The sequence below is a fragment of the Saccoglossus kowalevskii genome, chromosome 1 (genome assembly GCF_978046115.1).
Source record: "Saccoglossus kowalevskii chromosome 1, keSacKowa6.1, whole genome shotgun sequence".
Lineage (NCBI taxonomy): Eukaryota > Metazoa > Hemichordata > Enteropneusta > Harrimaniidae > Saccoglossus > Saccoglossus kowalevskii.
In genome coordinates this window covers 4,133,711-4,205,799 of record NC_140641.1, presented here as the reverse complement: position 1 = coordinate 4,205,799, position 72,089 = coordinate 4,133,711, and the positions used below count along the sequence as shown (strand labels likewise).

General features: G+C 34.2%; 2 protein-coding genes and 1 pseudogene across 3 annotated transcripts; 2 read left to right on the top strand and 1 right to left on the bottom strand.

Annotated features, from left to right (window-relative positions):
- Positions 1-10,142: 10,142 nt before the first annotated feature.
- Positions 10,143-11,081, top strand: LOC146750320 (uncharacterized). Its single transcript, XM_085502934.1, has one exon. The coding sequence runs from the start codon at positions 10,143-10,145 to the stop codon at positions 11,079-11,081; it is 939 nt and encodes a 312-aa protein (XP_085359060.1).
- Positions 11,082-22,998: 11,917 nt separating this feature from the next.
- Positions 22,999-31,307, bottom strand: LOC144346766 (leukocyte elastase inhibitor pseudogene; annotated as a pseudogene). Its single transcript, XR_013419578.2, has 2 exons — positions 31,155-31,307; positions 22,999-25,614 (listed from the first exon to the last, which is right to left on the bottom strand). The product of XR_013419578.2 is annotated as a leukocyte elastase inhibitor pseudogene (transcript).
- A 2,943-nt stretch (positions 31,308-34,250) lies between these two features.
- LOC102805809 (uncharacterized) lies at positions 34,251-48,228 on the top strand. Its single transcript, XM_085498430.1, has 6 exons — positions 34,251-34,454; positions 38,647-38,885; positions 42,721-42,786; positions 42,923-43,090; positions 43,206-43,322; positions 43,505-48,228. The coding sequence occupies exons 2-6, from the start codon at positions 38,688-38,690 to the stop codon at positions 43,523-43,525; spliced, it is 570 nt and encodes a 189-aa protein (XP_085354556.1). The 5' UTR covers positions 34,251-34,454; positions 38,647-38,687; the 3' UTR covers positions 43,526-48,228.
- The last annotated feature ends 23,861 nt before the right edge of the window (positions 48,229-72,089 follow it).

The following is a 72,089-nucleotide window of genomic DNA, read 5'->3' as shown; positions in this document are numbered from 1 at the left end:
TCAGTAGGCACATACTGGTATACCAATATGTGATGTTTGTATATGAACGTTAGTCACTCAGTAGTCACATACTGGTATACAAAATGTAATGTTTGTATGTGAAAGTTAGTGATTCAGTAGTCACATACTGGTACACCAAAATGTAATGTTTGAATGTGAAAGTTAGTGACTCAGTAGTCATATACTGGTATACCAAAATGTAATGTTTGAATGTGATGTGAAAGTTAGTGACTCAGTAATCATATACTGGTATACCAAAATGTAATGTTTGAATGTGAAAGTTAGTGACTCAGTAGTCATATACTGGTATACCAATATGTAATGTTTGTATATGAAAGTTAGTCACTCAGTAGTCACATACTCGTATACCAAAATGAAATGTTTGAATGTGAAAGTTAGTGACTCAGTAGTCACATACTGGTATACCAAAATGTAATGTTTGAATGTGAAAGTTAGTGACTCAGTAGTCATATACTGGTATACCAATATGTAATGTTTGTATATGAAAGTTAGTCACTCAGTAGTCACATACTGGTATACCAAAATGTAATGTTTGTATGTGAAAGTTAGTGATTCAGTAGTCACATACTGGTACACCAAAATGTAATGTTTGAATGTGAAAGTTAGTGACTCAGTAGTCATATACTGGTATACCAAAATGTAATGTTTGAATGTGATGTGAAAGTTAGTGACTCAGTAATCATATACTGGTATACCAAAATGTAATGTTTGAATGTGAAAGTTAGTGACTCAGTAGTCATATACTGGTATACCAAAATGTAATGTTTGAATGTGAAAGTTAGTGACTCAGTAGTCATATACTGGTATACGAAAATGTAATGTTTGAATGTGAAAGTTAGTGACTCAGTAGTCACATGCAGGTATACCAAAATGTAATGTTTGAATGTGAAAGTTAGTGACTCAGTAGTCATATACTGGTATACCAAAATGTAATGTTTGAATGTGAAAGTTAGTGACTCAGTAGTCATATACTGGTATACCAAAATGTAATGTTTGAATGTGATGTGAAAGTTAGTGACTCAGTAATCATATACTGGTATACCAAAATGTAATGTTTGAATGTGAAAGTTGGTGACTCAGTAGTCATATACTGGTATAACAAAATGTAATGTTTGAATGTGAAAGTTAGTGACTCAGTAGTCATATACTTGTATACGAAAATGTACTGTTTGAATGTGAAAGTTAGTGAATCAGTAGTCATATACTGGTATACCAAAATGTAATGTTTGAATGTGAAAGTTAGTGACTCGGTAGTCATATACTGGTATACCAAAATGTAATGTTTGAATGTGAAAGTTAGTGACTCGGTAGTCATATACTGGTATACCAAAATGTAATGTTTGAATGTGAAAGTCAGTGACTCAGTAGTCACATACTGGTATACCAAAATGTAATCTTTGAATGTGAAAGTTAGTGACTCAGCAGTCACATACTGGTATACCAAAATGTAATGTTTGAATGTGAAAGTTAGTCACTCAGTAGCAATATACTGGTATACCAAAATGTAATGTTTGAATGTGAAAGTTAGTCACTCAGTAGTCACATACTGGTATACCAAAATGTAATGTTTGTATGTGAAAGTTAGTCACTCAGTAGTCACATACTGGTATACCAAAATGTAAGGTTTGAATGTGAAAGTTAGTCACTCGGTAGTAAAATACTGGTATACCAAAATGTAATGTTTGTATGTGAAAGTTAGTCAATCAGTAGTCATATACTGGTATACCAAAATGTAATGTTTGTATGTGAAAGTTAGTCATTCAGTAGTCATATACTGGTATACCAAAATATAATGTTTGAATGTGAAAGTTAGTCACTCAGTAGTCATATACTGGTATACCAAAATGTAATGTTTGAATGTGAAAGTTAGTCACTCAGTAGTCACATACTGGTATACCAAAATGTAATGTTTGAATGTGAAAGTTAGTGACTCAGTAGTCATATACTGGTATACCAAAATGTAATGTTTGAATGTGAAAGTTAGTGACTCAGTAGTCATATACTGGTATACCAAAATGTAATGTTTGAATGTGAAAGTTAGTGACTCAGTAGTCATATACTGGTATACCAAAATGTAATGTTTGAATGTGAAAGTTAGTGACTCAGTAGTCACATACTGGTATACCAAAATGTAATGTTTGAATGTGAAAGTTAGTCACTCAGTAGTCATATACTGGTATACCAAAATGTAATGTTTGAATGTGAAAGTTAGTCATTCAGTAGTCATATACTGGTATACCAAAATGTAATGTTTGAATGTGAAAGTTAATCACTCAGTAGTCATATACTGGTATACCAAAATGTAATGTTTGAATGTGAAAGTTAGTGACTCAGTAGTCATATACTGGTATACCAAAATGTAATGTTTGTATGTGAAAGTTAGTCACTCAGTATTCATATACTGGTATACCAAAATGTAATGTTTGTATGTGAAAGTTAGTGTCTCAGTATTCATATACTGGTGTACCAAAATGTAATGTTTGAATGTGAAAGTTAGTGACTCAGTAGTCATATACTGATATACCAAAATGTAATGTTTGAATGTGAAAGTTAGTGACTCAGTAGTCATATACTGGTATACCAAAATGTAATGTTTGAATGTGAAAGTTAGTGACTCAGTAGTCATATACTGGTATACCAAAATGTAATGTTTGAATGTGAAAGTTAGTGACTCAGTAGTCACATACTGGTATACCAAAATGTAATGTTTGAATGTGAAAGTTAGTCACTCAGTAGTCATATACTGGTATACCAAAATGTAATGTTTGAATGTGAAAGTTAATCACTCAGTAGTCATATACTGGTATACCAAAATGTAATGTTTGAATGTGAAAGTTAGTGACTCAGTAGTCATATACTGGTATACCAATATGTAATGTTTGTATATGAAAGTTAGTCACTCAGTAGTCACATACTGGTATACCAATATGTAATGTTTGTATATGAAAGTTAGTCACTCAGTAGTCACATACTGGTATACCAAAATGTAATGTTTGTATGTGAAAGTTAGTGATTCAGTAGTCACATACTGGTACACCAAAATGTAATGTTTGAATGTGAATGTTAGTGACTCAGTAGTCATATACTGGTATACCAAAAAATGTAATGTTTGAATGTGAAAGTTAGTGACTCGGTAGTCATATACTGGTATACCAAAATGTAATGTTAGAATGTGAAAGTTAGTGACTCAGTAGTCACATACTGGTACCCAAAATGTAATGTTTGAATGTGAAAATTAGTAACTCAGTAGTCACATACTGGTATACCAAAATGTAATGTTTGTATGTGAAAGTTAGTCATTCAGTAGTCATATACTGGTATACCAAAATATAATGTTTGAATGTGAAAGTTAGTCACTCAGTAGTCATATACTGGTATACCAAAATGTAATGTTTGAATGTGAAAGTTAGTCACTCAGTAGTCACATACTGGTATACCAAAATGTAATGTTTGAATGTGAAAGTTAGTGACTCAGTAGTCATATACTGGTATACCAAAATGTAATGTTTGAATGTGAAAGTTAGTGACTCAGTAGTCATATACTGGTATACCAAAATGTAATGTTTGAATGTGAAAGTTAGTGACTCAGTAGTCATATACTGGTATACCAAAATGTAATGTTTGAATGTGAAAGTTAGTGACTCAGTAGTCACATACTGGTATACCAAAATGTAATGTTTGAATGTGAAAGTTAGTCACTCAGTAGTCATATACTGGTATACCAAAATGTAATGTTTGAATGTGAAAGTTAGTCATTCAGTAGTCATATACTGGTATACCAAAATGTAATGTTTGAATGTGAAAGTTAATCACTCAGTAGTCATATACTGGTATACCAAAATGTAATGTTTGAATGTGAAAGTTAGTGACTCAGTAGTCATATACTGGTATACCAAAATGTAATGTTTGTATGTGAAAGTTAGTCACTCAGTATTCATATACTGGTATACCAAAATGTAATGTTTGTATGTGAAAGTTAGTGTCTCAGTATTCATATACTGGTGTACCAAAATGTAATGTTTGAATGTGAAAGTTAGTGACTCAGTAGTCATATACTGATATACCAAAATGTAATGTTACAATGTGAAAGTTAGTGACTCAGTAGTCACATACTGGTATACCAAAATGTAATGTTTGAATGTGAAAGTTAATCACTCAGTAGTCATATACTGGTATACCAAAATGTAATGTTTGAATATGAAAGTTAGTGACTCAGTAGTCATATACTGGTATACCAATATGTAATGTTTGTATATGAAAGTTAGTCACTCAGTAGTCACATACTGGTATACCAAAATGTAATGTTTGTATGTGAAAGTTAGTGATTCAGTAGTCACATACTGGTACACCAAAATGTAATGTTTGAATGTGAAAGTTAGTCACTCAGTAGTCACATACTCGTATACCAAAATGAAATGTTTGAATGTGAAAGTTATTGACTCAGTAGTCACATACTGGTATACCAATATGTAATGTTTGTATATGAAAGTTAGTCACTCAGTAGTCATATACTGGTATACCAAAATGTAATGTTTGTATGTGAAAGTTAGTGATTCAGTAGTCACATACTGGTACACCAAAATGTAATGTTTGAATGTGAATGTTAGTGACTCAGTAGTCATATACTGGTATACCAAAAAATGTAATGTTTGAATGTGAAAGTTAGTGACTCGGTAGTCATATACTGGTATACCAAAATGTAATGTTAGAATGTGAAAGTTAGTGACTCAGTAGTCACATACTGGTACCCAAAATGTAATGTTTGAATGTGAAAATTAGTAACTCAGTAGTCACATACTGGTATACCAAAATATAATGTTTGAATGTGAAAATTAGTAACTCAGTAGTCACATACTGGTATACCAAAATATAATGTTTGAATGTGAAAGTTAGTGACTCAGTAGTCATATACTGGTATACCAAAAAATGTAATGTTTGAATGTGAAAGTTAGTGAATCAGTAGTCATATACTGGTATATCAAAATGTAATGTTTGAATGTGAAAGTTAGTGACTCGGTAGTCATATACTGGTATACCAAAATGTAATGTTTGAATGTGAAAGTTAGTGACTCAGTAGTCACATACTGGTATACCAAAATGTAATGTTTGAATGTGAAAGTTAGTCACTCAGTAGTCATATACTGGTATACCAAAATGTAATGTTTGAATGTGAATGTTAGTGACTCAGTAGTCATATACTGGTATACCAAAAAATGTAATGTTTGAATGTGAAAGTTAGTGACTCGGTAGTCATATACTGGTATACCAAAATGTAATGTTAGAATGTGAAAGTTAGTGACTCAGTAGTCACATACTGGTACCCAAAATGTAATGTTTGAATGTGAAAGTTAGTGACTCAGTAGTCACATGCTGGTATACCAAAATGTAATGTTTGAATATGAAAGTTAGTGACTCAGTAGTCATATACTGGTATACCAATATGTAATGTTTGTATATGAAAGTTAGTCACTCAGTAGTCACATACTGGTATACCAAAATGTAATGTTTGTATGTGAAAGTTAGTGATTCAGTAGTCACATACTGGTACACCAAAATGTAATGTTTGAATGTGAAAGTTAGTCACTCAGTAGTCACATACTCGTATACCAAAATGAAATGTTTGAATGTGAAAGTTATTGACTCAGTAGTCACATACTGGTATACCAAAATGTAATGTTTGAATGTGAAAGTCAGTGACTCAGTAGTCATATACTGGTATACCAATATGTGATGTTTGTATATGAACGTTAGTCACTCAGTAGTCACATACTGGTATACAAAATGTAATGTTTGTATGTGAAAGTTAGTGATTCAGTAGTCACATACTGGTACACCAAAATGTAATGTTTGAATGTGAAAGTTAGTGACTCAGTAGTCATATACTGGTATACCAAAATGTAATGTTTGAATGTGATGTGAAAGTTAGTCACTCAGTAGTCACATACTCGTATACCAAAATGAAATGTTTGAATGTGAAAGTTATTGACTCAGTAGTCACATACTGGTATACCAAAATGTAATGTTTGAATGTGAAAGTTAGTGACTCAGTAGTCATATACTGGTATACCAATATGTAATGTTTGTATATGAAAGTTAGTCACTCAGTAGTCACATACTGGTATACCAAAATATAATGTTTGAATGTGAAAGTTAGTGACTCAGTAGTCATATACTGGTATACCAAAAAATGTAATGTTTGAATGTGAAAGTTAGTGAATCAGTAGTCATATACTGGTATATCAAAATGTAATGTTTGAATGTGAAAGTTAGTGACTCGGTAGTCATATACTGGTATACCAAAATGTAATGTTTGAATGTGAAAGTTAGTGACTCAGTAGTCACATACTGGTATACCAAAATGTAATGTTTGAATGTGAAAGTTAGTCACTCAGTAGTCATATACTGGTATACCAAAATGTAATGTTTGAATGTGAATGTTAGTGACTCAGTAGTCATATACTGGTATACCAAAAAATGTAATGTTTGAATGTGAAAGTTAGTGACTCGGTAGTCATATACTGGTATACCAAAATGTAATGTTAGAATGTGAAAGTTAGTGACTCAGTAGTCACATACTGGTACCCAAAATGTAATGTTTGAATGTGAAAGTTAGTGACTCAGTAGTCACATGCTGGTATACCAAAATGTAATGTTTGAATGTGAAAGTTAGTGACTCAGTAGGCACATACTGGTATACCAAAATGTAATGTTTGAATGTGAAAGTTAGTCAATCAGTAGTCATATACTGGTATACCAAAATGTAATGTTTGAATGTGAAAGTTAGTGACTCAGTAGTCATTTACTGGTATACCAAAAAATGTAATGTTTGAATGTGAAAGTTAGTGACTCAGTAGTCGTATACTGGTATACCAAAATGTAATGTTACAATGTGAAAGTTAGTGACTCAGTAGTCACATACTGGTATACCAAAATGTAATGTTTGAATGTGAAAGTTAATCACTCAGTAGTCATATACTGGTATACCAAAATGTAATGTTTGAATATGAAAGTTAGTGACTCAGTAGTCATATACTGGTATACCAATATGTAATGTTTGTATATGAAAGTTAGTCACTCAGTAGTCACATACTGGTATACCAAAATGTAATGTTTGTATGTGAAAGTTAGTGATTCAGTAGTCACATACTGGTACACCAAAATGTAATGTTTGAATGTGAAAGTTAGTCACTCAGTAGTCACATACTCGTATACCAAAATGAAATGTTTGAATGTGAAAGTTATTGACTCAGTAGTCACATACTGGTATACCAAAATGTAATGTTTGAATGTGAAAGTCAGTGACTCAGTAGTCATATACTGGTATACCAATATGTGATGTTTGTATATGAACGTTAGTCACTCAGTAGTCACATACTGGTATACAAAATGTAATGTTTGTATGTGAAAGTTAGTGATTCAGTAGTCACATACTGGTACACCAAAATGTAATGTTTGAATGTGAAAGTTAGTGACTCAGTAGTCATATACTGGTATACCAAAATGTAATGTTTGAATGTGATGTGAAAGTTAGTGACTCAGTAATCATATACTGGTATACCAAAATGTAATGTTTGAATGTGAAAGTTAGTGACTCAGTAGTCATATACTGGTATACCAAAATGTAATGTTTGAATGTGAAAGTTAGTGACTCAGTAGTCATATACTGGTATACGAAAATGTAATGTTTGAATGTGAAAGTTAGTGACTCAGTAGTCACATGCTGGTATACCAAAATGTAATGTTTGAATGTGAAAGTTAGTGACTCAGTAGTCATATACTGGTATACCAAAATGTAATGTTTGAATGTGAAAGTTAGTGACTCAGTAGTCATATACTGGTATACCAAAATGTAATGTTTGAATGTGATGTGAAAGTTAGTGACTCAGTAATCATATACTGGTATACCAAAATGTAATGTTTGAATGTGAAAGTTGGTGACTCAGTAGTCATATACTGGTATAACAAAATGTAATGTTTGAATGTGAAAGTTAGTGATTCAGTAGTCACATACTGGTACACCAAAATGTAATGTTTGAATGTGAAAGTTAGTCACTCAGTAGTCACATACTCGTATACCAAAATGTAATGTTTGAATGTGAAATTTAGTGACTCGGTAGTCATATACTGGTATACCAAAATGTAATGTTTGAATGTGAAAGTTAGTGACTCGGTAGTCATATACTGGTATACCAAAATGTAATGTTTGAATGTGAAAGTCAGTGACTCAGTAGTCACATACTGGTATACCAAAATGTAATCTTTGAATGTGAAAGTTAGTGACTCAGCAGTCACATACTGGTATACCAAAATGTAATGTTTGAATGTGAAAGTTAGTCACTCAGTAGTAATATACTGGTATACCAAAATGTAATGTTTGAATGTGAAAGTTAGTCACTCAGTAGTCACATACTGGTATACCGAAATGTAATGTTTGTATGTGAAAGTTAGTCACTCAGTATTCATATACTGGTATACCAAAATGTAAGGTTTGAATGTGAAAGTGAGTCACTCAGTAGTAAAATACTGGTATACCAAAATGTAATGTTTGTATGTGAAAGTTAGTCAATCAGTAGTCATATACTGGTATACCAATATGTGATGTTTGTATATGAACGTTAGTCACTCAGTAGTCACATACTGGTATACAAAATGTAATGTTTGTATGTGAAAGTTAGTGATTCAGTAGTCACATACTGGTACACCAAAATGTAATGTTTGAATGTGAAAGTTAGTGACTCAGTAGTCATATACTGGTATACCAAAATGTAATGTTTGAATGTGATGTGAAAGTTAGTGACTCAGTAATCATATACTGGTATACCAAAATGTAATGTTTGAATGTGAAAGTTAGTGACTCAGTAGTCATATACTGGTATACCAAAATGTAATGTTTGAATGTGAAAGTTAGTGACTCAGTAGTCATATACTGGTATACGAAAATGTAATGTTTGAATGTGAAAGTTAGTGACTCAGTAGTCACATGCTGGTATACCAAAATGTAATGTTTGAATGTGAAAGTTAGTGACTCAGTAGTCATATACTGGTATACCAAAATGTAATGTTTGAATGTGAAAGTTAGTGACTCAGTAGTCATATACTGGTATACCAAAATGTAATGTTTGAATGTGATGTGAAAGTTAGTGACTCAGTAATCATATACTGGTATACCAAAATGTAATGTTTGAATGTGAAAGTTGGTGACTCAGTAGTCATATACTGGTATAACAAAATGTAATGTTTGAATGTGAAAGTTAGTGATTCAGTAGTCACATACTGGTACACCAAAATGTAATGTTTGAATGTGAAAGTTAGTCACTCAGTAGTCACATACTCGTATACCAAAATGTAATGTTTGAATGTGAAATTTAGTGACTCGGTAGTCATATACTGGTATACCAAAATGTAATGTTTGAATGTGAAAGTTAGTGACTCGGTAGTCATATACTGGTATACCAAAATGTAATGTTTGAATGTGAAAGTCAGTGACTCAGTAGTCACATACTGGTATACCAAAATGTAATCTTTGAATGTGAAAGTTAGTGACTCAGCAGTCACATACTGGTATACCAAAATGTAATGTTTGAATGTGAAAGTTAGTCACTCAGTAGTAATATACTGGTATACCAAAATGTAATGTTTGAATGTGAAAGTTAGTCACTCAGTAGTCACATACTGGTATACCGAAATGTAATGTTTGTATGTGAAAGTTAGTCACTCAGTATTCATATACTGGTATACCAAAATGTAAGGTTTGAATGTGAAAGTGAGTCACTCAGTAGTAAAATACTGGTATACCAAAATGTAATGTTTGTATGTGAAAGTTAGTCAATCAGTAGTCATATACTGGTATACCAAAATGTAATGTTTGTATGTGAAAGTTAGTCACTCAGTAGTCATATTCGGAAGGAAGACTGGCACCTGCTCGGTTTTTTTGGGAAGGATGCTATTTCTTCGACCGTGTGCTGCCATTTGGGCTTCGCTCAGCACCATACCTCTTCAACCGCATTGCTGATGCCATTCACTGGATCGTTAGTCATCGCGCAAGGAATACGGATTTTCTACACTACCTAGACGATTTCCTGACAGTTGGACCGGCAAACACTAACGCCTGCCAGCACAATATGGATGTTATGCTGCAAAGTTGTCACCACTTGGGGGTACCCATTGCTACAGAAAAGGTTGAGGGTCCCTGCTCTGTCATCACCTTTCTAGGGGTGGAGCTTGACACTGTCAACATGGTTATTAGACTACCTAAGGACAAGCTTGCGGATCTACTTGTCAAGCTGCCAAGCTGGTTGACCCGCCATACATGCTCGAAACGTGAATTGCTCTCCCTCATTGGATGCCTCAGTTTCGCATGTAAGTGCATACCAGCCGGCCGCATCTTCCTGAGGCGCATGATTGATATCAGCATGACAGCCACCAGTCTTTCTCAAGTCATAACACTCACTGACGAATTCTGGCACGACGTTCAATGGTGGTGTGACTTCTTGCCATCTTGGAACGGCACAGCATCCCTCCTCAACCCAAACTGGATACCGTCCCCAGAATTCGAACTGTTTACAGACGCCTCAGCAACACTTGGCTACGGGGCATTCTACAAGGGTCATTGGTTCGCAAACACCTGGCCTACATTCATTACAAATGACCCTTTATACTCTATTGCCTGGAAGGAACTTCTACCAATTCTACTCTCTTCCTTAATTTGGGGCCACTTGTGGTATGGTCTTCGAATACGGTTTCACTGCGATAACATATCAGTTGTCCAAATATGGAAAAAAGGCTCCTCATCATGTCCACGGATGATGCAACTTGTCCGACTGCTGTTCTTCACTGCAGCATCTAATAACTTTCACGTCATGATCTCACATATCTCAGGGTTTAATAACGATATCGCTGACTCTCTCTCTCGCCAACAGATATTGCGGTTTCAACGACTGGCACCTCAGGCAGACAGGGTCCCAACCAAAACTCCGGACCTGTGCACCCTCTTAACGGCTCCGATGTGCGACGTAGTCCCGTCAACCTCACACAACAAGCCTGCCACTACATCAACCTGAGCATTGCACCAGGTACACGACGGACATATCATGCGGGACAAACTCGCTATCTTCTCTTCTGTCGCATGTATGGAATGAATCCTTATCCACTAACGCAACGCTCAACGATTCTGTTTATGACACATCTCGCAACATCGTCACTTACCTATGGCACGCTAAAAGTTTACCTCGCAGCTATCATCTGTGCACACATCGAAGCTGGCTTCACCTCATCAATACGCGACGACCTCCTGCTTCACTTCACTATGCAAGGCATTAAAAGACATCACGGCGTGCCAAATCGTGTAAAACTCCCAATCACCATTGCACTAATGCGAATGCTTAAGAACACCGTCGCAAACCATCCCACTATTTGTGACCATGACAAAGCTATGTTGTGGTCTGCCTTTACACTGGCGTTCTTCGGCTTCTTGAGAGTCAGCGAATTTGTCGCACCCACGTCAATGACCTTCAATCCACAACGCACTTTACTGACGGCAGACATCACGTGCAACACAGACCTCGTCATTGCGCTCAAGGCGTCTAAGACAGACCCATTCCGCCGGGGATGTAACATCATCATCGCACCCTCACAGTCATCGGTCTGCACCGTGCAGGCATACCAGGCGTACAAAGCACTACATAGTTCCGTCGCTCACCTACCCGCATTCCAGTTCGCCAACAGTAATTTCCTCACGCGGCAAGCTGTTAGCAACCACATTCGAGACCTTCTCACTCGCGCATCTGTACCAGATGTTAACCGTTACACTACTCACAGTTTCCGCAGTGGTGCAGCCACGACAGCTGCCGACGCAAATCTTCCGGACTGGTTGATCAAGGCACTGGGCAGGTGGCGCAGCGACGCCTACCAGACGTACATTCGCACACCCCCCAGCATCATCCGCTCAGTTCCGGGTCACTTGTCACTTGCTCTTCCTTAACTGTAATTTCGACATTTGTCTTGAGATTTCATTTCGTTTTCGTTACATGTATTTGCAGTGTATTTAGTTTAATGTTTCATCGGTCTAACCATGCTTTGTTTTATCCTATCGCGATAGACTTTGTAACACATCATCCTGCCTTTAAATTTGGGGGTTTCCACCACAGACCAAGCAGACTTTACACGGGTACCCACGCTGTCCATCCCCCTGGGGTTGTGAGTCTATCTGCAGGCTCCCGCCAGGGGGACGCCAGCCATGACGCCCGCCTGTACAGTCTCTGCTGGTGGAAGGTTGCAACCAGGTACCACGCGCTCGGCGTCATGATGCAATTCACAGGCGAGTCGCATCATGGAGCTGTTCGCTGCGACGCCTGCGTCTGCAATTCGCTCCCCCTTCCACTTTTGCCAAAACCTTGTGTCTTGTGTCATTTATTGAAGCATTAATAGTATGATTATGAATATAATTTATAATCTGTGTTAATGCTCAATTATGACATGCATTGACCAAGCTGACATCCCCCTTTCATATTTTGACACCTCCCATGCCACATTGTACTTCATGCAATATTTGCTCACATTTCGTCCTTCAGTCGGATTTACATTAATTAACACCAGACTGTTCATTCGCTTATCCGTGCTCGCATCCTTTTCAAGCATCAGTTCATTTTGCCGCATCGTACGATACACATCGTCTCAGCAGACCTCCCACCCACCCATTCATGCAAAGGTCTCTATATACCAATTTCTATACCATTACCGATCTCACTCAAGTGTAACTCATGTTTATCTGCTCATGAACAACCTTAGCAATAAACAGGAAAGGGGGTTTCCACCACAGACCAAGCAGACTTTACACGGGTACCCACGCTGTCCATCCCCCTGGGGTTGTGAGTCTATCTGCAGGCTCCCGCCAGGGGGACGCCAGCCATGACGCCCGCCTGTACAGTCTCTGCTGGTGGAAGGTTGCAACCAGGTACCACGCGCTCGGCGTCATGATGCAATTCACAGGCGAGTCGCATCATGGAGCTGTTCGCTGCGACGCCTGCGTCTGCAATTCGCTCCCCCTTCCACTTTTGCCAAAACCTTGTGTCTTGTGTCATTTATTGAAGCATTAACCAAAATGTAATGTTTGAATGTGAAAGTTAGTGACTCAGTAGTCACATACTGGTATACCAAAATGTAATGTTTGAATGTGAAAGTTAGTCACTCAGTAGTCATATACTGGTATACCAAAATGTAATGTTTGAATATGAAAATTATTCACTCAGTATTCACATACTGGTATACCAAAATGTAATGTTTGAATGTGATGTGAAAGTTAGTGACTCAGTAATCATATACTGGTATACCAAAATGTAATGTTTGAATGTGAAAGTTAGTGACTCAGTAGTCATATACTGGTATACCAAAATGTAATGTTTGAATGTGAAAGTTAGTGTCTCAGTATTCATATACTGGTGTACCAAAATGTAATGTTTGAATGTGAAAGTTAGTGACTCAGTAGTCATATACTGATATACCAAAATGTAATGTTTGAATGTGAAAGTTAGTGACTCAGTAGTCATATACTGGTATACCAAAATGTAATGTTTGAATGTGAAAGTTAGTGACTCAGTAGTCATATACTGGTATACGAAAATGTAATGTTTGAATGTGAAAGTTAGTGACTCAGTAGTCACATGCTGGTATACCAAAATGTAATGTTTGAATGTGAAAGTTAGTGACTCAGTAGTCATATACTGGTATACCAAAATGTAATGTTTGAATGTGAAAGTTAGTGACTCAGTAGTCATATACTGGTATACCAAAATGTAATGTTTGAATGTGATGTGAAAGTTAGTGACTCAGTAATCATATACTGGTATACCAAAATGTAATGTTTGAATGTGAAAGTTGGTGACTCAGTAGTCATATACTGGTATAACAAAATGTAATGTTTGAATGTGAAAGTTAGTGACTCAGTAGTCATATACTGGTATACGAAAATGTACTGTTTGAATGTGAAAGTTAGTGAATCAGTAGTCATATACTGGTATACCAAAATGTAATGTTTGAATGTGAAAGTTAGTGACTCGGTAGTCATATACTGGTATACCAAAATGTAATGTTTGAATGTGAAAGTTAGTGACTCGGTAGTCATATACTGGTATACCAAAATGTAATGTTTGAATGTGAAAGTCAGTGACTCAGTAGTCACATACTGGTATACCAAAATGTAATCTTTGAATGTGAAAGTTAGTGACTCAGCAGTCACATACTGGTATACCAAAATGTAATGTTTGAATGTGAAAGTTAGTCACTCAGTAGTAATATACTGGTATACCAAAATGTAATGTTTGAATGTGAAAGTTAGTCACTCAGTAGTCACATACTGGTATACCGAAATGTAATGTTTGTATGTGAAAGTTAGTCACTCAGAATTCATATACTGGTATACCAAAATGTAAGGTTTGAATGTGAAAGTTAGTCACTCAGTAGTAAAATACTGGTATACCAAAATGTAATGTTTGTATGTGAAAGTTAGTCAATCAGTAGTCATATACTGGTATACCAAAATGTAATGTTTGTATGTGAAAGTTAGTCACTCAGTAGTCATATACTGGTATACCAAAATATAATGTTTGAATGTGAAAGTTAGTCACTCAGTAGTCATATACTGGTATACCAAAATGTAATGTTTGAATGTGAAAGTTAGTCACTCAGTAGTCACATACTGGTATACCAAAATGTAATGTTTGAATGTGAAAGTTAGTGACTCAGTAGTCATATACTGGTATACCAAAATGTAATGTTTGAATGTGAAAGTTAGTGACTCAGTAGTCATATACTGGTATACCAAAATGTAATGTTTGAATGTGAAAGTTAGTGACTCAGTAGTCATATACTGGTATACCAAAATGTAATGTTTGAATGTGAAAGTTAGTGACTCAGTAGTCACATACTGGTATACCAAAATGTAATGTTTGAATGTGAAAGTTAGTCACTCAGTAGTCATATACTGGTATACCAAAATGTAATGTTTGAATATGAAAATTATTCACTCAGTATTCACATACTGGTATACCAAAATGTAGTGTTTGTATGTGAAAGTTAGTGACTCAGTAGTCATATACTGGTATACCAAAATGTAATGTTTGAATGTGAAAGTTAGTCACTCAGTAGTCACATACTCGTATACCAAAATGAAATGTTTGAATGTGAAAGTTAGTGACTCAGTAGTCACATACTGGTATACCAAAATGTAATGTTTGAATGTGAAAGTTAGTGACTCAGTAGTCATATACTGGTATACCAATATGTAATGTTTGTATATGAAATTTAGTCACTCAGTAGTCACATACTGGTATACCAAAATGTAATGTTTGTATGTGAAAGTTAGTGATTCAGTAGTCACATACTGGTACACCAAAATGTAATGTTTGAATGTGAAAGTTAGTGACTCAGTAGTCATATACTGGTATACCAAAATGTAATGTTTGAATGTGGTGTGAAAGTTAGTGACTCAGTAATCATATACTGGTATACCAAAATGTAATGTTTGAATGTGAAAGTTAGTGACTCAGTAGTCATATACTGGTATACCAAAATGTAATGTTTGAATGTGAAAGTTAGTGACTCAGTAGTCATATACTGGTATACGAAAATGTAATGTTTGAATGTGAAAGTTAGTGACTCAGTAGTCACATGCTGGTATACCAAAATGTAATGTTTGAATGTGAAAGTTAGTGACTCAGTAGTCATATACTGGTATACCAAAATGTAATGTTTGAATGTGAAAGTTAGTGACTCAGTAGTCATATACTGGTATACCAAAATGTAATGTTTGAATGTGATGTGAAAGTTAGTGACTCAGTAATCATATACTGGTATACCAAAATGTAATGTTTGAATGTGAAAGTTGGTGACTCAGTAGTCATATACTGGTATAACAAAATGTAATGTTTGAATGTGAAAGTTAGTGACTCAGTAGTCATATACTGGTATACGAAAATGTACTGTTTGAATGTGAAAGTTAGTGAATCAGTAGTCATATACTGGTATACCAAAATGTAATGTTTGAATGTGAAAGTTAGTGACTCGGTAGTCATATACTGGTATACCAAAATGTAATGTTTGAATGTGAAAGTTAGTGACTCGGTAGTCATATACTGGTATACCAAAATGTAATGTTTGAATGTGAAAGTCAGTGACTCAGTAGTCACATACTGGTATACCAAAATGTAATCTTTGAATGTGAAAGTTAGTGACTCAGCAGTCACATACTGGTATACGAAAATGTAATGTTTGAATGTGAAAGTTAGTCACTCAGTAGTAATATACTGGTATACCAAAATGTAATGTTTGAATGTGAAAGTTAGTCACTCAGTAGTCACATACTGGTATACCAAAATGTAATGTTTGTATGTGAAAGTTAGTCACTCAGTATTCATATACTGGTATACCAAAATGTAAGGTTTGAATGTGAAAGTTAGTCACTCGGTAGTAAAATACTGGTATACCAAAATGTAATGTTTGTATGTGAAAGTTAGTCAATCAGTAGTCATATACTGGTATACCAAAATGTAATGTTTGTATGTGAAAGTTAGTCACTCAGTAGTCATATACTGGTATACCAAAATATAATGTTTGAATGTGAAAGTTAGTCACTCAGTAGTCATATACTGGTATACCAAAATGTAATGTTTGAATGTGAAAGTTAGTCACTCAGTAGTCACATACTGGTATACCAAAATGTAATGTTTGAATGTGAAAGTTAGTGACTCAGTAGTCATATACTGGTATACCAAAATGTAATGTTTGAATGTGAAAGTTAGTGACTCAGTAGTCATATACTGGTATACCAAAATGTAATGTTTGAATGTGAAAGTTAGTGACTCAGTAGTCATATACTGGTATACCAAAATGTAATGTTTGAATGTGAAAGTTAGTGACTCAGTAGTCACATACTGGTATACCAAAATGTAATGTTTGAATGTGAAAGTTAGTCACTCAGTAGTCATATACTGGTATACCAAAATGTAATGTTTGAATGTGAAAGTTAGTCATTCAGTAGTCATATACTGGTATACCAAAATGTAATGTTTGAATGTGAAAGTTAGTGACTCAGTAGTCATATACTGGTATACCAAAATGTAATGTTTGTATGTGAAAGTTAGTCACTCAGTATTCATATACTGGTATACCAAAATGTAATGTTTGTATGTGAAAGTTAGTGTCTCAGTATTCATATACTGGTGTACCAAAATGTAATGTTTGAATGTGAAAGTTAGTGACTCAGTAGTCATATACTGGTATACCAAAATGTAATGTTTGAATGTGAAAGTTAGTGACTCAGTAGTCATATACTGGTATACCAAAATGTAATGTTTGAATGTGAAAGTTAGTGACTCAGTAGTCACATACTGGTATACCAAAATGTAATGTTTGAATGTGAAAGTTAGTCACTCAGTAGTCATATACTGGTATACCAAAATGTAATGTTTGAATGTGAAAGTTAGTCACTCAGTAGTCATATACTGGTATACCAAAATGTAATGTTTGAATGTGAAAGTTAATCACTCAGTAGTCATATACTGGTATACCAAAATGTAATGTTTGAATGTGAAAGTTAGTGACTCAGTAGTCATATACTGGTATACCAATATGTAATGTTTGTATATGAAAGTTAGTCACTCAGTAGTCACATACTGCTATACCAAAATGTAATGTTTGTATGTGAAAGTTAGTGATTCAGTAGTCACATACTGGTACACCAAAATGTAATGTTTGTATATGAAAGTTAGTGACTCAGTAGTCATATACTGGTATACCAATATGTAATGTTTGTATATGAAAGTTAGTCACTCAGTAGTCACATACTGGTATACCAAAATGTAATGTTTGTATGTGAATGTTAGTGATTCAGTAATCACATACTGGTACACCAAAATGTAATGTTTGTATATGAAATTTAGTCACTCAGTATTCATATACTGGTGTACCAAAATGTAATGTTTGAATGTGAAAGTTAGTCACTCAGTAGTCACATACTCGTATACCAAAATGAAATGTTTGAATGTGAAAGTTAGTGACTCAGTAGTCACATACTGGTATACCAAAATGTAATGTTTGAATGTGAAAGTTAGTGACTCTGTAGTCACATACTGGTATACCAAAATGTAATGTTTGAATGTGAAAGTTAGTGACTCAGTAGTCATATACTGGTATACCAAAATGTAATGTTTGAATGTGAAAGTTAGTCACTCAGTATTCATAAACTGGTATACCAAAATGTAATGTTTGAATGTGAAAGTTAGTCACTCAGTAGTCACATACTGGTATACCAAAATGTAATGTTTGAATGTGAAAGTTAGTGACTCAGCAGTCACATACTGGTATACCAAAATGTAATGTTTGAATGTGAAAGTTAGTGACTCAGTATTCATATACTGGTATACCAAAATGTAATGTTTGAATGTGAAAGTTAGTCACTCAGTAGTCACATACTGGTATACCAAAATGTAATGTGTGAATGTGAAAGTTAGTCACTCAGTAGTCACATACTGGTATACCAAAATGTAATGTTTGAATGTGAAACTTAGTCACTCAGTAGTCATATACTGGTATACCAAAATGTAATGTTTGAATGTGAAAGTTAGTGACTCAGCAGTCACATACTGGTATACCAAAATGTAATGTTTGAATGTGAAAGTTAGTCACTCAGTAGTCATATACTGGTATGCCAAAATGTAATGTTTGAATGTGAAAGTTAGTGACTCAGTAGTCACATACTGGTATACCAAAATGTAATGTTTGAATGTGAAAGTTAGTCACTCAGTAGTCATATACTGGTATACCAAAATGTAATGTTTGAATGTGAAAGTTAGTGACTCAGTAGTCACATACTGGTATACCAAAATGTAATGTTTGAATGTGAAAGTTAGTCACTCAGTAGTCATATACTGGTATGCCAAAATGTAATGTTTGTATGTGAAAGTTAGTGACTCAGTAGGCACATACTGGTATACCAAAATGTAATGTTTGAATGTGAAAGTTAGTCACTCAGTAGTCATATACTGGTATACCAAAATGTAATGTTTGTATGTGAAAGTTAGTGACTCAGTAGTCACATACTGGTATACCAAAATGTAATGTTTGAATGTGAAAGTTAGTCACTCAGTATTCATATACTGGTATACCAAAATGTAATGTTTGAATGTGAAAGTTAGTCACTCAGTATTCATATACTGGTATACCAAAATGTAATGTTTGTATGTGAAAGTTAGTCACTCAGTAGTCATATACTGGTATACCAAAAGGTAATGTTTGTATGTGAAAGTTAGTCACTCAGTAGTCACATACTGGTATACCAAAATGTAATGTTTGTATGTGAAAGTTAGTCACTCAGTGGTCATATACTGGTATACCAAAATGTAATGTTTGTATGTGAAAGTTAGTGACTCAGTATTCATATACTGGTGTACCAAAATGTAATGTTTGAATGTGAAAGTTGGTCACTCAGTATTCATATACTGGTATACCAAAATGTAATGTTTGAATGTGAAAGTTAGTCACTCAGTAGTCACATACTGGTATACTAAAATGTAATGTTTGAATGTGAAAGTTAATCACTCAGTAGTCACATACTGGTATACCAAAATGTAATGTTTGTATGTGAAAGTTAATCACTCAGTAGTCACATACTGGTATACCAAAATGTAATGTTTGTATGTGAAAGTTAGTCACTCAGTAGTCATATACTGGTATACCAAAATGTAATGTTTGAATGTGAAAGTTAGTGACTCAGTAGTCATATACTGGTATACCAAAAAATGTAATGTTTGAATGTGAAAGTTAGTGACTCAGTATTCATATACTGGTATACCAAAATGTAATGTTTGAATGTGAAAGTTAGTCACTCAGTAGTCATATACTGGTATACCAAAATGTAATGTTTGAATGTGAAAGTTAGTCACTCAGTATTCATATACTGGTATACCAAAATGTAATGTTTGAATGTGAAAGTTAGTCACTCAGTAGTCACATACTGGTATACCAAAATGTAATGTTTGAATGTGAAAGTTAGTCACTCAGTAGTCATATACTGGTATACCAAAATGTAATGTTTGAATGTGAAAGTTAGTCACTCAGTAGTCATATACTGGTATACCAAAATGTAATGTTTGAATGTGAAAGTTAATCACTCAGTACCCGGTAGTCATATACTGGTATACCAAAATGTAATGTTTGAATGTGAAAGTTAGTGACTCAGTAGTCATATACTGGTATACCAAAATGTAATGTTTGAATGTGAAAGTTAGTCACTCAGTAGTCATATACTGGTATACCAAAATGTAATGTTTGAATGTGAAAGTTAGTCACTCAGTAGTCATATACTGGTATACCAAAATGTAATGTTTGAATGTGAAAGTTAGTGACTCAGTAGTCACATACTGGTATACCAAAATGTAATGTTTGAATGTGAAAGTTAGTCACTCAGTAGTCATATACTGGTATACCAAAATGTAATGTTTGAATGTGAAAGTTAGTCACTCAGTAGTCATATACTGGTATACCAAAATGTAATGTTTGAATGTGAAAGTTAGTGACTCAGTAGTCACATACTGGTATACCAAAATGTAATGTTTGAATGTGAAAGTTAGTCACTCAGTAGTCATATACTGGTATACCAAAATGTAATGTTTGAATGTGAAAGTTAGTCACTCAGTAGTCATATACTGGTATACCAAAATGTAATGTTTGAATGTGAAAGTTAGTGACTCAGTAGTCATATACTGGTATACCAATATGTAATGTTTGTATATGAAAGTTAGTCACTCAGTAGTCACATGCTGGTATACCAAAATGTAATGTTTGAATGTGAAAGTTAGTGACTCAGTAGTCATATACTGGTATACCAAAATGTAATGTTTGAATGTGAAAGTTAGTGACTCAGTAGTCATATACTGGTATACCAAAATGTAATGTTTGAATGTGATGTGAAAGTTAGTGACTCAGTAATCATATACTGGTATACCAAAATGTAATGTTTGAATGTGAAAGTTGGTGACTCAGTAGTCATATACTGGTATAACAAAATGTAATGTTTGAATGTGAAAGTTAGTGACTCAGTAGTCATATACTGGTATACGAAAATGTACTGTTTGAATGTGAAAGTTAGTGAATCAGTAGTCATATACTGGTATACCAAAATGTAATGTTTGAATGTGAAAGTTAGTGACTCGGTAGTGATATACTGGTATACCAAAATGTAATGTTTGAATGTGAAAGTTAGTGACTCGGTAGTCATATACTGGTATACCAAAATGTAATGTTTGAATGTGAAAGTCAGTGACTCAGTAGTCACATACTGGTATACCAAAATGTAATCTTTGAATGTGAAAGTTAGTGACTCAGCAGTCACATACTGGTATACCAAAATGTAATGTTTGAATGTGAAAGTTAGTCACTCAGTAGTAATATACTGGTATACCAAAATGTAATGTTTGAATGTGAAAGTTAGTCACTCAGTAGTCACATACTGGTATACCGAAATGTAATGTTTGTATGTGAAAGTTAGTCACTCAGTATTCATATACTGGTATACCAAAATGTAAGGTTTGAATGTGAAAGTTAGTCACTCAGTAGTAAAATACTGGTATACCAAAATGTAATGTTTGTATGTGAAAGTTAGTCAATCAGTAGTCATATACTGGTATACCAAAATGTAATGTTTGTACGTGAAAGTTAGTGACTCAGTAGTCACATACTGGTATACCAAAATGTAATGTTTGTATATGAAAGTTAGTCACTCAGTATTCATATACTGGTGTACCAAAATGTAATGTTTGAATGTGAAAGTTAGTCACTCAGTAGTCACATACTCGTATACCAAAATGTAATGTTTGAATGTGAAAGTTAGTGACTCAGTAGTCACATACTGGTATACCAAAATGTAATGTTTGAATGTGAAAGTTAATGACTCAGTAGTCACATACTGGTATACCAAAATGTAATGTTTGAATGTGAAAGTTAGTCACTCAGTAGTCATATACTGGTATACCAAAATGTAATGTTTGAATGTGAAAGTTAGTGACTCAGTAGTCATATACTGGTATACCAAAAAATGTAATGTTTGAATGTGAAAGTTAGTGACTCGGTAGTCATATACTGGTATACCAAAATGTAATGTTAGAATGTGAAAGTTAGTGACTCAGTAGTCACATACTGGTACCCAAAATGTAATGTTTGAATGTGAAAGTTAGTGACTCAGTAGTCACATACTGGTATACCAAAATGTAATGTTTGAATGTGAAAGTTAGTGACTCAGTAGTCATATACTGGTATACCAAAATGTAATGTTTGAATTTTAAAGTTAGTCACTCAGTATTCATATACTGGTATACCAAAATGTAATGTTTGAATGTGATGTGAAAGTGAGTGACTCAGTAATCATATACTGGTATACCAAAATGTAATGTTTGAATGTGAAAGTTAGTGACTCAGTAGTCACATACTGGTATACCAAAATGTAATGTTTGAATGTGAAAGTTAGTCACTCAGTAGTCATATACTGGTATACCAAAATGTAATGTTTGAATGTGAAAGTTAGTCACTCAGTAGTCACATACTGGTATACCAAAATGTAATGTTTGAATGTGAAAGTTAGTCACTCAGTAGTCATATACTGGTATACCAAAATGTAATGTTTGTATGTGAAAGTTAGTCACTCAGTATTCATATACTGGTATACCAAAATGTAAGGTTTGAATGTGAAAGTTAGTCACTCGGTAGTAAAATACTGGTATACCAAAATGTAATGTTTGTATGTGAAAGTTAGTCAATCAGTAGTCATATACTGGTATACCAAAATGTAATGTTTGAATGTGTAAGTTAGTCACTCAGTAGTCACATACTGGTATACCAAAATGTAATGTTTGTATGTGTAAGTTAGTCACTCAGTAATAATATACTGATATAGCAAAATGTACTTAATTTTTGCTTACTTTAAAAACAATATTATAGTTATTTTTATTTTAGTTTATTTAGAAAAGAACTCTCTAAAGATATCAGTATATACAACCCAACTGTCGTTCAAGGGGCAGTCACACCATGACGTTCTGGCTAGCGTTCTCTGGCGTTTGAGGAAACGTTGGTAGTCGCCCAAAGTCGCTGGGACAGCGCCAGAAGAGCGCCGTGAGAACGCTAGTGAACGTCGGTAATCGTTGCTGATCGTCGGGAATCGGCGGAGAACGCTGATCCCCCAAAAAGTTTTGAACATGCACAAAAGTTCTCATTTGAGACCAGCGTTCTTCAACGTTTATTTTTAAACGCTGTTAAACGTTAAATAACGTTCTTCGATCGTTTTGCTAACATTCGACGCGTTCGACAATCGTTAGTCAGTCGTTGCTCTAGCGTTACTTAGTTGTTACCAATCGCTCGCTTTGCAGTGAACAACTCACTAGCGACCTGTCAACGACCGCTGAACGTACCCCTAGCGCACATAAAGCGTGCGACTAACGTCAAATTAACGACCTAACGTTGGATACACGCTCAACACGCTCACTTAACGTTTAAAAGTTGTTCGTCGCGCGCTAGTGACACGTTAGCACACGTCAATGATTTCCAGGGGTATCTTACTTGGTCGCTCATTACACGCTCCTCGTGCGTTAGGAACACGCTAGTCATACGTTAGGACACTCGTTAATCGAACGCTGGATGTGTCTACCTCGTTCCAGAACGCTCAGAAATTGGACGATTGGAACGTTCAGAGAACGCTTACCAAAACGTTATGGTGTGACGGGGCTATCACCAATACACATTAATAATAGAACTGAATTGTGATGAAATACAGAGAAAATACAAACTGGTACCAGATATATGTGCAAAATGGAAGAGTTGGCAGGCATGTACACAAATAATATAAAATTGTGTACCTTCCAGTTAAGGGAAACAATTCAAAATTCAAAATCAAAACATTTTCAACTTTCAAATTTAAGTATCCAGTCTTGTCTTGCACCATATAATATGCTATACAAGAAGTAGTAAATGTATTATATAATACATTACTTATATCACTATTTTAGTATAACAGAATTACATAATAAACATTAAAACAAACAATTCTTAGATTGTCAATTCAACCCTCCAACATATTCAGTTTGTCACTAAGCTAATGACAAATAGTTATGGTTTGATTCCAAATTAACATGATAATTAAAATACTGAAAAAAGAAACATTTTGATTTCTTATTTGTATTAATATGGATTGTTGACTCTTCCAATAAACAATATCAGTCCTGTATCTTTATCTTTAATCACAAATACAAATGGATGATTTGCATTAAATATAGCTGGCTGTGATAGGATCGCAGAGCGCATGTTAATTAAGATGGCAGAAGCAGCAGCTGCCTTGGTGCCTTCCTCTGTCACCTCAATGAATGTTTTATGCAATGCATCAGATACATATAACTCTTTATCAGTAGACATTCCACTTAAATCTGCCTTTTTCTCATCAAATAAATCCATTACTCCTAGTTTTTGTAATGCTGCTTTTACACTAAAACTAGACTGTAATTTAAATCTTGGGAGAGTGACTTTAACAGTAGTGTTGTTGAGGTTAGAATACCAGTTGTTGAGAATCTTGGAGGTAATCATTGGTTCTAAAGATAACAAACCATCCAGTTCATCGGGTAGAATGATGAGCATACTGAGATTACTTCTGCCATATGGCAACTCTAAAATTTGACATTTCAACGATTTATCGTGGTAATAATTCAGTTTCCTTTCACAGTTCATCATAGGAACTTTGATTGATGTCTTTCTTCCATCCAGGAGAAAAAAACCATCAGCAGTTGCTTTGACATCAAATGGATGGACCCATTTACCTTGGAAGTAAACTGCATTGACGATAACAAGTTTTGTCAATTCATTAACTGCTCCTTTTGCGATAAGATCTTTTATCTTATTATTAGTTTGCAACTCTACCCAATTGTTTATTTCTTTTCTGGCTTCTTCTGTGTTGCCAAGAAATGCTGCTCCATAGTAAGCTTCACTTGATGAAAGAAATTCAGACAAAAAATGGTAGCTATAATCACCAAAAAGTCTGTTGACAGTTTGCAACACATAGGCATCATCTTTGTTGAAATGATCTGAATTTAAAATATGGAATGCTGAATGAACGTGTTCAGAGCCGATTTGATGATACTTCAAAGTTCCCTCAATCTGAGTCGCACTCTCACCCTTTGTACCAAGATACGTCATGGCAAGCGCACTAGATAAACTAAATGGAGAAAATATAACATTCTTTCCCTCATATTGATTCGATAATAGTTTATACAAAGCAAAAGAGAATTCTTCCACAGACTCGGCAACAAGACTTAATGATGGAAGCTGTCGTGGATTTTCTCTGGAAATACCTGATGTGTTCTCTGGATTGGTATTACTGTGAATGACTTTACTGCTTCTTGGTAAGAAGAAATATATAAGAGCTGCAGCTATTACTACAGCAAGAAATAATCTTCCTTTATGAATTCTTCTTCTAATTCGGAATTTCTTACCGGCTTTAGTGTAAATATCACTACCAGAAAATAAGGGTAATTGAAACTCACTTCTTTTCTGCCCACGCTGCATTTTCTGAAGGAAATTAGAAGAATCAATTATTATTTAATTTCACAGTATATTTATAATTAACAATGACTATCACACAAGATAACAGTGAAATAACCATCAAGTGCCTATCACTTTTGCATGGAAATTAGAGTGTCACACAACCTCTTGATCAGGTACAATCTGGTTACACTATGTTGTAAAATTGTCTAAAACAAGTATTGTACTTGAAATAATAAAACAATTGGACATATTAATTGCTACCAGTTACAATTAAAACTGATACTATCTAATTCATTCTATCTCAGTACGGTTGAAAAACATACCCTGCCCAGGGGGCACTATAAGGCAACCGATCGAGAAAAAATTTTCAACGTCTAGGCAATAACTTTCATTTTACCTTTTGTACAGATATATGAAATTATTTCAGCATTTTTTAAAATTTAATAATGATCAATGAAACTTGGAAGCATAACATACAAATAGACAAACCCTACAACTGGTTACATTAATTAAAAATAATTCAATCAATAATCTGTATTACATCGCCATTTCCCTGACTGGAGCATGGTTCAAGCGTGACTTGTTTGCATTCAAAGCTTTCAAACAATGCATACACACACAATGATTTCTCAAAATGTATAGTCATTAGGTAAATTTTCACTGATAAAACTATTGAATACATTTTGAGCAATAGTACTAGAATGAACGCATCTCTCTCATGCATGAATTTTATAACTTGCCAAACCTGTCATTACTTGCTTGACCCAGACCAAAAATACTTTTTAACAACCCCTTATTATTTATTCAGCTCTTAGCAATATAATCAATAAATTTAGGACTACCATGTTAGAAAGTGGAATGCATATTGGCACAGTTTTACTGAAAAGACAATTATTTACAGTGCTCACAGATATTAATTTATGCAAATCAGCGACTCTCTACCCCACCTGAAATATTTTGTACAATTTTTTCTCTCGAAACATACCCAAACAACCCCTAGTGGTTTTAAATGGCAAACCCTTAATTTGTGTTAAAATAGAATAGAATATTTTGTTTGGCTCAAATATATGGCCATAAAACAAACATTGTCACAGACGACAATAATAAATAAAACAAGAAAAATTTAACAATCAGTATAAATTTCTAAGATTTTATGAATAATTATATTGGCGAAGAAAACACATACAAAACATATTGGATTATGTTTAGGGTTTTAATAGTTTGTAGTTGGGGGCTCACTGCTAGAGTATGCTCTCCCATGCCATCCCACCTAACCACTACACACACACACACACACACACACACACACATTCACGTCGTACCATCATTGTGACAACACACATTGGATTAACTTTTAATATGGTAGTGATATGAACTTGATTAAAACGCGTTCCTATATAGTGTTGCATTTTAATTGGAGTTTAATTAACTCAATTACAATTAAGTTTAATTAAATAAAAGTTGAATATTCTGTGACTAAACATAGAAATGTTTGCGAAGCTTAGGTTTAGTAAAGGGGGTAGGTATGGTACAATTATTACTACTTTATACTAAAATATGTTTGGATATTTAGAGTACTAAGAAATTGACACTCCCGGTCCGGTTAGACTTAAAATACACCACGAATATTCACTTTTGAGATATAATTTTTGGTATGTGTTGGTTCTTGGATATTTCATCTTCGTCGTCCTGTACTTCGTTTAGTAATTCGAACTTCCCAGTTTACGTAAAAAGGGAGAGTTTCGCGATTTGGACATCGAAAATGCCTTTGCTTCATTATTTGCTGAGGGATGGCCGCTTAGGTATGTGCTCTGTAACTTGCAGCAAATGAACCTAAAAACGTTAGGTAATCAAACAAAAATGACGTTGTACTAAAGTCCAAAAAGTATGTTCAAGGTCTGCATTTTTTTGTAGCAAAAAACGATTTACTCCCTTGCTTATTGTAACACCCTCAAATCAACTGATTTCCATTCCCCTCAAGAGTCAAAATGGTATGTGCCTCCATTTTACACCAGGACTTGAAAAAGTCTTTTTTGCTCGATGTGTTCATTTGCCTTTAATAACGTTTCAGTGGCTGTCACAGTCCTATTCTGAGTCTTGCCGATAACATTTTGGTTCAAATTCACGTAGATATCGCCGAGAAAACTCAAATTTTCAACTAAAGCTAATTTGCATAACACTGTTTTTGCCCTAGGTCACCATATTGGACACCGCATACAGGGAGGTACCCTCTTACAATACAGGGTACAAAACAATTGTTAAAATATTAGATGAGGGTTCAGGAAATGCCTGAAAATACATTAGTATGTGAAGCATACAAGCTTGATATAAAGATGCATGATTCTGGTACTAAAAACTGGGTATCTGGTGTGAAAAAGATTTTGGAAAACCTAAATTTAAGTAATATCTGGAAAGATGGGCAAATTAAATACAGCAATGCTACTATTGAAGACATTACAGAAAAACTTAAAATGCAATTCCAGAAAAAAAGTAAAGAATGCATGTTTGATGATGATAAGGGCGTGCATCACAAAAACAAATTGAGAACATACAGAGAAATAAAAACTGATTTTTCTTTTGAGAAATACCTCCAAATAATTAAAAATCCACTATATTGTGCTGCAATGACTAAACTTAGAATAAGTGCCCACCGTTTACAGATCGAATCAGGCAGATACAAAAACATTTCCATCTCTGATAGAAAATGCCCTGTCTGTGATCTTGGAGAAATTGAAGATGAGAAACATTTCCTTTTCACGTGCCAGCTATATGATAAAGAAAGAACCAGCCTTTTTACTAAACATAAAATGTATGGAGAGACATTAATAAACATATTAAATAATAAAAACGATCACATAATTAAAGACGTTTCAAAACACATTTATACTTGCTTTATGCTTAGGGAGCAAAAAATCAATAACCAGTACCAGCTGCCTCAAAAAAACCACAAAACACAGATTTACATTTATTTACATTATATTACAATTATTCATTTATCTCTTATTGTGAGATATGTATTTATTTCATTCATTTACAGTATTTTTAGTATTTCCTTTTATTTAGTATTTTCATTTTTTTTTTATTATTACATGTATTTGACTTTATTGTATTTTATGTCAAGATCTCAAATGGGATACGATATCAATAAAGATTTACTTACTTACTTACTTACAATTAGTTATTTAGTTACAATTAGTGGTAGTTCTTAATAAGCTTAAGTGTACACATTCAAAGTCATTATATGCAATGACAGGAAGTTTTAATTGAGCAAGTGATCAGATGCTAGGCAGACTCCAGTGAACTAACATCCTGTAACAGCACTGTAACGTTTTTTGGGGAAAGTCTAGGATTATTGAAGGAACCCGTTTTTGACTGAGCTGCTTTCGTGTTTTGACGCCTGATTGACACCTGCAACACATATTCATTCTATTTTTTTTCCAAATTTCATATTTTGAATTTTGTTCCATTAAATCATTTGAACACTGCTATTACAAAACTGGTAGGAGGTAATACATTTGGGGCGAAAGTATTCAAAAATCAATTTTTGGCTGTTGCAATGGCAGTGGTGCGCCAGGATTTTTTTTCAATTAGTGACGGTGCAACCTACCTGTGAAGTATGAACAAAATCAGCCGAGCCCAAAAAAAATCTCAGAGGAGTTAAAAGCCGTTGCTGGTGAAAAGTTACCCCAACTTTGGGGTCAAATTTCTCGGTAATGAAAAAAGATATCAAAAATTCAAATAGTAACTTTGTGCCCACATTCAAGCTGAGTAGAATGAGCTATGTCTGAAGTGTTTTATCCCAAATTTGTAGGAGGAGATACATTTGGCACGAAGCTATCCAAAAAACAACAGTTTTTTGGCTGTTGTTATGGCAACGGTGGGCCAATTTTTTTCAGATTTTTCCTAATAACTAGGGTGAAGGTGTGACCTACCTGCCAAGTTTGAGCAAAATTGGCCAAGCCAAAAAAATCACAGAAGAAATAATACGTGAAAACACTGGAAATCACACACACAAACAAAACGACAAAAGTGATTATAAGGGCAATCCTAGCGGAGCGGATCGCCAATAATTAATATTTCATTTTTGTTAGTGTATCTTTAATTATATTTATTAAAATATGTACACATTATATCTAATTGGGGTGGAAATTGCCAAGCTAATTTATAAAATTATAAACAAATATTTTCGTAAATAATACTGACCGTGAAATACGCCCTTGAGAAGTGTTACTGACCGAATATTTTATATTGCAATTTCTTTCAATTTAATTAGTTGTATTGCAATGCATTAGTAATAATGTAAATATATATATATACATTTCTTTATTTCATTGATGAGACTGAGTTATATATTTGTTAGGCCAGACTTTTTTTTATTCCTTGTTTCTCGAGTTTTTATAAGGCAATTTTTTTGAGGAGGGCGGAAACAAATAAAAATAAAATCTTTTTTTCCCATTAGATTTGTGTGATTCTCAAAGAATTGTAAGTGAAATCATTGATCGGAGAGAAGAAATGAAATAAAATGTTCTTCCATGTATAACCTTGTTTCTCATCTGCGCGAGACTTCGGTACTTTGATCATGATACTCCCACGAAAATGCAACTTGGATTTGGTATGCAGCGGGCGGTAAAAAAAAATGAAGATAAAAATAATATTTTTTAGCAATTTTTTGCACTTACAAGTCGGCGGGCGCGAGAAATTACGCTGAAATAAAATTTTATTTTTATTTCATTTTCGGCTCATGTTCATTCGGCGGGTTCGCGAAACAAGGGATAATAAAAGTCTGGTCTTACGTACTATAATTTATCTATATTGGAAAACGGTTAGGGGGATTATTAATTTTAATAAACAATATTCAACTATCCTTTGCAATAAGATCATAATGATAATGTTTCTTGGTTTTTGAAACTATGGGCATTATCAGAGCATGGGTCTTATTTTGGAACTCCTGCCAGAGCAACATCACAAATCATAAGGGCAAATTAATAGCTTCTAAGGATGGTATTCCCAGAATAGCGCAAGTTGTTAAAGAAACATAAAACTTTAATTCTCAACAACGATGAAAGGACCAGTTACTGCGACAAAGCCCTACTCCCCGCGAGACCCACCCAATACGAAACCCACTTACCGCGAAAGCCACTTACCGCGAAGCTACTAGTATTGATATTAATATAAATTGAACCATACCTTCCCCCGATACTAAACCTAAGCTACACAAACTTGACTTAAATTCAATTAAATATTAATATAAATTATGAAAATAGTGGGGGGGGGTCCACGTCCACGCAGCTCAATTGATTTGTCTTTTTTTTTTTTTGCGGGCTGGGGGGTGGGGTGGGCGCTGCCGCGCATCCCCCTAAATCCGCGCGTCGTGAGGGTCGTCACAATGTAGGTCCTGTCGTCACAAGTCGATGTAAAGTTAAATTGAAGTCGTCACAACGTTGGTACCGCACACACACATCCCCATCACTATCACATCCACTTTATCGGTCTTGCCATGGACGTACTAGCACATTGTCGTCGTTTCACTTTCACATGACATGGTACAATAAAGTTAAACTCACCAAATGTAGACTACTGGCATACAGGTATACCTGACTGGCATAGTACAGCAGAACGTATTTTTTACAGTTCAGACAGTCGTGCGTTCAGGTTCAAATCGGGGACTATTATCATGACACGGATAATAACATGGCGCAGACAGTAGCTACTAGTATTTATTACGGAAGTAAAAACGGAAGTGGTCACCGCGAGAGGGCGTTCTTTCACAGTGAACTTCAACTATCATTTGTTAAACTGTAGTTTACTGTGTTTCAGTTTCTTATTACTATTTGACAAAAACATATAAATACTTGTTGTGCATAGTTATGTCATAGTAAATCACATACATGATTTTAATGAACTATGTTGTGAAGTACTACAAGACGGACCTTGTGTTCATAGCACACACTGTCATTTTTTAGTAGTAGTTTGTCTCGTAGCGTAGTACCTCCACTAGAATATACAGGTTTTTGTCATATCGAAACAATGATATATCGCAATAGGTGGTAGAAGGACTGTGGTTTAACATTGTGATACTGCCGAACTATACGAAGATGGCTAAACCGTGGCTAAATGTATACCTATCTAAGGCAACCCTAAATTCCAGGAATTATCTATTAGTCCAATTAGCAACATGTACGTGCTGCATGTTCCGAACCGACTTTCAGTGCTTCCAGACTGGCAAATTGATACATTCGTTACAGGTTTAATGTTTTTTATTGTTATGTCGACGGCCTAAACTTTTCGTAGTCGTAATTTTGTTTTTGCTGTTATCTGTATTTGCAGAAAGATGTGAAAATTGTTGTTCTTTGAAGTAAATTAAATCAATTATTGTACGTAACTTGTTTCGAAATAGGATTGCCATGAGATATCAAGATTACGGAGGCAAGTCACATTGACGTGTTTATTATATTGATAAATTGTTATAACTATAGACCTCGGGAAACTAGTATCTGTGATAAACCGTACGTGTATGGCCACACACACTCACTTTCTCAAACTCAACCGTACACCTAAGACGTGATATCGACGTGTCGGACTGATTAGTTCTATTTTACTATGAATAAAGCGGGCATGCATCATTGTTGTTCTTTCACTAACACAGGACAGGAAATTGTACTCATGATGTTGCACGTACAATGGGGGATGAGTGGTAAATTGACACATCATAGGAGCCTGGATGCGAACAATGCAAAGTGTACATATTTCCGGCGGCGAGTGTTGAAATATAGTACTCTCATTTTGGTCCTCTGCTTTGGGAGTTGGCTGTAGATGGGAATCAGAACGAACCACCACTTGAAGAATTAGATCTCCACGCACAAACACTCTGAGCATAACAGTAAACAATACTAAAGACAGCATTTCTTTAAAAACATCTAGGGGTATTTCTGACTCGTACTCTCTGTTGCAACTTTTTAAATTTGCGAATTCGATTTTCATTCTTTGTTGAATCCTCTATATTATGATAATTGCTACGTTCACATTATAGGATCTCGGCACGTGCCGAAATATTTAATCCTTTGTGTTACGATTAATACATGGAGTACATTGGATTATACTTTAAATACTTTAAATAAATAAAGTAAAGTAAATAAGATCGTTGTTGTAGCTCACAACTAATTCAATGAAATTGACATGAAATTATCTAATATTTTCACGGTTTTGGTGCAATAGTTCACAATCAATCTTATTCTATTTGGGCCTCAGCATGCTGCAACAAACGAGAGTAATATTATTATATTTAAAAAAACAAAAACAAAAAAAAACATTTTCTTCTTCATATTATATCTTCCTATTAACGCAAATGGAAATCAAAACAAAAACATAGTTTCGCTTTCAATATAATACTAAATGTGAAATATGCTTGTTTTAATAAATCAAAATGAAATCAGAGATTAATCTTAAAATATAAATTAACATTTAAATAAATAGAATTTCTCACTTTAAAAGTGAAATATAATTTTAATTCAAGTGTAATTGTGATGTATTTTAAGAAATAAAATTAATTGAATGTGGGAATTTAATTTCAAGCTATTTTTTTATTTTAAAACTAAATAAAAATACACGGCTGTGACCGTTTCTCGGTTAACGTAAACAATCTTGTGAGTAAACAGGCAAGTGTTTTGTGTAGTTGATATACTATCACAAGAATCGAACAATATCATGCTTCACTTCCTCTTTTACGCTTTGTTGATTTTGTGATCTAACACCACGAAACGTGTCATTAATTATATAGATGTGTATGTGAACCAACACTAAGGGGTGTACCATTAATTATGTGAGTGGGTGTCAAGCAGCAGTAAGTAAATGACTACATGTATTAATTAATTAAGTAAGGATAAATTGGTGGACATTATTGTCAATTTGGTATTTTCCCATTCACTGAGTAAAGTATAGAACCAATGACTAGCGGGAACCTGGTCACAACTACATGTAGAGTCACCTATTCCTGGCATCGTGGAGCTTAGATTGGCATTTGACTACACCAGTTTACTCTGTTTAGAAAGTACAAGAAAAACATGACAACATATAAATGCTATGTCCATAGATCTGTCCTTTTAGGTACATGTCATGGTTTGTCACAGAGTTCTGTTACAATATCGAAATGTTAGGTGGTGTGTTTTATGTGCTCGATATTGTATGCTGTTCTAATATCGATAACTCATTTGCAGGTGGAACCGTTGCCAATTGCGAAATTATTTCTATATATGTACTAAGAAAGTTATAAACATGATATTGTATGTACTTGATAGTCTTTGCAAATATTATTGGTCTTTATTCTCTATTTTTCTCGAAAAACTGCATGTAGTTTTCACGCTACACGGATGCTGATCCTACATTCAATTACTCTCACCTGTTGCACATTGCTATTTGGTTTATGATCGAGTTGCCTCATTATTGTATGAACTGTTGTTAATTATACACAGGGGGTAGTCTGATATCCCTACTAAGTGGTGCATTTAGTTATGACGTAGAATGTTACCATAGCATGCTACGAACCTCCGGGCAAAAGACAAAAGATTGGTGTAAACGAGACAACAGTAAGTTAACAGCAGTGAAAGGAAATGGAACTCTATCGGCGAGACAACAATGCCATTTCGTAGAATACTGTTATAGAAGAACAACCCTTCTTGAATTTCGTCTTAAATTCAGACTTCGTGTGCCGATAAGAACTGTCGGTGCCAGGCAATAGAACCAGTAGACCGCATCTACGGGCGATCGAATTGTGCAACACTGATTACGCAGTAAAGTTTGTCACCTTCACTGTGCATAGATTTATAGGTGTAAGTCCAAGAAGTATCAGTAAGGTCTCACATAAACAGGTTAGTACGCCGTGTATTACACCCCATGTCACTTTGCCAACGAGAATACGGGATGGATTGTTCTATTTATTGACGATACTGTGTGATTTTTTCCATTGGGCTTTCGATGAAATGTCTAACACCTTTTGTCCAGACCCCACAGAGAGATGACGAGATGGCATTTCCTTGAAGACTTTGTCTGTACGGCACATCGTATTCTTCTCTATAGTCTTTGGGCTGACATAACTTCAGGAAATCCGACACAGAAATAACAAATGCAAAACAACGATAGGGTCACGTCAGAACTTTTAGTGCGTTCAGACAAATGATTTTAACACGTGTTATTTGATACGCCCAGAGTATGTCGAGAATTGTGTTCACATTGGTCCGTGGTAAATAAAAGGAACTTGAATATCAAATATTTTTTTTTATAACAAGTCACGAAATTATGGTAGATTGACCAAAGAAGATGTAAGATAAATAATAAATGTAATTTATTTGTGTTGACAAAATTTTCTAATGAAAAGCCAAAAAACATGTGATGTTATTCTTCGACATATTTGTTGCGTACTTTTGCGTCGAACCATTCAACATCTCCGTGCAGTCTGGGCAATAATTGATATTTTGATATTTTAACGTTTATATTTAGTTTTAGTTTTATTTTACAAAGTAGTATTTTATTGGTTTAATATTAATGTTGCAATAAATTGAGAGGTTTATAATTTTACAATCAACTTGGACATGAACGTCGCATCATGCGACATAATCGCAGCTGATTAAAACAGACTAAAAAGATATAACCACTGTGAAAAAAACTTTGTGCAAGCACGGTTACCACTACTGACCATGGTACAAGCATGGAGGTAATAAGAACCTCCATGGTACAAGCTATTACGTGCTGCGTGTTATTTAAGAAAAGGCAAAACAAATAAACGGTTTATATTGTTGTCATGACGCTGACCTTTGATGGTGATGTGAAATGGCTGCTATTTTCACGCCTAAAATTATCAATTGATACATAAATATTATTAATTGTTATGTTTCTAAGCATGAATTATTTTTTTTAAGTGAAAAAATGTGTTTTAAACTCAGTCTACGGCAACTTTATTTTTGTGTATTTTAAAACGAGGCTCCTCATTAGCTTCTCATTTGCATACAGAAATTCCCCTTGTGACGTCAGAAGGGGAAGTCGCATGGCAGCTTGCATTGCCGATACGTGTAAATAAGGCAAATTCCTTGTGCAGTTTTCTCGTCTTTGACTATATTGTGATGTCCCTTATGTACTTGTTCGTCGAGGAAGAATGGACCATAATGAACACATAGTATCAATTTTTGTTGCATGGGGTTGAGTTAGATGCGAAATATGTTCGTTCTGGTGTAGCTGGTCACCGTGATCGTCACCGACACCGGCGCACGTTTGTACACTGTCGCTGGACAAAATAGAATTTGACGTCGGAATGATCTCGTTATTTAGCAGGTTACTAGGCACGTCATTACACTGTTTTATTTCATCGATCGTCTGAGTAAAACTTTCAAAATTAAAATAAAAGAGAACATATTTTGACATTCTAAACATTAGACTATAGTGATCACTATAAAATAATTAAAAAAACGACAAATCACAGTTACTAAATAAATGACAGCCGCGTGGAAATAAATTGACATTTTGTTGAAATAAGAGAACGCGTCGGGTCACGGCGAGGGCAAGTGCGTTAAAAGCGGCGTTTAATTGGATAACAAAAATAATCGAGATCGACACACATACAGATAAATTCAGAGTGGATTCGAGTTATCGTGATCCATGGCGTGATTGTCATAAATATAACATTATATTAAAACTTTATTTGGTGGAAACACATTGACCAAGCCCGGATTCTTATTTCATAAATTATTACGCAGATAAAGCTGCAAGCATGGAGGTAAAAAAGAACAGAGGTGTGAATTCGACATTCAACACCAATCACCAAACAATTCAGAAACTTTTAGCCTTCGAAAATGAAAACAGTTAGCAGTGTGTAAGGGCTGTGTAATTTCCTGTTTGTCTGACGCTTCGTTTTCGTGTCACTGTCAAAATTATTGCTACCTTTTACTTAACAGGGACTAAATCATGGTTTCTATAAAACGATAATCAGGATCGCAAAAAAAGTCAACTGATTTGAAACACTTGCCGGACGTCTCTCTCTCTTCTGAAATCCGCCTCGGTGATCTATTTCTTTCAAAAGTGTTGCGCCAGGTTTACGTTGTCGGCGTTTCTCTTTAAACCTAATCGTTTTTTTATGGACAAGGACAGTTTTTCTAAAAAAAAAAAATCTAAGTTTAAGTGATGTCGCACCTTCGGATCGATTAGAAACGTGTGAATACATACACTATGGCTATACGTTTCACTGCAACTGCCCACAACACAACATCTAAAAACTCTCTCTCAAAAAAAAAAAAAAATAGACAAAAAACAAGAAAAATGTATATCGTTTAAAAGTATACTGAACGACCAGTGTTATTACGGCTCAGGGGTATGACTATATCCCAAATTTACTTGGATAAGAGTAAGCAAAAAAATCAATAACTACCCTTTTCAGTGGGACACAGATCTAAAATGGGAAACGTGAGAGGGGGGGGGGCGGTCGATTCGTCCCAAATCACATTCGTCCTAAGTCGATTCGTCCCACAAGTTGATTCGTCCCAAGTCGATTCGTCCCACAAGTTAATTCGTCCCAAAGTCGTTTCGTCCCACAAGTTGATTCGTCCCACAAGTCGATTCGTCCCACAAGTTAATTCGTCCCAAAGTCGTTTCGTCCCACAAGTTGATTCGTCCCACAAGTTGATTCGTCCCACAAGTCGATTCGTCCCACAAGTTAATTCGTCCCAAAGTCGTTTCGTCCCACAAGTTGATTCGTCCCACAAGTTGATTCGTCCCACAAGTCGATTCGTCAGATTTAAGGTTAGCCCACTACTAACTCGCCAAATAAGCACAAACACATCCAAACAACGAACTGTTCACGTACACGTCATGCACTGGCATGCGTAATTGTTCGTTGCGCCATTTTGTTTTTGCCGACGTTATATACAAATACACCTTACATACAACGCTGAGTTATTAGTTAATAAATACAAATACACCGTACAAGTTATTAGTCAATAAATACAAATACACCTTACATGCAACGTAGAGTTATTAGTTAATAAATACAAATACACCGTTCACGCAACGTGGAGTTATTAGTTAGCGTGTCAGTAACAGTTGGCATAGACATTGACCCTGTTCAAGATCGTAATGCTGACTAAAAATTTTAAAAATGGACGAATGTGAATTGGGACGAATGTGAAATAGGACGAGTGTGAATTGGGACGAATCGACTCGTGGGACGAATGTGAATTGTGACGAATCGACTTGTGGGACGAATGTGTTGGGACGAAAGTGAATTGGGACGAATTGACTGTGAATCCGTGAGGGTGGGCATTGCACAGGCACTTTAAGCGGACATGGTAGTTATTGGTAGCATCCGTGTGTTGCTACTTTGTACTAACTTCACAGATGTCAACGGCTGAACTATATACGGTATGATGTCAAAAAACAACAATTTTGTTATCGTCTATACTATTTCTTAAATATTCTCGTATTTTTTCTACAATGTAATGCAATAATGTCGTGCATGTGTCAGACGTTTCCATTCATCCATGCAACCCTCTCGGTGCGGTCCAAGCCTCGTCTGAATGTAATGACGATAACTTTTTTGCTAACTATGAGACTAACATAGGTCATGCACTTATTTCAATTAGTTTTGGTTACCTATGTTTAATATCCGGGTGTAAGCCTTTTAGTTTTACTCATTTAAAAACGTATCTATTATTAATATTATTAATATAATAATTGTTGTTGGAATACTAAGATGGCAAATATCCTGCCTCAGTGGGTGTATATTGTCTAGTACCAGGTACTATGACTGGAAAACAGACCCAACTACGAGTTTTGGGGCTACGTTACATGGCTTTAAGGCCATCTTCCTATCATGACATTATGATGGCGTTTATTGGGTCCGGTCGATCACATACACACAGAGTTGTTAGTACGTCTGCCGATTTTGAGTACTACAAACACTATGCTACGGTACTGATGACCGATCTGAAATAAATTCATGCTACAAGGTGCCGGGACTGTCATGTGATAGTAATTGTATATGAGCGCTACAATAATAAAAAAAACATTCACTTTTAGTTCCAGATCATATCAGTCACTCAATAAAATTACAAATAAACATGGTGGATATGAAGATTAGTAAGTGTTGTTCTTCTTGCTGTGGTTGTTTGACGTTCTTGTGTGGATTGCTGTACTTAGTGATGTGTCTTGCTCTCATGGTGATATGCTACACCCCGGCAATTGATGAAGTAGCTGATTCCGGTATCTGTGACGAAGACCCTCTCATGGACGCCGTAGGGATAAGTGAACTAGTGCTGGTAAGCAATGTATTGGTACATGTCGCCATGCTTATGATAATATTTGTATTAATACATAATATGATCATACTTGGAAAATTGTTTGGTGACGAGTACAATCCATTACAAAATTATGTTTGGTATCGTGTACAATCCATTACAAAATTATGTTTGGTATCGTGTACAATCCATTACAAAATTATGTTTGGTATCGTGTACAATCCGTTACAAAATTATGTTTGGTATCATGTACAATCCATTACAAAATTATGTTTGGTATCATGTACAATCCGTTACAAAATTATGTTTGGTATCGTGTACAATCCATTACAAAATTATGTTTGGTATCGTGTACAATCCATTACAAAATTTTGTTTGGTATCGTGTACAATTCATTAAAAAATTATGTTTGGTATCGTGTACAATCCATTACAAAATTTTGTTTGGTATCACGTACAATCCATTACAAAATTATGTTTGGTATCGTGTACAATCCATTACAAAATTATGTTTGGTATCGTGTACAATCCATTACAAAATTATGTTTGGTATCGTGTACATCCATTACAAAATTGTGTTTGGTATCATTTACAATCCATTACAAAATTATGTTTGGTATCGTGTACAATCCATTACAAAATTATGTTTGGTATCGTGTACAATCCATTACAAAATTTTGTTTGGTATCGTGTACAATCCATTACAAAATTATGTTTGGTATCGTGTACAATCCATTACAAAATTATGTTTGGTATCGTGTACAATCCATTACAAAATTATGTTTGGTATCGTGTACAATCCATTACAAAATTATGTTTGGTATCGTGTACAATCCATTACAAAATTTTGTTTGGTATCGTGTACAATCCATTACAAAATTATGTTTGGTATCGTGTACAATCCATTACAAAATTATGTTTGGTATCGTGTACAATCCTTTATAAAAATTATGTTTGGTATCGTGTACAATCCATTACAAAATTATGTTTGGTATCGTGTACAATCCATTACAAAATTATGTTTGGTATCATGTACAATCCAGTACAAAATTATGTTTGGTATCATGTACAATCCATTACAAAATTATGTTTGGTATCGTGTACAATCCATTACAAAATTATGTTTGGTATCGTGTACAATCCATTACAAAATTTTGTTTGGTACCGTGTACAATCCATTACAAAGTTATGTTTGGTAACGAGTACAATCCTTTATAAAAATTATGTTTGGTATCGTGTACAATCCATTACAAAATTATTTTTGGTATCGTGTACAATCCATTACAAAATTATGTTTGGTATCGTGAACAATCCATTACAACATTTTGTTTGGTATCGTGTACAATCCATTACAAAATTATGTTTGGTATCGTGTACAATCCATTAAAAATTATGTTTGGTATCGTGTACAATCCATTACAAAATTATGTTTGGTATCGTGTACAATCCTTTATAAAAATTATGTTTGGTATCATGTACAATCCATTACAAAATTATGTTTGGTATCATGTACAATTCATTACAAAATTATTTTTGGTATCGTGTACAATCCATTACAAAATTATGTTTGGTATCGTGTACAATCCATTACAAATTATGTTTGGTATTGTGTACAATCCATCACAAAATTTTGTTTGGTACTGTGTACAATCCATTACAAAGTTATCTTTGGTAACGAGTACAATCCTTTATAAAAACTATGTTTGGTATTGTGTACAATCCATTACAAAATTATGTTTGGTATCATGTACAATCCATTACAAAATTATGTTTGGTATCGTGTACAATCCATTACAAAATTTTGTTTGGTATCGTGTACAATCCATCACAAAATTATGTTTGGTATCGTGTACAATCCATTACAAAATTATGTTTGGTAACGAGTACAATCCATTACAAAATTATGTTTGGTATTGTGTACAATCCATTACAAAATTTTGTTTGGTATCGTGTACAATCCATTACAAAATTATGTTTAGTATCATGTACAATCCATTACAAAATTTTGTTTGGTATCATGTACAATCCATTCCAAAATTATGTTTGGTATCGTGTACAAACCATCACAAAATTATGTTTAGTATCATGTACAATCCATCACAAAATTATGTTTGGTATCGTGTACAATCCATTACAAAATTATGTTTGGTAACGAGTACAATCCATTACAAAATTATGTTTGGTATTGTGTACAATCCATTACAAAATTTTGTTTGGTATCGTGTACAATCCATTACAAAATTATGTTTGGTATCGTGTACAATCCATTACAAAATTTTGTTTGGTATCATGTACAATCCATTCCAAAATTATGTTTGGTATCATGTACAATCCATTCCAAAATTATGTTTGGTATCGTGTACAATCCATTACAAAATTTTGTTTGGTATCGTGTACAATCCATTACAAAATTTGGTATCGTGTACAATCCATTACAAAATTATGTTTGGTAACGAGTACAATCCATTACAAAATTATGTTTGGTATTGTGTACAATCCATTACAAAATTTTGTTTGGTATCGTGTACAATCCATTACAAAATTATGTTTGGTATCGTGTACAATCCATTACAAAATTTTGTTTGGTATCATGTACAATCCATTCCAAAATTATGTTTGGTATCATGTACAATCCATTCCAAAATTATGTTTGGTATCGTGTACAATCCATTACAAAATTTTGTTTGGTATCATGTACAATCCATTACAAAATTTTGTTTGGTATCGTGTACAATCCATCACAAAATTATGTTTGGTATCGTGTACAATCCATTACAAAATTATGTTTGGTAACGAGTACAATCCATTACAAAATAATGTTTGGTATCGTGTACAATCCATCACAAAATTATGTTTGGTATCGTGTACAATCCATTACAAAATTATGTTTGGTAACGAGTACAATCCATTACAAAATAATGTTTGGTATCGTGTACAATCCATCACAAAATTATGTTTGGTATCGTGTACAATCCATTACAAAATTATGTTTGGTATCGTGTACAATCCATTACAAAATTATGTTTGGTAACGAGTACAATCCATTACAAAATAATGTTTGGTATTGTGTACAATCCATTACAAAATTGTGTTTGGTATCATGTACAATCCATCACAAAATTATGTTTGGTATCGTGTACAATCCATTACAAAATTATGTTTGGTAACGAGTACAATCCATTACAAAATAATGTTTGGTATCGTGTACAATCCATCACAAAATTATGTTTGGTATCGTGTACAATCCATTACAAAATTATGTTTGGTATCGTGTACAATCCATTACAAAATTATGTTTGGTAACGAGTACAATCCATTACAAAATAATGTTTGGTATCGTGTACAATCCATCACAAAATTATGTTTGGTATCGTGTACAATCCATTACAAAATTATGTTTGGTATCGTGTACAATCCATTACAAAATTATGTTTGGTAACGAGTACAATCCATTACAAAATAATGTTTGGTATTGTGTACAATCCATTACAAAATTGTGTTTGGTATTGTGAACAATCCATTACAAAATTATGTTTGGTATTGTGTACAATCCATTACAAATTTTGTTCATCTTCGATGTGATTGCCTCACAGATTCTTTCCTTGACAGACACATTATAATAATAACAACCACATTCAATCAGTGTGTGGATTGTCGACATTGATCTGATAGATTTTTGTCACTAAAATGAAAAAAAAACTCTATGCTGCAGTGCTTTTCAAAAGAGGATCGGAAGCCTTACGGCCTTCAAATGAAATGACCTAGGCATTTTTTCATCTGACTGATTCATTTCACAAATTATTAGGACGGAATATTATGTATAGTCCTTATGAATTTGTTAATGTTTCGTTTCTCAGATCATGTTGTTGTTGTGCAGTGGATGTCTCGGTTGTGTGGCTGGAAAGGTGCAATCCGAATGTGTGGTAAGATTCTCACATTATCACCTCATTTATGTATTACATTATCAGAGAAGCTAAAGTCAACGTATAGTGGTGGCTTGGGATCGAATTCAGTTGCTAACTTCAGCTTCGCTTCATTCAAAACATATTGTCTCTACAGATTGTATCGTACCTGGTTCTGTCTACTCTGACATTTTTGGTATCCAGCATCGCCGTGGTCCAGTGTGCTATTCTTATTTACATCGTGGTTGGTGAAGACGTAGATGGATTAGAACATGCTTATGGCAGTACTTTCACCGCGGATTTCTCACTCGCCGATGCCGTTACAGTAAGTATCATCTATATAACAAACAAACAAACTATCAAACTCTGCAGTCAATATCCGCGATAGACATGAGAGGATGAGTTTATGTAAATCTTGGTGCGTCTTATTTTGTTTTCAGAGCCCACTTATCATTTACACGCTGACTCTGATTTGCAGTCTTGGCGGTTTCATATTCGGTTTGTTCTCAATGTTTATAGCCTGCAAAGCCGCCTGCACTCGATCTAAAATTGATACGGTAAGTTACTAAGCTTGTGACGTCACATGCCAAACATCTTACTCTCACCGTGACGGATATAAACACGGTCGTGATTGGCCACAGTGACTGGAAATAATACTTATGCAATATGCACAGTTTAAAATAAAACCTTTTCACCGTTATCGATCATAATAAATTCTTTTTACTATGTTTTATTTCAGCTCCGACAAGGTTGGGCGTAATCATCTCCACGGACAGAATGACATCAACCGACACATTTGGGCTTTAGACACTAATCAAATTATTAATGTATGTTATCCCGATCCATCAAATGTTTTAAGTAAAAGTACACCACACAATATAAATTCTGTTTTGAATTACCATCGGAAATATGTGGGCTAAACTAAACTAGTACATGTAATATATGTTCATTTTAATAACGTTTAAACTCGTATAATTGTACTAGTAATACGTGTTTACTTACGTAACGTGTAAACGTGTTTTACTACTATATAACGTACTGCTTTGAAAAGTATTCTTGGTGTCCTGTATTTGTGGAAAGCTTGTTGACCTAGATTGAACAATTCTGTATAAAAAAAAACCCACGAAAATAGCAGGTTGTGCACCATTTGGGAGCGGGCCCCGTATGTACTCGTCAACGTGTGTAGTGTGACATTACTCGCCAAATCATTAATCCTTATTTAAGTGGTATAAGTATTATATATGCATGCGCTAATAATATGGTATTATTGGTATTTGCTTTACACATACGATATGGTATGTGAATTACACGTACGATGTGGTATGTGAATTACACGAATAATATGGTATGTGAATTACACGTACGATATGGTATGTGAATTACACGTACGATATGGTATGTGAATTACACGTACGATGTGGTGTGTGAATTACACGAACAATATGGTATGTGAGTTACACGTACGATGTGGTATGTGAATTACACGAACAATATGGTATGTGAATTACACATACGATATGGTATGTGAATTACACGTACGATGTGGTATGTGAATTACACGTACGATATGATATGTGAATTACACGTACGATATGGTATGTGAATTACACGTACGATGTGGTATGTGAATCACACGTACGATGTGGTATGTGAATTACACGAACAATATGGTATGTGAATTACACGTACGATGTGGTATGTGAATTACACGAACGATATGGTATGTGAATTACACGTACGATGGGTATGTGAATCACACGTACGATGTGGTATGTGAATTACACAAACAATATGGTATGTGAATTACACGTAGGATGTGATATGTGAATTACACGAACAATATGGTATGTGAATTACACGTACAATATGGTATGTGAATTACACGAACAATATGGTATGTGAATTACACGTACGATATGGTATGTGAATTACACGTACGATATGGTATGTGAATTACACGAACAATATGGTATGTGAATTACACGTACTATATTGTATGTGAATTACACGAACAAAATGGTATGTGAATTACACGTACGATATGGTATGTGAATTACACGAACAATATGGTATGTGAATTACACGTGCGATATGGTATGTGAATTACACGTACGATATTGTATTTGAATTACACGAACAATATGGTATGTGAATTACACGAACAAAATGGTATGTGAATTACACGTACGATATGGTATGTGAATTACACGAACAAAATGGTATGTGAATTACACGGAAAAAATGGTATGTGAATTACACGTACGATATGGTATGTGAATTACACGAACAATATGGTATGTGGATTACACGTACGATATGGTATGTGAATTACACGAACAATATGGGATGTGAATTACACGTACGATGTGGTATTTGAATTACACGAACAAAATGGTATGTGAATTACACGAACAAAATGGTATGTGAATTACACGTACGATGTGGTATGTGAATTACACGAACAATATGGTATGTGAATTACACGTACGATATGGTATGCGAATTACACGTGCGATGTGGTATGCGAATTACACGAACAAAATGGTATTTGAATTACACGAACAAAATGGTATGTGAATTACACGAACAAAATGGTATGTGAATTACACGAACAAAATGGTATGTGAATTACACGTACGATGTGGTATTTGAATTACATGTACGATATTGTATTTCAATTACACGAACAATATGGTATGTGAATTACACGTACGATGTGGTATTTGAATTACATGTACGATATTGTATTTCAATTACACGAACAATATGGTATGTGAATTACACGAACAAAATGGTATGTGAATTACACGTACAATATGGTATGTGAATTACACGAACAATATGGTATGTGAATTACACGTACGATATGATATGTGAATTACACGTACGATGTGGTATTTGAATTACACGAACAAAATGGTATTTGAATTACACGAACAATATGGTATTTGAATTACACGTACAATATGGTATGTGAATTACACGTACGATATTGTATTTGAATTACACGAACAATATGGTATGTGAATTACGCGTACGATATGGTATGTGAATTACACGAACAATATGGTATGTGAATTACACGTACGATATGGTATGTGAATTACACGTACGATGTGGTATTTGAATTACACAAACAAAATGGTATTTGAATTACACGAACAAAATGGTATGTGAATTACACGAACAAAATGGTATGTGAATTACACGAACAATATGGTATGTGAATTACACGTACGATGTGGTATTTGAATTACATGTACGATATTGTATTTCAATTACACGAACAATATGGTATGTGAATTACACGAACAAAATGGTATGTGAATTACACGTACGATATGGTATTTGAATTACACGAACAATATGGTGTGTGAGTTACACGTACAATATGGTATGTGAATTACACGTACAATATGGTATGTGAATTACACGTACAATGTGGTATTTGAATTACACGTACGATACTGTATTTGAATTACACGTACAATATGGTATGTGAATTACACGTACGATATTGTATTTGAATTACACGTACAATATGATATCTGAATTACACGTACGATGTGGTATTTGAATTACACTTACGATATGGTATGTGAATTACACTTACGATATGGTATGTGAATTACACGTACAATATGGTATGTGAATTACACGTACGATGTGGTATTTGAATTACACGTACAATATGGTATGTGAATTACACGTACAATATTGTATTTGAATTACACGTACAATATGGTATGTGAATTACACGTACAATATGGTATCTGAATTACACGTACGATATGGTATCTGAATTACATGTACAATATGGTATCTGAATTACACGCACGATATGGTATCTGAATTACACGTACAATGTGGTATTTGAATTACACGTACGATATTGTATGTGAATTACACGTACGATATGGTATTTGAATTACACGAACAAAATGGTATGTGAATTACACGTACGGTATTGTATGTGAATTACACATACGATATGGTATTTGAATTACACGTACGATGTGGTATGTGAATTACACGAACAATATGTTATTTGAATTACACGTACGATGTGGTATTTGAATTACACGTACGATATTGTATGTGAATTACACGTACGATATGGTGTTTGAATTACACGTACGATGTGGTATTTGAATTACACGAACAATATGGTATGTGAATTACATGTACGATATTGTATGTGAATTACACGTACGATATGGTATTTGAGTTACACGTACGATGTTGTATTTGAATTACACGTACGATATTGTATGTGAATTACACGAACAAAATGGTATGTGAATTACACGAACAAAATGGTACTAGTATGTGAATTACACGTACGATATGGTATGTGAATTACACGAACAAAATGGTATGTAAATTACACGTACAATATGGTATGTGAATTACACGAACAATATGGTATCTGAATTACACGTACGATATGGTATCTGAATTACACGCACGATATTGTATTTGAATTACACGTACGATATTGTATTTGAATTACACGAACAAAATGGTATGTGAATTACACGAACAAAATGGTATGTGAATTACACGTACGGTATTGTATTTGAATTACACGAACAATATGGTATCTGAATTACACGTACGATGTGGTATGTGAATTACACGAACAATATGGTATGTGAATTACACGAACAGAATGGTATGTGAATTACACGTACGATATGGTATGTGAATTACACGAACAATATGGTATCTGAATTACACGTACGATATGGTATCTGAATTACATGTACGATATGGTATCTGAATTACACGCACGATATGGTATCTGAATTACATGTACAATATGGTATGTGAATTACACGAACTATATGGTATCTGAATTACACGTACGATATGGTATCTGAATTACATGTACGATATGGTATCTGAATTACACGTACGATATGGTATGTGAATTACACGTACGATATTGTATTTGAATTACACGAACAATATGGTATCTGAATTACACGTACGATGTGGTATGTGAATTACACGAACAATATGGTATGTGAATTACACGAAGAAAATGGTATGTGAATTACACGTACGATATGGTATCTGAATTACACACACGATACGGTATTTGAATTACATGTACAATATGGTATGTGAATTACACGTACGATATGGTATCTGAATTACATGTACGATATGGTATCTGAATTACACGTACGATATGGTATCTGAATTACACGTACTACTAGTATATAGTGTGTGTATTACACGTACGATACGAAATTTATTCTCCTGATTGTCATTTACAATTTATGTTTTAACAAATGTATTATACTCAGCAGTGTGAAGTATTTGTATTGACAGCATGTTTATTTGAATTGTTGTGATATTGCACAATTGTGTGCTTGATTGGAATGCTACCTCATCTAAACATTCGCATGATGTGTGTGTTGATTTTTTTCTTCAATAAACGCTTTTTAACACAAAGTAAGAGTGTTGTCTTTCTATTATCTCACAGGATACTGGGTGTTTGGGTTTTTCAATAATATGACAACATTTAGAAATACGTTGTGTGTACATGTAATGGGATTTTCGATAAAATGTAGGAGAAAATCGTAATAAAGATGGGGGGAATTGTGTAAAAAATACAAGTTAAGAAATTTTCGACGTATTTCTAAAGGAGGTAATGGTCTTAGAGTGATACTCTTTTAAAAAATATAGTATATTTGATCTTGTACATACAAATTTGATAAATTTCCTTTGAACTCGTTCATTTTTTTTAACAAGATACAACGAATTGTATGTTTGTGAAGAAGACCACACCTGAGAACAGTACTCAAGGTTGCCCCTTATTAACGTTGTGTATAAGCTTGACACTATCAATAGATTTACACATTCACTTTAGAAAACCTAACATTTTAAAAGGTCTGCTTACATAATTGTTTATATGATCTCTAAAATGAAGTTTACTCGTTAAATCGTATATATTCGTGACTCTACTAACAACAACCTTACAACCTTTAATAGAATTATGCTTAATTCTAAAAGATATGACATTACATTTACTGAAGTTAATTTTAATCGTGACTCTGCTAACAACAACCTTACAAATTTTATATATGGGTTTAATAAATGAATTATGCTTAATTCTGAAAGATATGACATTACATTTATTGAAGTTAATTTCAAGTGGCCATCTAAATGCCAACCATCTATACGATCAAGATCTTTCTGAAACTTATTACAATCAGATGGACTTGTTATACAAGTGTACAGTTTCAAATCATCAGCAAACATGGAGACATTAGAATGCCTAACGCAGCTTGGAAGGTCATTGGAATACATTATGAACAATAATGGCTCTAACAATGACCCTTGAGGGACCCCGGACGTGACTTCTCACTAGTCGGAGACATGACCATTCAAAACTACACTCTGGCGCCTTTCACGCAAATATGATTGCAAGCATAGTGATAAATTACCACAAATCCTATAAAAGTAAACTGTGGTTAACCAAGTCGAAGTAAATAGAGTCAACTTGGCATTTATTATTAATTGCTTTGCCAATAAATCAGTATACGAAGCTAGGTTCGTAACAGTTGGTCTACCTCTTATAAAACCATGCTGAGTCTCACTTATGGAATTTTTCACTGAGCAAAAGGTTATTTAAAAATAATACGTTCAAAAACTTTGTTAAATAACGGTAATACAAGGATAGGACTTTAATTACATACATTGTTTCTATCACATGATTTAAAAACCGGTACAATACTTAATTTCTTGAAAACAGAACACCCAACTGCACAGATTTATTAAAAGTTAACGTTAATAGGATGGTCAACTCTTCCGCGCATTTCCGTATATAATTCCTGGTAATGTCATCCGGATCACTTGCCTTGTTAACATCGACACTCAGTAAAATAGATTTATTAACCTCATCTACTGTGAACACAATATTATTGAGAAGAAATTAATATTTATAAATATATGTGCTGAACAGGCACCACCATACAACATGAATGCCGGGATAGAAATATTTTTAGTTTTGCTTTAAAAAAAAACGCCCAGAATCGTATACAATTGCTAACCATGGGAATTTGAATATCTTGATAAAAAACGCCCAGAATCGTTTACAATTGGTAACCATGGGAATTTGAATATCTTGATAAAAAACGCCCAGAATCGTTTACAATTGGTAACCATGGGAATTTGAATATCTTGATAAAAAACGCCCAGAATCGTTTACAATTGGTAACCATGGGAATTTGAATATCTTGATAAAAAAAAGCCCAGAATCGTTTACAATTGGTAACCATGGGAATTTGAATATCTTGATAAAAAAACGCCCAGAACCGTTTACAATTGGTAACCATGGGAATTTGAATATCTTGATAAAAAACGCCCAGAATCGTTTACAATTGCTAACCATGGGAATTTGAATATCTTGATAAAAAACGCCCAGAATCGTTTACAATTGCTAACCATGGGAATTTGAATATCTTGATAAAAAACGCCCAGAATCGTTTACAATTGCTAACCATGGGAATTTGAATATCTTGATAAAAAACGCCCAGAATCGTTTACAATTGCTAACCATGGGAATTTGACTATCTTGATAAAAAAACGCCCAGAATCGTTTACAATTGCTAACCATGGGAATTTGAATATCTTGATAAAAAACGCCCAGAATCGTTTACAATTGCTAACCATGGGAATTTGAATATCTTGATAACAAACGCCCAGAATCGTTTACAATTGCTAACCATGGGAATTTGAATATCTTGATAAAAAACGCCCAGAATCGTTTACAATTGCTAACCATGGGAATTTGAATATCTTGATAAAAAACGCCCAGAATCGTTTACAATTGCTAACCATGGGAATTTGAATATCTTGATAAAAAAGCCCAGAATCGTATACAATTGGTAACCATGGGAATTTGAATATCTTGATAAAAAAACGCCCAGAACCGTTTACAATTGGTAACCATGGGAATTTGAATATCTTGATAAAAAACGCCCAGAATCGTTTACGATTGCTAACCATGGGAATTTGAATATCTTGATAAAAAACGCCCAGAATCGTTTACAATTGCTAACCATGGGAATTTGAATATCTTGATAAAAAAACGCCCAGAATCGCTTACAATTGCTAACCATGGGAATTTGAATATCTTGATAAAAAACGCCCAGAATCGTTTACAATTGCTATCCATGGGAATTTGAATATCTTGATAAAAAACGCCCAGAATCGTTTACGATTGCTAACCATGGGAATTTGAATATCTTGATAAAAAACGCCCAGAATCGTTTACAATTGCTAACCATGGGAATTTGAATATCTTGATAAAAAACGCCCAGAATCGCTTACAATTGCTAACCATGGGAATTTGAATATCTTGATAAAGAACGCCCAGAATCGTTTACAATTGCTATCCATGGGAATTTGAATATCTTGATAAAAAACGCCCTGAATCGTTTACAATTGCTAACCATGGGAATTTGAATATCTTGATAAAAAACGCCCAGAATCGTTTACAATTGCTAACCATGGGAATTTGAATATCTTGATAAAAAACGCCCAGAATCGTTTACAATTGCTAACCATGGGAATTTGAATATCTTGATAAAAAACGCCCAGAATCGTTTACAATTGCTAACCATGGGAATTTGAATATCTTGATAAAAAACGCCCAGAATCGTTTGCAATTGCTAACCATGGGAATTTGAATATCTTGATAAAAAACGCCCAGAATCGTTTACAATTGGTAACCATGGGAATTTGAATATCTTGATAAAAAACGCCCAGAATCGTTTACAATTGCTAACCATGGGAATTTGAATATCTTGATAAAAAACGCCCAGAATCGTTTACAATTGCTAACCATGGGAATTTGAATATCTTGATAAAAAACGCCCAGAATCGTTTACAATTGCTAACCATGGGAATTTGAATATCTTGATAAAAAACGCCCAGAATCGTTTACAATTGCTAACCATGGGAATTTGAATATCTTGATAAAAAACGCCCAGAATCGTTTACAATTGCTAACCATGGGAATTTGAATATCTTGATAAAAAACGCCCAGAATCGTTTACAATTGCTAACCATGGGAGTTTGAATATCTTGATAAAAAACGCCCAGAATCGTTTACAATTGCTATCCATGGGAATTTGAATATCTTGATAAAAAACGCCCAGAATCGTTTACAATTGCTAACCATGGGAATTTGAATATCTTGATAAAAAACGCCCAGAATCGTTTACAATTGCTAACCATGGGAATTTGAATATCTTGATAAAAAACGCCCAGAATCGTTTACAATTGCTAACCATGGGAATTTGAATATCTTGATAAAAAACGCCCAGAATCGTTTACAATTGGTAACCATGGGAGTTTGAATATCTTGATAAAAAACGCCCAGAATCGTTTACAATTGGTAACCATGGGAATTTGAATATCATGATAAAAAACGCCCAGAATCGTTTACAATTGGTAACCATGGGAATTTGAATATCTTGATAAAAAAGCCCAGAATCGTTTACAATTGGTAACCATGGGAATTTGAATATCTTGATAAAAAAACGCCCAGAACCGTTTACAATTGGTAACCATGGGAATTTGAATATCTTGATAAAAAATGCCCAGAATCGTTTACAATTGCTAACCATGGGAATTTGAATATCTTGATAAAAAACGCACAGAATCGTTTACAATTGCTAACCATGGGAATTTGAATATCTTGATAAAAAACGCCCATAATCGTTCACAATTGCTAACCATGGGAATTTGAATATCTTGATAAAAAACGCACAGAATCGTTTACAGTTGCTAACCATGGGAATTTGAATATCTTGATAAAAAACGCCCAGAATCGTTTACAATTGCTAACCATGGGAATTTGAATATCTTGATAAAAAACGCCCAGAATCGTTTACAATTGCTAACCATGGGAATTTGAATATCTTGATAAAAAACGCCCAGAATCGTTTACAATTGCTAACCATGGGAATTTGAATATCTTGATAAAAAACGCCCAGAATCGTTTACAATTGCTAACCATGGGAATTTGAATATCTTGATAAAAAACGCCCAGAATCGTTTACAATTGCTAACCATGGGAATTTGAATATCTTGATAAAAACGCCCAGAATCGTTTACAATTGCTAACCATGGGAATTTGAATATCTTGATAAAAAACGCCCAGATTCGTTTACAATTGGTAACCATGTGAATTTGAATATCTTGATAAAAAACGCCCAGAATCGTTTACAATAGCTAACCATGGGAATTTGAATATCTTGATAAAAAACGCCCAGAATATTTTACAATTGCTAACCATGGGAATTTGAATATATTGATAAAAAACGCCCAGAATCGTTTACAATTGGTAACCATGGGAATTTGAATATCTTGATTAAAAAACGCCCAGAATCGATTACAATTGGTAACCATGGGAATTTGAATATCTTGATAAAAAACGCCCAGAATCGTTTACAATTGCTAACCATGGGAACTTGAATATCTTGATAAAAAACGCCCAGAATCGTTTACAATTGCTAACCATGGGAATTTGAATATCTTGATAAAAAAAACGCCCAGAATCGTTTACAATTGCTAACCATGGGAATTTGAATATCTTGATAAAAAACGCCCAGAATCGTTTACAATTGGTAACCATGGGAATTTGAATATCTTGATAAAAAAAAAGCCCAGAATCGTTTACAATTGGTAACCATGGGAATTTGAATATCTTGATAAAAAAACGCCCAGAACCGTTTACAATTGGTAACCATGGGAATTTGAATATCTTGATAAAAAACGCCCAGAATCGTTTACAATTGCTAACCATGGGAATTTGAATATCTTGATAAAATCGCCCAGAATCGTTTACAATTGCTAACCATGGGAATTTGAATATCTTGATAAAAAACGCCCAGAATCGTTTACAATTGCTAACCATGGGAATTTGAATATCTTGATAAAAAACGCCCAGAATCGTTTACAATTGCTAACCATGGGAATTTGACTATCTTGATAAAAAAACGCCCAGAATCGTTTACAATTGCTAACCATGGGAATTTGAATATCTTGATAAAAAACGCCCAGAATCGTTTACAATTGGTAACCATGGGAATTTGAATATCTTGATAAAAAAACGCCCAGAACCGTTTACAATTGGTAACCATGGGAATTTGAATATCTTGATAAAAAACGCCCAGAATCGTTTACGATTGCTAACCATGGGAATTTGAATATCTTGATAAAAAACGCCCAGAATCGTTTACAATTGCTAACCATGGGAATTTGAAAATCTTGATAAAAAAACGCCCAGAATCGCTTACAATTGCTAACCATGGGAATTTGAATATCTTGATAAAAAACGCCCAGAATCGTTTACAATTGCTATCCATGGGAATTTGAATATCTTGATAAAAAACGCCCAGAATCGTTTACGATTGCTAACCATGGGAATTTGAATATCTTGATAGAAAACGCCCAGAATCGTTTACAATTGCTAACCATGGGAATTTGAATATCTTGATAAAAAACGCCCAGAATCGCTTACAATTGCTAACCATGGGAATTTGAATATCTTGATAAAAAACGCCCAGAATCGTTTACAATTGCTATCCATGGGAATTTGAATATCTTGATAAAAAACGCCCAGAATCGTTTACAATTGCTAACCATGGGAATTTGAATATCTTGATAAAAAACGCCCAGAATCGTTTACAATTGCTAACCATGGGAATTTGAATATCTTGATAAAAAACGCCCAGAATCGTTTACAATTGCTAACCATGGGAATTTGAATATCTTGATAAAAAACGCCCAGAACCGTTTACAATTGGTAACCATGGGAATTTGAATATCTTGATAAAAAACGCCCAGAATCGTTTACAATTGCTAACCATGGGAATTTGAATATCTTGATAAAATCGCCCAGAATCGTTTACAATTGCTAACCATGGGAATTTGAATATCTTGATAAAAAACGCCCAGAATCGTTTACAATTGCTAACCATGGGAATTTGAATATCTTGATAAAAAACGCCCAGAATCGTTTACAATTGCTAACCATGGGAATTTGACTATCTTGATAAAAAAACGCCCAGAATCGTTTACAATTGCTAACCATGGGAATTTGAATATCTTGATAAAAAACGCCCAGAATCGTTTACAATTGCTAACCATGGGAATTTGAATATCTTGATAACAAACGCCCAGAATCGTTTACAATTGCTAACCATGGGAATTTGAATATCTTGATAAAAAACGCCCAGAATCGTTTACAATTGCTAACCATGGGAATTTGAATATCTTGATAAAAAACGCCCAGAATCGTTTGCAATTGCTAACCATGGGAATTTGAATATCTTGATAAAAAACGCCCAGAATCGTTTACAATTGGTAACCATGGGAATTTGAATATCTTGATAAAAAAGCCCAGAATCGTATACAATTGGTAACCATGGGAATTTGAATATCTTGATAAAAAAACGCCCAGAACCGTTTACAATTGGTAACCATGGGAATTTGAATATCTTGATAAAAAACGCCCAGAATCGTTTACGATTGCTAACCATGGGAATTTGAATATCTTGATAAAAAACGCCCAGAATCGTTTACAATTGCTAACCATGGGAATTTGAATATCTTGATAAAAAAACGCCCAGAATCGCTTACAATTGCTAACCATGGGAATTTGAATATCTTGATAAAAAACGCCCAGAATCGTTTACAATTGCTATCCATGGGAATTTGAATATCTTGATAAAAAACGCCCAGAATCGTTTACGATTGCTAACCATGGGAATTTGAATATCTTGATAAAAAACGCCCAGAATCGTTTACAATTGCTAACCATGGGAATTTGAATATCTTGATAAAAAACGCCCAGAATCGCTTACAATTGCTAACCATGGGAATTTGAATATCTTGATAAAAAACGCCCAGAATCGTTTACAATTGCTATCCATGGGAATTTGAATATCTTGATAAAAAACGCCCAGAATCGTTTACAATTGCTAACCATGGGAATTTGAATATCTTGATAAAAAACGCCCAGAATCGTTTACAATTGCTAACCATGGGAATTTGAATATCTTGATAAAAAACGCCCAGAATCGTTTACAATTGCTAACCATGGGAATTTGAATATCTTGATAAAAAACGCCCAGAATCGTTTACAATTGCTAACCATGGGAATTTGAATATCTTGATAAAAAACGCCCAGAATCGTTTGCAATTGCTAACCATGGGAATTTGAATATCTTGATAAAAAACGCCCAGAATCGTTTACAATTGGTAACCATGGGAATTTGAATATCTTGATAAAAAACGCCCAGAATCGTTTACAATTGCTAACCATGGGAATTTGAATATCTTGATAAAAAACGCCCAGAATCGTTTACAATTGCTAACCATGGGAATTTGAATATCTTGATAAAAAACGCCCAGAATCGTTTACAATTGCTCTCCATGGGAATTTGAATATCTTGATAAAAAACGCCCAGAATCGTTTACAATTGCTAACCATGGGAATTTGTATATCTTGATAAAAAACGCCCAGAATCGTTTACAATTGCTAACCATGGGAATTTGAATATCTTGATAAAAAACGCCCAGAATCGTTTACAATTGCTAACCATGGGAATTTGAATATCTTGATAAAAAACGCCCAGAATCGTTTACAATTGCTAACCATGGGAGTTTGAATATCTTGATAAAAAACGCCCAGAATCGTTTACAATTGCTAACCATGGGAATTTGAATATCTTGATAAAAAACGCCCAGAATCGTTTACAATTGCTAACCATGGGAATTTGAATATCTTGATAAAAAACGCCCAGAATCGTTTACAATTGCTAACCATGGGAATTTGAATATCTTGATAAAAAACGCCCAGAATCGTTTACAATTGCTAACCATGGGAATTTGAATATCTTGATAAAAAACGCCCAGAATCGTTTACAATTGGTAACCATGGGAGTTTGAATATCTTGATAAAAAACGCCCAGAATCGTTTACAATTGGTAACCATGGGAATTTGAATATCATGATAAAAAACGCCCAGAATCGTTTACAATTGGTAACCATGGGAATTTGAATATCTTGATAAAAAAAAACGCCCAGAACTGTTTACAATTGCTAACCATGGGAATTTAAATATCTTGATAAAAAACGCCCAGAATCGTTTACAATTGCTAACCATGGGAATTCGAATATCTTGATAAAAAACGCCCGGAATCGTTTACAATTGCTAACCATGGGAATTTGAATATCTTGATAAAAAAAACGCCCAGAATCGTTTACAATTGCTAACCATGGGAATTTGAATATCTTGATAAAAAAAACGCCCAGAATCGTTTACAATTGCTAACCATGGGAATTTGAATATCCTGATAAAAAACGCCCAGAATCGTTTACAATTGGTAACCATGGGAATTTGAATATCTTGATAAAAAACGCCCAGAATCGTTTACAATTGGTAACCATGGGAATTTGAATATCTTGATAAAAAAAAGCCCAGAATCGTTTACAATTGGTAACCATGGGAATTTGAATATCTTGATAAAAAAACGCCCAGAACCGTTTACAATTGCTAACCATGGGAATTTGAATATCTTGATAAAAAATGCCCAGAATCGTTTACAATTGCTAACCATGGGAATTTGAATATCTTGATAAAAAACGCCCAGAATCGTTCACAATTGCTAACCATGGGAATTTGAATATCTTGATAAAAAACGCACAGAATCGTTTACAATTGCTAACCATGGGAATTTGAATATCTTGATAAAAAACGCCCAGAATCGTTTACAATTGCTAACCATGGGAATTTGAATATCTTGATAAAAAACGCCCAGAATCGTTTACAATTGCTAACCATGGGAATTTGAATATCTTGATAAAAAACGCCCAGAATCGTTTACAATTGCTAACCATGGGAATTTGAATATCTTGATAAAAAACGCCCAGAATCGTTTACAATTGCTAACCATGGGAATTTGAATATCTTGATAAAAAACGCCCAGAATCGTTTACAATTGCTAACCATGGGAATTTGAATATCTTGATAAAAAACGCCCAGAATCGTTTACAATTGCTAACCATGGGAATTTGAATATCTTGATAAAAAACGCCCAGAATCGTTTACAATAGCTAACCATGGGAATTTGAATATCTTGATAAAAAACGCCCAGAATAATTTACAATTGCTAACCATGGGAATTTGAATATCTTGATAAAAAACGCCCAGAATCGTTTACAATTGGTAACCATGGGAATTTGAATATCTTGATTAAAAAACGCCCAGAATCGATTACAATTGGTAACCATGGGAATTTGAATATCTTGATAAAAAACGCCCAGTATCGTTTACAATTGCTAACCATGGGAATTTGAATATCTTGATAAAAAACGCCCAGAATCGTTTACAATTGCTAACCATGGGAATTTGAATATCTTGATAAAAAAAACGCCCAGAATCGTTTACAATTGCTAACCATGGGAATTTGAATATCCTGATAAAAAACGCCCAGAATCGTTTACAATTGGTAACCATGGGAATTTGAATATCTTGATAAAAAACGCCCAGAATCGTTTACAATTGGTAACCATGGGAATTTGAATATCTTGATAAAAAAGCCCAGAATCGTTTACAATTGGTAACCATGGGAATTTGAATATCTTGATAAAAAAACGCCCAGAACCGTTTACAATTGGTAACCATGGGAATTTGAATATCTTGATAAAAAATGCCCAGAATCGTTTACAATTGCTAACCATGGGAATTTGAATATCTTGATAAAAAACGCCCAGAATCGTTCACAATTGCTAACCATGGGAATTTGAATATCTTGATAAAAAACGCACAGAATCGTTTACAGTTGCTAACCATGGGAATTTGAATATCTTGATAAAAAACGCCCAGAATCGTTTACAATTGCTAACCATGGGAATTTGAATATCTTGATAAAAAACGCCCAGAATCGTTTACAATTGCTAACCATGGGAATTTGAATATCTTGATAAAAAACGCCCAGAATCGTTTACAATTGCTAACCATGGGAATTTGAATATCTTGATAAAAAACGCCCAGAATCGTTTACAATTGCTAACCATGGGAATTTGAATATCTTGATAAAACACGCCCAGAATCGTTTACAATTGCTAACCATGGGAATTTGAATATCTTGATAAAAACGCCCAGAATCGTTTACAATTGCTAACCATGGGAATTTGAATATCTTGATAAAAACGCCCAGAATCGTTTACAATTGCTAACCATGTGAATTTGAATATCTTGATAAAAAACGCCCAGAATCGTTTACAATTGGTAACCATGTGAATTTGAATATCTTGATAAAAAACGCCCAGAATCGTTTACAATAGCTAACCATGGGAATTTGAATATCTTGATAAAAAACGCCCAGAATATTTTACAATTGCTAACCATGGGAATTTGAATATATTGATAAAAAACGCCCAGAATCGTTTACAATTGGTAACCATGGGAATTTGAATATCTTGATTAAAAAACGCCCAGAATCGATTACAATTGGTAACCATGGGAATTTGAATATCTTGATAAAAAACGCCCAGAATCGTTTACAATTGCTAACCATGGGAATTTGAATATCTTGATAAAAAACGCCCAGAATCGTTTACAATTGCTAACCATGGGAATTTGAATATCTTGATAAAAAAAACGCCCAGAATCGTTTACAATTGCTAACCATGGGAATTTGAGTATCCTGATAAAAAACGCCCAGAATCGTTTACAATTGGTAACCATGGGAATTTGAATATCTTGATAAAAAACGCCCAGAATCGTTTACAATTGGTAACCATGGGAATTTGAATATCTTGATAAAAAAAAGCCCAGAATCGTTTACAATTGGTAACCATGGGAATTTGAATATCTTGATAAAAAAACGCCCAGAACCGTTTACAATTGGTAACCATGGGAATTTGAATATCTTGATAAAAAATGCCCAGAATCATTTTCAATTGCTAACCATGGGAATTTGAATATCTTGATAAAAAACGCCCAGAATCGTTCACAATTGCTAACCATGGGAATTTGAATATCTTGATAAAAAACGCACAGAATCGTTTACAATTGCTAACCATGGGAATTTGAATATCTTGATAAAAAACGCCCAGAATCGTTTACAATTGCTAACCATGGGAATTTGAATATCTTGATAAAAAACGCCCAGAATCGTTTACAATTGCTAACCATGGGAATTTGAATATCTTGATAAAAAACGCCCAGAATCGTTTACAATTGCTAACCATGGGAATTTGAATATCTTGATAAAAAACGCCCAGAATCGTTTACAATTGCTAACCATGGGATTTGAATATCTTGATAAAAAACGCCCAGAATATTTTACAATTGCTAACCATAAGAATTTGAATATCTTGATAAAAACGCCCAGAATCGTTTACAATTGCTAACCATGGGAATTTGAATATCTTGATAAAAAACGCCCAGAATCGTTTACAATTGCTAACCATGGGAATTTGAATATCTTGATAAAAAACGCCCAGAATCGTTTACAATTGCTAACCACGGGAATTTGAATATCTTGATAAAAAACGCCCAGAATCGTTTACAATTGCTAACCATGGGAATTTGAATATCTTGATAAAAAACGCCCAGAATCGTTTACAATTGGTAACCATGGGAATTTGAATATCTTGATAAAAAACGCCCAGAATCGTTTACAATTGGTAACCATTTGAATTTGAATATCTTGATAAAAAACGCCCAGAATCGTTTACAATTGCTAACCATGGAAATTTGAATATCTTGATAAAAACGCCCAGAATCGTTTACAATTGGTAACCATGGGAATTTGAATATCTTGATAAAAAACGCCCAGAATCGTTTACAATTGCTAACCATGGGAATTTGAATATCTTGATAAAAAACGCCCAGAATCGTTTACAATTGCTAACCATGGGAATTTGAATATCTTCATAAAAAACGCCCACAATCGTTTACAATTGCTAACCATGGGAATTTGAATATCTTGATAAAAAACGCCCAGAATCGTTTACAATTGCTAACCATGGGAATTAGAATATCTTGATAAAAAACGCCCAGAATCGTTTACAATTGCTAACCATGGGAATTTGAATATCTTGATAAAAACGCCCAGAATCGTTTACAATTGGTAACCATGGGAATTTGAATATCTTGATAAAAAAACGCCCAGAATCGTTTACAATTGCTAACCATGGGAATTTGAATATCTTGATAAAAAACGCCCAGAATCGTTTACAATTGCTAACCATGGGAATTTGAATATCTTGATAAAAAACGCCCACAATCGTTTACAATTGCTAACCATGGGAATTTGAATATCTTGATAAAAAACGCCCACAATCGTTTACAATTGCTAACCATGGGAATTTGAATATCTTGATAAAAAACGCCCAGAATCGTTTACAATTGCTAACCATGGGAATTTGAATATCTTGATAAAAAACGCCCAGAATCGTTTACAATTGCTAACCATGGGAATTTGAATATCTTGATAAAAAAAACGCCCAGAATCGTTTACAATTGCTAACCATGGGAATTTGAATATCTTGATAAAAAACGCCCAGAATCGTTTACAATTGCTAAACATTGGAATTTGAATATCTTGATAAAAACGCCCAGAATAGTTTACAATTGCTAACCATGGGAATTTGAATATCTTGATAAAAAACGCCCAGAATCGTTTACAATTGCTAACCATGGGAATTTGAATATCTTGATAAAAAACGCCCAGAATCGTTTACAATTGCTAACCATGGGAATTTGAATATCTTGATAAAAAACGCCCAGAATCGTTTACAATTGCTAACCATGGGAATTTGAATATCTTGATAAAAAACGCCCAGAATCGTTTACAATTGCTAACCATGGGAATTTGAATATCTTGATAAAAAACGCCCAGAATCGTTTACAATTGGTAACCATGGGAATTTGAATATCTTGATAAAAAACGCCCAGAATCGTTTACAATTGGTAACCATGGGAATTTGAATATCTTGATAAAAAACGCCCAGAATCGTTTACAATTGCTAACCATGGAAATTTGAATATCTTGATAAAAAACGCCCAGAATCGTTTACAATTGGTAACCATGGGAATTTGAATATCTTGATAAAAAACGCCCAGAATCGTTTACAATTGCTAACCATGGGAATTTGAATATCTTGATAAAAAACGCCCAGAATCGTTTACAATTGCTAACCATGGGAATTTGAATATCTTGATAAAAAACGCCCACAATCGTTTACAATTGCTAACCATGGGAATTTGAATATCTTGATAAAAAACGCCCAGAATCGTTTACAATTGCTAACCATGGGAATTAGAATATCTTGATAAAAAACGCCCAGAATCGTTTACAATTGCTAACCATGGGAATTTGAATATCTTGATAAAAACGCCCAGAATCGTTTACAATTGGTAACCATGGGAATTTGAATATCTTGATAAAAAAACGCCCAGAATCGTTTACAATTGCTAACCATGGGAATTAGAATATCTTGATAAAAAACGCCCAGAATCGTTTACAATTGCTAACCATGGGAATTTGAATATCTTGATAAAAAACGCCCACAATCGTTTACAATTGCTAACCATGGGAATTTGAATATCTTGATAAAAAACGCCCACAATCGTTTACAATTGCTAACCATGGGAATTTGAATATCTTGATAAAAAACGCCCAGAATCGTTTACAATTGCTAACCATGGGAATTTGAATATCTTGATAAAAAACGCCCAGAATCGTTTACAATTGGTAACCATGGGAATTTGAATATCTTGATAAAAAAAACGCCCAGAATCGTTTACAATTGCTAACCATGGGAATTTGAATATCTTGATAAAAAAACGCCCAGAATCGTTTACAATTGCTAAACATTGGAATTTGAATATCTTGATAAAAAACGCCCAGAATCGTTTACAATTGCTAACCATGGGAATTTGAATATCTTGATAAAAAACGCCCAGAATCGTTTACAATTGCTAACCATGGGAATTTGAATATCTTGATAAAAAACGCCCAGAATCGTTTACAATTGCTAACCATGGGAATTTGAATATCTTGATAAAAAACGCCCAGAATCGTTTACAATTGCTAACCATGGGAATTTGAATATCTTGATAAAAAACGCCCAGAATCGTTTACAATTGCTAACCATGGGAATTTGAATATCTTGATAAAAAACGCCCAGAATCGTTTACAATTGCTAACCATGGGAATTTGAATATCTTGAAAAAACCGCCCAGAATCGTTTACAATTGCTAACCATGGGAATTTGAATATCTTGATAAAAAATGCCCAGATTCGTTTACAATTGCTAACCATGGGAATTTGAATATCTTGATAAAAAACGCCCAGAATCGTTTACAATTGCTAACCATGGGAATTTGAATATCTTGATAAAAAACGCCCAGAATCGTTTACAATTGCTAACCATGGGAATTTGAATATCTTGATAAAAAACGCCCAGAATCGTTTACAATTGCTAACCATGGGAATTTGAATATCTTGATAAAAAACGCCCAGAATCGTTTACAATTGCTAACCATGGGAATTTGAATATCTTGATAAAAAACGCCCAGAATCGTTTACAATTGCTAACCATGGGAATTTGAATATCTTGATAAAAAACGCCCAGAATCGTTTACAATTGCTAACCATGGGAATTTGAATATCTTGATAAAAAACGCCCAGAATCGTTTACAATTGCTAACCATGGGAATTTGACTATCTTGATAAAAAACGCCCAGAATCGTTTACAATTGCTAACCAAGGTAATTTGAATATCTTGATAAAAAACGCCCAGAATCGTTTACAATTGCTAACCATGGGAATTTGAATATCTTGATAAAAAACGTCCAGAATCGTTTACAATTGCTAACCATGGGAATTTGAATATCTTGATAAAAAACGCCCAGAATCGTTTACAATTGCTAACCATGGGAATTTGAATATCTTGATAAAAAACGCCCAGAATCGTTTACAATTGCTAACCATGGGAATTTGAATATCTTGATAAAAAACGCCCAGAATCGTTTACAATTGCTAACCATGGGAATTTGACTATCTTGATAAAAAACGCCCAGAATCGTTTACAATTGCTAACCATGGGAATTTGAATATCTTGATAAAAAAAACGCCCAGAATCGTTTACAATTGCTAACCATGGGAATTTGAATATCTTGATAAAAAACGCCCAGAATCGTTTACAATTTCTAACCATGGGAATTTGAATATCTTGATAAAAAACGCCCAGAATCGTTTCCAATTGCTAACCATGGGAATTTGAATATCTTGATAAAAAACGCCCAGAATCGTTTACAATTGGTAACCATGGGAATTTGAATATCTTGATAAAAAACGCCCAGAATCGTTTACAATTGCTAACCATGGGAATTTGAATATCTTGATAAAAAACGCCCAGAATCGTTTACAATTGGTAACCATGGGAATTTGAATATCTTGATAAAAAACGCCCAGAATCGTTTACAATTGCTAACCATGGGAATTTGAATATCTTGATAAAAAACGCCCAGAATCGTTTACAATTGCTAACCATGGGAATTTGAATATCTTGATAAAAAACGCCCAGAATCGATTACAATTGCTAACCATGGGAATTTGACTATCTTGATAAAAAACGCCCAGAATCGTTTACAATTGCTAACCATGGGAATTTGAATATCTTGATAAAAAAACGCCCAGAATCGTTTACAATTGCTAACCATGGGAATTTGAATATCCTGATAAAAAACGCCCAGAATCGTTTACAATTGGTAACCATGGGAATTTGAATATCTTGATAAAAAACGCCCAGAATCGTTTACAATTGGTAACCATGGGAATTTGAATATCTTGATAAAAAAGCCCAGAATCGTTTACAATTGGTAACCATGGGAATTTGAATATCTTGATAAAAAAACGCCCAGAACCGTTTACAATTGGTAACCATGGGAATTTGAATATCTTGATAAAAAATGCCCAGAATCGTTTACAATTGCTAACCATGGGAATTTGAATATCTTGATAAAAAACGCCCAGAATCGTTCACAATTGCTAACCATGGGAATTTGAATATCTTGATAAAAAACGCACAGAATCGTTTACAGTTGCTAACCATGGGAATTTGAATATCTTGATAAAAAACGCCCAGAATCGTTTACAATTGCTAACCATGGGAATTTGAATATCTTGATAAAAAACGCCCAGAATCGTTTACAATTGCTAACCATGGGAATTTGAATATCTTGATAAAAAACGCCCAGAATCGTTTACAATTGATAACCATGGGAATTTGAATATCTTGATAAAAAACGCCCAGAATCGTTTACAATTGCTAACCATGGGAATTTGAATATCTTGATAAAAACGCCCAGAATCGTTTACAATTGCTAACCATGGGAATTTGAATATCTTGATAAAAACGCCCAGAATCGTTTACAATTGCTAACCATGTGAATTTGAATATCTTGATAAAAAACGCCCAGAATCGTTTACAATTGCTAACCATGGGAATTTGAATATCTTGATAAAAAACGCCCAGAATCGTTTACAATTGGTAACCATGGGAATTTGAATATCTTGATAAAAAACGCCCTGAATCGTTTACAATTGCTAACCATGTGAATTTGAATATCTTGATAAAAAACGCCCAGAATCGTTTACAATAGCTAACCATGGGAATTTGAATATCTTGATAAAAAACGCCCAGAATATTTTACAATTGCTAACCATGGGAATTTGAATATATTGATAAAAAACGCCCAGAATCGTTTACAATTGGTAACCATGGGAATTTGAATATCTTGATTAAAAAACGCCCAGAATCGATTACAATTGGTAACCATGGGAATTTGAATATCTTGATAAAAAACGCCCAGAATCGTTTACAATTGCTAACCATGGGAATTTGAATATCTTGATAAAAAACGCCCAGAATCGTTTACAATTGCTAACCATGGGAATTTGAATATCTTGATAAAAAAAACGCCCAGAATCGTTTACAATTGCTAACCATGGGAATTTGAGTATCCTGATAAAAAACGCCCAGAATCGTTTACAATTGGTAACCATGGGAATTTGAATATCTTGATAAAAAACGCCCAGAATCGTTTACAATTGGTAACCATGGGAATTTGAATATCTTGATAAAAAAAAGCCCAGAATCGTTTACAATTGGTAACCATGGGAATTTGAATATCTTGATAAAAAAACGCCCAGAACCGTTTACAATTGGTAACCATGGGAATTTGAATATCTTGATAAAAAATGCCCAGAATCGTTTTCAATTGCTAACCATGGGAATTTGAATATCTTGATAAAAAACGCCCAGAATCGTTTACAATTGCTAACCATGGGAATTTGAATATCTTGATAAAAAACGCCCAGAATCGTTTACAATTGCTAACCATGGGAATTTCAATATCTTGATAAAAAACGCCCAGAATCGTTTACAATTGCTAACCATGGGAATTTGAATATCTTGATAAAAAACGCCCAGAATCGTTTACAATTGCTAACCATGGGAATTTGAATATCTTGATAAAAAACGCCCAGAATCGTTTACAATTGCTAACCATGGGAATTTGACTATCTTGATAAAAAACGCCCAGAATCGTTTACAATTGCTAACCATGGGAATTTGAATATCTTGATAAAAAAAACGCCCAGAATCGTTTACAATTGCTAACCATGGGAATTTGAATATCTTGATAAAAAACGCCCCGAATCGTTTACAATTTCTAACCATGGGAATTTGAATATCTTGATAAAAAACGCCCAGAATCGTTTCCAATTGCTAACCATGGGAATTTGAATATCTTGATAAAAAACGCCCAGAATCGTTTACAATTGGTAACCATGGGAATTTGAATATCTTGATAAAAAACGCCCAGAATCGTTTACAATTGGTAACCATGGGAATTTGAATATCTTGATAAAAAACGCCCAGAATCGTTTACAATTGCTAACCATGGGAATTTGAATATCTTGATAAAAAACGCCCAGAATCGTTTACAATTGGTAACCATGGGAATTTGAATATCTTGATAAAAAAACGCCCAGAATCGTTTACAATTGCTAACCATGGGAATTTGAATATCTTGATAAAAAACGCCCAGAATCGTTTACAATTGCTAACCATGGGAATTTGAATATCTTGATAATAAACGCCCAGAATCGTTTACAATTGCTAACCATGGGAATTTGAATATCTTGATAAAAAACGCCCAGAATCGTTTACAATTGCTAACCATGGGAATTTGAATATCTTGATAAAAAACGCCCAGAATCGTTTACAATTGCTAACCATGGGAATTTGAATATCTTGATAAAAAACGCCCAGAATCGTTTACAATTGCTAACCATGGGAATTTGAATATCTTGATAAAAAACGCCCAGAATCGTTTACAATTGCTAACCATGGGAATTTGAATATCTTGATAAAAAACGCCCAGAATCGTTTACAATTGCTAACCATGGGAATTTGAATATCTTGATAAAAATCGCCCAGAATCGTTTACAATTGCTAACCATGGAAATTTGAATATCTTGATAAAAAACGCCCAGAATCGTTTACAATTGCTAACCATGGGAATTTGAATATCTTGATAAAGAACGCCCAGAATCGTTTACAATTGCTAACCATGGGAATTTGAATATCTTGATAAAGAATGCCCAGAATCGTTTACAATTGCTAACCATGGGAATTTGAATATCTTGATAAAAAACGCCCAGAATCGTTTACAATTGCTAACCATGGGAATTTGAATATCTTGATAAAAAACGCCCAGAATCGTTTACAATTGGTAACCATGTGAATTTGAATATCTTGATAAAAAACGCCCAGAATCGTTTACAATTGCTAACCATGGGAATTTGAATATCTTGATAAAAAACGCCCAGAATCGTTTACAATTGCTAACCATGGGAATTTGACTATCTTGATAAAAAACGCCCAGAATCGTTTACAATTGCTAACCATGGGAATTTGAATATCTTGATAAAAAACGCCCAGAATCGTTTACAATTGGTAACCATGTGAATTTGAATATCTTGATAAAAAACGCCCAGAATCGTTTACAATTGCTAACCATGGGAATTTGAATATCTTGATAAAAAACGCCCAGAATCGTTTACAATTGCTAACCATGGGAATTTGACTATCTTGATAAAAAACGCCCAGAATCGTTTACAATTGCTAACCATGGGAATTTGAATATCTTGATAAAAAAAACGCCCAGAATCGTTTACAATTGCTAACCATGGGAATTTGAATATCTTGATAAAAAACGCCCAGAATCGTTTACAATTTCTAACCATGGGAATTTGAATATCTTGATAAAAAACGCCCAGAATCGTTTCCAATTGCTAACCATGGGAATTTGAATATCTTGATAAAAAACGCCCAGAATCGTTTACAATTGGTAACCATGGGAATTTGAATATCTTGATAAAAAACGCCCAGAATCGTTTACAATTGGTAACCATGGGAATTTGAATATCTTGATAAAAAACGCCCAGAATCGTTTACAATTGCTAACCATGGGAATTTGAATATCTTGATAAAAAACGCCCAGAATCGTTTACAATTGGTAACCATGGGAATTTGAATATCTTGATAAAAAACGCCCAGAATCGTTTACAATTGCTAACCATGGGAATTTGAATATCTTGAAAAAACCGCCCAGAATCGTTTACAATTGCTAACCATGGGAATTTGAATATCTTGATAAAAAATGCCCAGATTCGTTTACAATTGCTAACCATGGGAATTTGAATATCTTGATAAAAAACGCCCAGAATCGTTTACAATAGCTAACCATGGGAATTTGAATATCTTGATAAAAAACGCCCAGAATCGTTTACAATTGCTAACCATGGGAATTTGAATATCTTGATAAAAAACGCCCAGAATCGTTTACAATTGCTAACCATGGGAATTTGAATATCTTGATAAAAAACGCCCAGAATCGTTTACAATTGCTAACCATGGGAATTTGAATATCTTGATAAAAAACGCCCAGAATCGTTTACAATTGCTAACCATGGGAATTTGAATATCTTGATAAAAAACGCCCAGAATCGTTTACAATTGCTAACCATGGGAATTTGAATATCTTGATAAAAAACGCCCAGAATCGTTTACAATTGCTAACCATGGGAATTTGACTATCTTGATAAAAAACGCCCAGAATCGTTTACAATTGCTAACCAAGGTAATTTGATTATCTTGATAAAAAACGCCCAGAATCGTTTACAATTGCTAACCATGGGAATTTGAATATCTTGATAAAAAACGCCCAGAATCGTTTACAATTGCTAACCATGGGAATTTCAATATCTTGATAAAAAACGCCCAGAATCGTTTACAATTGCTAACCATGGGAATTTGAATATCTTGATAAAAAACGCCCAGAATCGTTTACAATTGCTAACCATGGGAATTTGAATATCTTGATAAAAAACGCCCAGAATCGTTTACAATTGCTAACCATGGGAATTTGACTATCTTGATAAAAAACGCCCAGAATCGTTTACAATTGCTAACCATGGGAATTTGAATATCTTGATAAAAAAAACGCCCAGAATCGTTTACAATTGCTAACCATGGGAATTTGAATATCTTGATAAAAAACGCCCCGAATCGTTTACAATGTCTAACCATGGGAATTTGAATATCTTGATAAAAAACGCCCAGAATCGTTTCCAATTGCTAACCATGGGAATTTGAATATCTTGATAAAAAACGCCCAGAATCGTTTACAATTGGTAACCATGGGAATTTGAATATCTTGATAAAAAACGCCCAGAATCGTTTACAATTGGTAACCATGGGAATTTGAATATCTTGATAAAAAACGCCCAGAATCGTTTACAATTGCTAACCATGGGAATTTGAATATCTTGATAAAAAACGCCCAGAATCGTTTACAATTGGTAACCATGGGAATTTGAATATCTTGATAAAAAAACGCCCAGAATCGTTTACAATTGCTAACCATGGGAATTTGAATATCTTGATAAAAAACGCCCAGAATCGTTTACAATTGCTAACCATGGGAATTTGAATATCTTGATAATAAACGCTCAGAATCGTTTACAATTGCTAACCATGGGAATTTGAATATCTTGATAAAAAACGCCCAGAATCGTTTACAATTGCTAACCATGGGAATTTGAATATCTTGATAAAAAACGCCCAGAATCGTTTACAATTGCTAACCATGGGAATTTGAATATCTTGATAAAAAACGCCCAGAATCGTTTACAATTGCTAACCATGGGAATTTGAATATCTTGATAAAAAACGCCCAGAATCGTTTACAATTGCTAACCATGGGAATTTGAATATCTTGATAAAAAACGCCCAGAATCGTTTACAATTGCTAACCATGGGAATTTGAATATCTTGATAAAAATCGCCCAGAATCGTTTACAATTGCTAACCATGGAAATTTGAATATCTTGATAAAAAACGCCCAGAATCGTTTACAATTGCTAACCATGGGAATTTGAATATCTTGATAAAGAACGCCCAGAATCGTTTACAATTGCTAACCATGGGAATTTGAATATCTTGATAAAGAATGCCCAGAATCGTTTACAATTGCTAACCATGGGAATTTGAATATCTTGATAAAAAACGCCCAGAATCGTTTACAATTGCTAACCATGGGAATTTGAATATCTTGATAAAAAACGCCCAGAATCGTTTACAATTGGTAACCATGTGAATTTGAATATCTTGATAAAAAACGCCCAGAATCGTTTACAATTGCTAACCATGGGAATTTGAATATCTTGATAAAAAACGCCCAGAATCGTTTACAATTGCTAACCATGGGAATTTGAATATCTTGATAAAAAACGCCCAGAATCGTTTACATTTGCTAACCATGGGAATTTGAATATCTTGATAAAAAAACGCCCAGAATCGTTTACAATTGGTAAGCATGGGAATTTGACTATCTTGATAAAAAACGCCCAGAATCGTTTACAATTGCTAACCATGGGAATTTGAATATCTTGATAAAAAAAACGCCCAGAATCGTTTACAATTGCTAACCATGGGAATTTGAATATCTTGATAAAAAACGCCCAGAATCGTTTACAATTTCTAACCATGGGAATTTGAATATCTTGATAAAAAACGCCCAGAATCGTTTACAATTGCTAACCATGGGAATTTGAATATCTTGATAAAAAACGCCCAGAATCGTTTACAATTGCTAACCATGGGAATTTGAATATCTTGATAAAAAACGCCCAGAATCGTTTACAATTGCTAACCATGGGAATTTGAATATCTTGATAAAAAACGCCCAGAATCGTTTACAATTGCTAACCATGGGAATTTGAATATCTTGATAAAAAACGCCCAGAATCGTTTACAATTGCTAACCATGGGAATTTGAATATCTTGATAAAAAACGCCCAGAATCGTTTACAATTGCTAACCATGGGAATTTGACTATCTTGATAAAAAACGCCCAGAATCGTTTACAATTGCTAACCAAGGTAATTTGAATATCTTGATAAAAAACGCCCAGAATCGTTTACAATTGCTAACCATGGGAATTTGAATATCTTGATAAAAAACGTCCAGAATCGTTTACAATTGCTAACCATGGGAATTTGAATATCTTGATAAAAAACGCCCAGAATCGTTTACAATTGCTAACCATGGGAATTTGAATATCTTGATAAAAAACGCCCAGAATCGTTTACAATTGCTAACCATGGGAATTTGAATATCTTGATAAAAAACGCCCAGAATCGTTTACAATTGCTAACCATGGGAATTTGAATATCTTGATAAAAAACGCCCAGAATCGTTTACAATTGCTAACCATGGGAATTTGAATATCTTGATAAAAAACGCCCAGAATCGTTTACAATTGCTAACCATGGGAATTTGACTATCTTGATAAAAAACGCCCAGAATCGTTTACAATTGCTAACCATGGGAATTTGAATATCTTGATAAAAAAAACGCCCAGAATCGTTTACAATTGCTAACCATGGGAATTTGAATATCTTGATAAAAAACGCCCAGAATCGTTTACAATTTCTAACCATGGGAATTTGAATATCTTGATAAAAAACGCCCAGAATCGTTTCCAATTGCTAACCATGGGAATTTGAATATCTTGATAAAAAACGCCCAGAATCGTTTACAATTGGTAACCATGGGAATTTGAATATCTTGATAAAAAACGCCCAGAATCGTTTACAATTGGTAACCATGGGAATTTGAATATCTTGATAAAAAACGCCCAGAAT

Coding starts and splice junctions, on each gene's coding strand:
- LOC102805809 (XM_085498430.1), top strand. CDS start 38,688: ATGGTGGATATGAAGATTAGTAAGTGTTGTTCTTCTTGCTGTGGTTGT. Junction 43,091..43,205: donor CACTCGCCGATGCCGTTACA/GTAAGTATCATC, acceptor TTTTGTTTTCAG/AGCCCACTTATCATTTACAC. Junction 43,323..43,504: donor CTCGATCTAAAATTGATACG/GTAAGTTACTAA, acceptor GTTTTATTTCAG/CTCCGACAAGGTTGGGCGTA.
- LOC146750320 (XM_085502934.1), top strand. CDS start 10,143: ATGGATGTTATGCTGCAAAGTTGTCACCACTTGGGGGTACCCATTGCT.